Source organism: Nomascus leucogenys, chromosome 7b, assembly GCF_006542625.1.
Source record: "Nomascus leucogenys isolate Asia chromosome 7b, Asia_NLE_v1, whole genome shotgun sequence".
Taxonomy (NCBI): Eukaryota; Metazoa; Chordata; class Mammalia; order Primates; family Hylobatidae; genus Nomascus; species Nomascus leucogenys.
In genome coordinates, this window is record NC_044387.1 from 90944122 (window position 1) to 91016210 (window position 72089).

Here is a 72089-nt window from a genome sequence, read left to right on the forward strand (position 1 = left end):
GTGGAAGGTGAAGGAGGAGCAAAGTCATGTCTTACATGGCAGCAGGCAAGAGAGCATGTGCAGTGGAACTTACCTTTATAACGCCATCACATCTCGTGAGACTTATTCATTATCATGAGAACAGCATGGGAAAGACCCATCCCCATGATTCAATTACCCTCCATTGCGTCCCTCCCACAACACATGGGGATTATTGGAGTTAAAATTCAAGATGAATATGGGGTGGGGACACAGCTAAACCATATCAGACCCGTAAACCACAGAGCATGTCATATAATGTCTGTTTAACATACTGTATTATAAGTGCTCACTTTTTGTTAGCTGAATAAAGAAGTGATATGGATTCAAAATTTTAAATCCAAGAACAGTATGTGACTATTCCCCGTTCTTATGAGCAAGAGGCATCTATCTGTTTTAACACAGTAATCTTAGTGAAATAAATACTAAAAGACAATGAAGAAAAGACCTCTACTTCTGGAAAGATAAAGTACCTACATATTTTTCTTTATTCCACCTGCTACATACACCTAAAAATTTTCAATAGTGTACATAAAACAAATGTAAGAAGATTGAGAGGTAGAGCAAATGAAACAAACCATTCAGGGACCATAGGACCTAAGGAAGGACTGGTTTTCTTTTTGCCTCATGTATCCTAGAGAGCTGGTGTATTAGTCCGTTTTCATACTGCTATAAACAACTGACTGAGACTGGATAATTTATAAAGAAAGCAGGTTTAATTGACTCACAGTTCCACATGGCTCAGGAGGCCTCAGGAAATTTATAATCATGGTGGAAGAAGAAGCAGGCACGTCTTACATGGTGGCAGGTGAGAGAGAGCATGCAAGAGCAGAGAAAACTGCCTTATAAACCATCAGATCTCATGAGAATTCACTCACTATCATGAGAACAGCATGAAGGAAACTGCCCCCATGATTCAGTCACCCTCCATCAGGTCTTTCCCTCAACACCAGGCAATTATGATTCAATATGAGATTTGAGTGGGCACACAAAACCTAACCATATCAGCTGGCAACCTGGGAAAGCCTCAGCATAAACCTGCTCCCTCTAGCCAAAGGACCAGAAAAAGGGCAGTCTTGCAAGACAAAAGTCTTTTAGACAATAATGACTCTACTCCAGCTAAACATTACAGAAAAAACTGTGACCCTACCCTGACCCATGCCAGAAAAGGCTGAATGGATATTCTAGACAGCCATCCATCCCAGGCAGTAACGAAGTGCCCCAACTCACCTGCTGATATAGTGTCAAAGAAGGTTGAGTAGGGAGTGGGGACTTTCTTCTTCATAGAGCAGTGACAGGCACATTCTTCCTCACAGGGCAGTAACAGCCCCCATCCCACAGGAGTCAGGAGAGATCATCTGTGGAACCTGGACCTCCCCCAGCACTTTCTTTCTCCTCCTCTCTGGGGTGTTGTCATAAGAGGTGTAGTGGAAAGTCAGGGCTTCCACTACCAACCAGCAATAATGAAGCAACTTCCTTATCCCTTGTGTTACCAATGAAGGTTGTTTGGAGAGGTAGTAAGACACTCCTAACCCTCCCAGCCAGGGAGGTCTCAGTGGAGGTCTAGTGAGTAACTAAAATTTCCACCTCTGGCTAGGAGCAATGCGGGGGAGCCCCCTGTCTTAGTTATCAATGAAGGCCAAGTTGAGAACCTGAGCTTCTACCTTTGCCTGGAACTAATGTAGTAAGATCCCCTTTCCACCTGTCAGGGTGGTATCAGAGAAAGCCAGCTAAAATAGAAGGTTTAAATAAGATCCAGAATTGATAATATGGTACCCAGAATGTCTAGGTTTAATTAAAAAATCGCTCATTATTCAAAGAATCAGAAAGATCTCAAATGAATGGTAAATAAAAATAATAAATAGATACAACATTGAGAAGACAGAGATGCTAGAGTTATTTGATAAATGTTTTTAGGCAGTTATTATTATTTTTGACTCTCCCTTCTCCTCCCTAAAGTAGTTATTTTTAAAGAGCTTCAAGGAGCAATTATGAACATACCTGAAACAAATGAAAAAATAGAGTCACAGCAAAGCAATTGAAAGTATCAGCAAATAAGTAGAAGATATAAAGAAGAACCAAAGAAATTTTAGAACTAAAAAATACATTGAAAAAACTGAAAAGATTAGCAGAATAGAGAAAACAGATGAAGGAATTATGGAACTATAAGATAGAACAATATAAATTACCCAATTTTAACAACAGAGAGAAAGACTGAAAAAAAAATGGATAGAGTTTCAGGCACTTTGGAACCAAAAGATCTAACTTTTGTGTCATAGGAATCCCAGAAGGAGAAGGAAAAGAGGGCAGGGCTGAAAGAACACTTGAGTATAAAATAATGGTTTAATGGTTCCCAAATTTGGCAAAAGTTATAAACCTAAAGTTTTAAGAAGTAGAGCAATCCCCAAACAGTGTAAACCCAAGCCAATCCACACCAGGATATCTAGTAAAACTTCTGAAAACTAAAGATTAAAAAAAATGAGTGAGAGAGAAAAAAACACCTTATCTGCAGTGGGAAAACATTTTGAGTAACAAGGGATTTCTTATTAGAAACCATAAAGACCAGAAGGAAGTGGCACAACATTTTTTACGCCCAGTGAAAATGTCTGTCAGGAATCAAGGGGGGAAGTTAAGACATTAGAGATTGGAAAAAAAATAACTAAGAGAACTTGTGGTCAGCAGAACTCAACTAAAGTAATGACTAAAGATGTTCTCTGAACAGAAAAGAAATGATGCAGGCAGAATCATTGGAAAATCAGGAAAAGAGATAAAACATGGTAAACAAAATATGAGTAAAAACAACTGATTTTCTTTCTGTTTTTTAGTTTTTGAAAATGGCGATTGATGCAAAAATTATGACACTATTTGATGTGGTTCTAAGACTGTATTAGAAAAAAACAATGATTTTGTAAGTGGGAGAATTTAATGATTTTATAAATGGAAGAACATAAACGAAGGCAAGTGTTTTACACCTTGCTTGGGCTGATAAAATGGTGACACCAGGAGACTGAGATAAGTTATGTATGTATAATGCAATACCTATGGCAACCACCACAAAGGTTTACAAAGAAGTGCATTAAAAAAATAAGTTAAAATGAAATTCTAAAAAATGTTGAAGTAATCCACAGGCAAGAAAAGGAAAACAGAAAAATATAAAACAGAGAACAAACATTAAACAACAACAACAAAAAAACATATGTAAGCCCTAAAATATTAATTATTACATTAAGTGTGAATGGTCTAAATCAGCAGTCCCCAGAATTTTTGGCACCAGGGACCACTTTTTTTTTTTTAAAAAAGGAGTCTCACTCCATTGCCCAGGCTGGAGTGTAGTGGCGCCATCTCAGCTCACTGCAACCTCTGCCTCCTGGGTTCAAATGATTCTCTTGCCTTGGCCTCCTGAGTATCTGGGCTTACAGGCCTGTGCCAACACGCCAGGCAAATTTTTGTATTTTTAGTAGAAATGGGGTTTTGCCATATTGGCCAGGCTGGTCTTGAACCCCTGACCTCAGGTGATCCGCCTGCCTTGGCCTCCCAAAGTGCTAGGATTACAGGCGTGAGTCAGAGTGCCCAGCCCAGTTTTGTGGAAGACAATTTTTCCACAGAAGGGGCCGGGGTTGGGGGCGGGGAATGGGTTGGGGATGAAACTGTTCCACCTCAGATAGTCAGGTATTAGTCAGATTCTCATAAGGAGCAGGCAGCTTAGATCCCTCACATGCACAGTTCACAGTAGGTTCCACAACAGGTTCGTGCTCCTATGATAATCTAATCCTGATGGCTGATCTGACTGGAGGCAGAGCTTAGGCAGAAATGCTGGCTCATTTCCTGCTGTGCCTTCCAATTTCGAAGAGGCTATAGACCAGTATCAGTCTGTGGCCCAGGGGTTGGGGACCGCTGGTAAATTCACCAATTGAAGACAAAGATTAGCAGCGTGAATTAAAAAACATGACCCAACTCTATGCTTTCTGTAAGAAACTGACTTCGTTTATAATGACATAGGTTGAAAGTAAAATGTTGGAAAGAGATATGTCATGCTAGAACAACTAAGCAGAAAATCAGGAGGCTCTAAAATAACTCAAAAACATCGTCAACTAACAGAATCAAATTGACATTTAAAGAACACTTTTTCCAACATCAGAAGAACACACATTAAAGTAGCTACCTCCCCTTATCTGCCATTTCATTTTTCACAGTTTCAGTTACCTGCAGTCAACCGCGTAGTCTGAAAATATTAAATAGAAAATTACAGAAATAAACAGTTTGTAAGTTTTAAATTGTGTGCCATGCTGACTAGTGTGATGGGACCTCATGCTATCCTACTTCATATACCTGGGACATGAATCAGCCCTTGGACCAGCATAGCCATGCTACCTATTTGTTATCTTACCTGTTTGTTAGTCACTGATTAGCTGTCTCCTGTATCAGATCAACTGTAGCACTATTGCAGTGCTTGTGTTCAAGTAACCCCTATTTTTACTTAATCATGGCCCCAAAGCTCAAGAGTGGTAATGTTGGCAATTCAGATATGCCAAAAAGAAGCTGTAAAGTGCTCCCTTCAAGTAAAAAGGTCTGTAAAGTAAAAATTGACTTAGGTCAATTTGACTGCAAGTAAAAATTGACTTAATAAGGAAAAAAATTATATGCCGAGGTTGCTGAGATCTATGGTAAAAACAAATCTTCTATTCATGAAATTGTAAAGAAAGAAAAACAATTTGTGCTAGTTTAGCTGTTGCTTTTAAACTGCAAAAGTTACAGCCAAAGTGATAATAAGTGCATGATAAGTGCTTAGTTAAGATGGAATAGCCGTTAAATTTGTGAATGGAAGACATGAACACAAACATGTTCTGATTGAAGGCAATCAGGGTCAGTACTATCTGCAGTTTCAGTCATCGACTGGGGGTCTTGGAATGTATTCCACATAGATAAGAGGGGACTACTGTATTTTCAAGTCCTGCGGAATATATATCAAGATATACCATATCCTGGGTTATAAACAAAACTCAGAAAATTGGAAAAACTGGATATCATACAAATTGTGTTCAACCAAAATAAAATTATACTAGAAATCAGTAACAGTAAAATCTTTTTCCAAACACTTGGAAATAAAACAACACACTTTTAAATAATCCATGGGTAAAAGAGAAAGTGTCAAGTAAAGAAAATAAAAATATAACATATAAACATTTGTGGGGCACATTTAAAGCAGTATGAAGAAGGAAATTTACAGCACTAAATGTATACACTAGAGAAGAAAGTCTTAATACTTTAAGCTCCCACCTCAAAAAACATAGAAAAAGAAGAGCAAAATGTACCCATACCAAAATAAAGGAGGAATTCATAATAATAGCAAAACCCAATAAAATTGAGAAAAAATAAGAAAAGTCAATTAAAAATCTTGGTTTCTGACATCAATAAAATTAATAAATCTCAAATAAGACTGACAAAGAAAAAGAAAAAAATCCCAACCACAAATATCAGGAATAAAACAGGATATCACCACAAGCCCTGAGTACATTAAAAGGATAATAAGGGAGTACTAGAGACCACTGTACACACAAAAATTTGACAACTTTGGTGAAATAATAAACTAATAAACAGAACTACTACTACTCACCCAATATAAAAATGATAATTTGCATAAAACCCTGTAACTGTTAATATGAAAGAAACTAGGTTTATAATTTAAAACTTCCCCCAAAAAGAAATATTCAGGCTCAGATGGCTTCATTGAAGAATTCTCTTATATCAAATGTTTTAAAAATTAACAATTTTACATAAGCTGTCTTGGGATAAGTAGCTTTGTGATCTAAGAAAAGGAGAAGGTTACTAGATGACCCCTAAGGATTCTTCCTAAAGGTAGTCTATCTTGAAGCATGAAAAACCCTCTGAAACCTATGTTAAATGCATTACTAAATATGTATCAGTGGAGATGGTTGCAAATAAGCTATATTGGCCAAGGCGCTGGGCTTTATCCACAGTATGGAATAATGGAGGGGCAGAGAAAATTCTCATGTTAATCAAAATTGCTTCAAATTCTCACCAATTATGAAGTTTTATTATAACAGCATCTGTATTAAATACACTCTCATTGTATGAATTTTTTACCAAAATTAAGCTGATAAGATAAACACAATATAAATAAATAGAACTTGTGATTTCTCAATAATATATCTTCCTGAATACATTCCTAACTCATCTTTTTTCAGGGTAAGGTGATTCCAAACTGGAATTTCCCAAAGGACATGCATAACACGTGTGTTAGATGAGATTTCTTATGTTTTCACCCAGTAATGGATAATCATTTAAATTACTTTGTCTATATCATCATGAGCCAATGCTTTTAAGAGCCTTGGTTTTTTCAAAACTTTAAGTTATTGACATAACATAAAGTTATTGACATAACATAAAGTTATTGACATATTGTTTAATACCACATTTTATTTTTTGCAATGATAGTCACACTTCTTATTACCCTCATGACTGAGACTGCTATTTTCTAATTGAGAATAACATTGATGGGTAGATCATCAGTTGTGTTTAATTTGTTTTTGTATATACAATTTTTGTATTTTAAAAAATTCATCTTCAGAAGTACCCAGAATTGTTATTTAAATTTTAGCTTCCTGAGTACTGAGCAAATGGTGTCCATTCTGGGGCATGTGTATCATAGAATTTAATTATGATTTTTAAATTACAGTTTTTAATTCAGCTGATCAAATTGTTTTAATATGTGAGAGAGAAGCTTCAAAATTTAAACTGTGATATCCTATAGTCTACAGACTACATGGTTTTTGGCAAAATGTAACCTTTATGTACTGATGGGACTCTGTTTGGAGCAACGCATAGCATTTTATCAGTTTAAAGGCTCTGAAGGGGCATTGTGAATAACGCTATTTCCTCATTTCACTTACTCAATATATTTTGATGAAGTACACCAGTGGGACAAAATGTTGAAGAAACACAGATAAATTTTAAAGTTGCCAGTGATTTAATTTAACACAAGTTTCTTTGGTATTTGCATACACAGATTGTATTATTTATAATTAACTTCCCTAGTCATGTATTTTTAGCTTTCCATATCCCTCAGTAAGTATCCTTCTGCCTTGTTGAAAAGTTCAGTTACATATGACAGCACCAATCTGGCATTTAAATGTGACACTCATTTTAATGTGACACTCATTCTTCAAATAATACACACAAAGTGACATACAAGAAGACCATCTACTTTGTGTCCCGTGTCACCTCTGCCTGTGGCTCCCATAGATTAGAGACTCTAGGGCTGAACTTGCCACTCTATCACACTGAGAACACGTTCTTTTTTCCAATTAATTTTCATGTAAAAAATGAGATAAATGATCTCTTTTTAAATGTTTTTTTTTGGGTTGTTGCTGTTCCTAGAAAACAATTTACTGTTTGTTTTGATTATATTCAATGAACCTGTATGGGACTGAAATTTGCTCCAAATGCTACTTTGAAAACAAAAGAAAAAAAGGAGATTTCAATACCTCAACTCAGAGTAGATTTTAGTGGAAACTGTCTCAGTGTATTGTGACTCTCCGTTCCATCATAAAGCTATTAATTTGCTCTATTAAAAAAAAACTTTGTTAAAACACAAAATACAGCCAGTTTCTCTTTCTCCTTAATTACATGCCTACACATAGCTCCAACATCATGTTGAATTAAGCTGGAAATTTTCAGTTTCTTTTTTTTACTATATTGATGAGAAAATATGGTCACTATTTTTATCTCCTGTCTTATTTCAGTGCATTTCTGTTACTACTGCTCTTCATTTCAGCAACCACTGTAGATTCTGAGAGTCACCTATATCAATACATTTTATATTTCCAAACATATTGTTCCCAAGTCATTTGAGAAGATATGAAAATATGCCTCTTTAGCTTGTTTCATGATAAGGTATCTTCCCGTTGTCAACTACTAAGACACAAATCCAGGCCAAATTGAAAATTTGTCTGACAAGAGGTAAATGTATTAACCACATTCTCTTAAAACTTGTTTGATGCAAATGAATGATTTTGAAGTACTCCAAGTATTTCAATGACTATTAGTAAACATTAGAAAGAAAATGTGAGTAATTCAAGTAATCTGGCTGAAACTTTGTTCCAAACTGGAATTTGAGCAAATTACAGTCTCAAAGGGTAAGTAGTGTTAATTTTTCACGTTTACCCTGGAAGTTCCCAATTAAATAAATAGACCGTTACAATAAAGACAATAGAAGAGTCTTAATTAAACCTAAAGGACAATTGACCATTATAGGTTACATATGATAATATCTTAGTAATCAGTGTCCCAGTTTGTCTGGGACTTTTCTGATTTTAGCAGTGACAGTCACAATTCTTGGAAACTACTCAGACCTAAGCAGATTGGAATGCTTGCTATTTCTGTAATGAGGTCATTAAATTTAATTAAAGCTATCTAGTCTATTATATTTGAAAAGATGCAATTATGTTTTAAGACAAGTAACAATATTAAATGCATATTAATTTAAAAATATTGACTGCACAGTCAATCAAGTTTACTTCAAATCATCTCTTCTGAGAAGTAATTTTGGCCAGGCACGGTGGCTCACACCTGTAATCCGAGCACTTTGGGAGGCCAAAGTGGGCGGATCACGAGATCAGGAGATCGAGACCATCCTGGCCAGCATGGTGAAACCCTGTCTCTACTAAAATACAAAAAAAAAAAGCTAGCTGGGCATGGTGGCGGGTGCCTGTAGTCCTAGCTAGTCGGGAGGCTGAGGCAGGGGAATCACTTGAACCCAGGAGGTGGAGGTTGCAGTGAGCTGAGATCGCGCCACTGCACTCCAGCCTGGTGAGAGAGTGAGACTCTATCTCAAAAATAAAAAACAAAAACAAAAACAAAAAGTAATTTTGTTAATGAAAAACTTTGGGTATTAAACAAATAAATCTGAAGTTGTAACTAAAATAGATTTGAAAACACTTCTGTAGTAAAATAACAAACATTAATTGATTTGACTGTGTTCTAAACCCTTTGTTAGGCTCTAAAATAGTAAGGTAAATAAAAATGTAATCCTTTTTCTCTAGGAGCTTATAGCTCCAAGTTTCTATGGAAACAATTTTCAATATTAATATTCAGAGTACATAATTAATTTTATACTTATGTGTTCATAATGTTCATAACTAGTTATAGTCAGCAAAGACTGATGGTTTTCTTTTTGTTAGAAATATAGTGAAACTATATATTTTCATCGTCTACATTTTAGACAAAATAAGCTTATTCTTTTGGAAGCAAGAGTTATTTGGGCCAATTAAATATCATCGTACCAATTAAATACCAATTTTCAGAAAGTAATACATAATTGTATGCTTGTGTGCATGAATCAGAAACATCCCCTTAAAGTAAAAAAGTAAAAAAAAAATACAAGGAATATGCAAATATCTGAGAAATAGCCTAAGGAATTAGCAGGTGCACCTGTAAGATTGGTTATCTTCCTAGTCTTTTTATAAGATATTTGATATTTGGATGGCACTTTGTCTTGCAATAATGCTAAGAACCTTTATTTGATTTCTAGATCAACCAAAGAAGCCAATTTTGCACATAACACAGACAAAAATTTTACTTTGGCAGTCAAGGGAACATACTTTATAATTCTAGTGGTAAAGAAGGACACATTAATAAAAACGTGTTTAGGATTTCTCTACTTGCAATCTGTGTGATATTTTGACAATGTAGATTTGATCATGTCACTTCTCTACACATACACATCACACATATACATACTCTCACACATGTTCACAGTTGAAACTCATTGTTGGATTCTCATTGCTTTAAAGATTAAACCAAAATCTTCCCCATATCCTAAATGCTCCTGAATAGTGTGCCATGAGATTTATCCCATGAGATTCTCGATAGCATCTTCTAACTTCAGCCACATTGGCCTTCTTCCTCCATGTTACACATTCTTTTTACTCTTTCTAGAAAGTTCAGAGCCCTCTCTTTCCTAGATTATAGTTAGTTATCCCTTAGGTCTCAATTTAAGCTTTGCTTACCTGAGCCCCAAATCCAGTTCAGATTTATTTGCTTATATTGTTTCCTAGAACCCTGCTTCATGACTTTATAGCATTTGCCTCAGATTGTTTTTGTGCATTCATTAGTAGGAATATTTGATTAATATCTCTTTTCTGCACTGGTCAGTATGCTCCATGAGGTCAGGGGCCATGTCTAGTTTTGTTCACCACTGTATACCCCTAGCCTAGCACAGTGCCCTCATTATTTGATAAATAAATATTTAAATTAAAGATTTGTTTTATATACTGGCATTTGAGACAAAGTGTATTAATTATTAAAGGATGGCAAAGAAGATGAAAATAACTTTAAAAAGAACAACAGGAGAGTGTTAGTATTTTAAAAGTTAATATAATTTGCTTCTTGTTACATATGATTTCGCTTCAAAACTCATGACTTTCCTTTTTATTGCTACAGTGCCACCAACCCACTAACATTGGTGAGTCATAATTGAGATGACTATTTTTCTCAAAAATGTCTAACGAGAGGGAGGTGAGAAACATTTTCAAGTAATTGGATAATAATCAGAAGTGGGAAGAGTTGATTTAGCAGGATGTGTATTTGTATCTCATAAGAATTTGGGTAAAGCAATATTTACTAATCTGAGAGTGGTTGGAGATCAAAGAAAGTTGCATGGAGGTGGAGGTGAGAAGAGTGACAAAAAGTCAGGTGATTCCCTGAGTCAGTTAACACACAACTTCATAATACTCCCCTGAGCTGGCAGGAGCAAATTGTGAGTTAGGATGGGAAGCAGTGAATAGGTTGCCCCTCATTTGTACAGATTTTAGGGAAATCAACTAGGATTAAAGGTTGTTTTGCTAATCAGGTGTGTGCGTGTGTGTGTGTGTGTGTGTGTGTATGTGTATACACGTATATAATAAATCTGCATGTTTTATAAGTTGATTAAATTAACAATGATTAACCAAATGAATTCTATGTGTTTTTTTCATAAAAACTTAACACCATGTTTCATGTAAATCCTTAGCATATAAACTGCACTAACACTAAATTAAAAAATTAATACATTTCTGTATTAAAATTGATTAAGTAACTTAGAATTCAGTATGCCTACTTGAGCTCCACATAGTGTAGTTTGACTTAATACACAAATAAATGAATAAAATAGAAAGATACTTAAGTGACAGCCCTATTCCCCAAGATAAATGGATGTCAATGATATTTTTAATGATCATCACAGATGGAAATTAATAGCTTCCCATAGAATATCATTTCAGCGTTAAATTATACTGTAATCAAAAATTATTTTGGGCTTATCTAAACTCTCTTGGGGGCATTTTAAGCTCCTGTAACTTTATTGGTCATTGGTAAGGATGAAATATAATTGTTATGTGTTCTTATTATGGTTAATTCTGTGTATATTTGGAAGAGGCTTTTGCAATCTTTGGTTTTATATTTTACAGTCCAGGTAAGCTTATGTGTCCAATTTATATTCATGAAATAGCTTCCCTTCTCTCCAATACTTTTGTCACCTTTTTTACAACTCCATTAAGTGTCCACAGAGCCCTTTTAAAATGTGAAAGAAACATAATGCTCATCAGCTTAGACTGGCCTTAAGATTATAATTATTAAAGCTAGGTAATGAGTATGTGCTTCCTCATTTTACTACTTTTATTTTTGTATATGTATGAAATTTTCCATGGTAAATGTTTGAAAATTTATCAGCGGAGCCTATTACGTAAAGGCCAAGCATGAATGCATGTACATGTGTGAGGTGGTCGTGGGAGGGGGAGAGTAGCTGGTTCTTCAGGTTTTGGATTCAGAGTTAGTGACTGCTTCTTGGAACTCCCATAACTCTGTGCTTCATTGATTCTGGATGGTGTTAGTGAAAGTAAATTTTGCCCAACTAAGTTTTGCTCTAGAAGAACGTGTTGCTTAAAATCTGGTGTCATTATTTTTTATCTGTAACTACTTATTTGATTCCAGTAAGTACCTGAAGATGGCAGCTTATCACCTAACAATTTTTCTAGCATTTGCAAGTCATATGCCTAGTAATACTACCTGGATACATTATGTCATCCACCAGGGCACAACATTAGTCAAGGCTGTTTTGCACACTCTTTCTCTAGCCAAGATTGTACAGACATGCTCCACATGATATTCTGACCAACAGTGGGTCACTTAGATGCCAATGGTTCCGTAAGATTATAAGGAAACTGACAAATTCCTATTGCTTAGTGACACTAGCCATTGTAATGTTGCCGCTGAATTACTTTTTTTAAAAAATAAATGTAGTATAGTTTTAGTGTACAGTATTTGTAAAGTCTATAGTAGTGTACGGTAATGTCCTAGGCCTGCACGTTCATTTATCCCTCGCTCACAGGCTCACCCAGAGCAACTTCCATCCTGCAAGCTCCATTCATGGTAAGAGTACTATACAGGTATATCATTTAAAAAATCTTTTATAGCATATTTTTATTGCTTCTGTTCTATTTAGATATGTTTAGATACACAAATACTTGCTATTGTATTACAGTTGTCTGCATTAGGAGTAACAGGTTGTACTGTATAGCCCGGGCGTGTAGCATGGTGTACTATCTAGGCTTGTGTTATGTACACTCTATGATGTTTGCACAGTGGCAAAATCACCTAACAAAGCAATTCCCAGAACGCGTCCTCATCATAATATGATGCGTAAACTGTAGTTTAATGGAGAAAACATTCACTAGGAGTCAGGAAAGCTGGGTTTTTAAGATTTTGTTGGCCAGGCGCCGTGGCTCACGCCTGTAATCCCAGCACTTTGGGAGGCCGAGGCAGGTGGATCACAAGGTCAGGAGTTCAAGACCAGCCTGGCCAAGATGGTGAAGCCCTGTATCTACTAAAAATACAAACAAAATTAGCCGGGCATGGTGGCGGGCACCTGTAATCTTCAGGGGGCTGAGGCAGAGAATTGCTTAAACCCAGGAGGCAGAGGCTGCAGTGAGTCGAGATCACGCCACTGCATTCCAACCTGGGAGACAGAGTGAGACTCTATCTCAAAAATATATATATAAATAAACAAAAATAAATAAAAAAATAAAATTATTTGTTAGCCTCGGATGATTGAGAAAAATTCATATACCCATGTTTCTTGGCTCACTAAAAATTCATGAGGCCTAAACTCATATCTACAGGTCACACCTCTTGTTTATTTCTTATTAACCCTTTGCCATTCCTAGATGTTCTCACACTTCAGACCTCCTTTGATTTGGGCTCTCACCAATACAGACATTCTTCTTTAATGAGAACACCAGGTCCTGGATTGCAAATTCTTCCAATTGTCATTGTCTTCCTCTTTATGAATCAATGTCTTCAGTGTGTCTGCATCATTCTCCTTTCCCTTTTTCCTCACTTATCTGTGACTTTGCTCACATTTTCTCTGCCTGAATTTCTCTACCACAATTTGGTTACTTGGCAGAATCCTGGTTTTTACTTTAGTCCCAAGCAGAGGTCAGTGGTTACAAAATGTATTCACCTGTTCCTACGGATGGAATCAATGACTCAGCCATCTCTGTTCCCATAGCACTAGCTTCAGAGCTCTATCGGAGTGGAGTTTTGTAAAGTGATTGTTTTCATTTGCTTCATTGATTAGGCTGCTCCTCCTGCTAAATGATGGGTTCCTTGAGGGAAGCACATCTTTTCTAATTTGTATCCCTAATTCCAGTGCACAGAACATGGGCCATCGTAATAGGAACTTAGTAAATTTTAACCAGAATTGAAATATTTTTCACCTCTGGCTCAGGAAAAACTAAAAACATAGTGCCTCTTATCCAAAATAATAATAATCTCTCTATTTATGTTCTTGATTCCATTTCTTTCCACATTTTAAAACACATTGCTTTCATAAATTATCCTTTATTTTGTTTGCATTTTCTCTTTTCTACTGGCTTTTGTTTTCTTGTTCAAGAAATCCTCACAACCTGCCATTCAGGGGCTTCTCACTTTCCAAACCTGAAACCTCTGGTCCCAGCTGTGCATTGGCTCACTCATGTTTTTTCTCTCCCTTCTGCCATTCTCCGTAGGTTCTCATAATGCTTCCTGACAAACGTCTGAGTCCTGGGCCAGCAGAGGCATGTCTGGGAAGAGGAAAGGAGGGGGAAACAGGCAATTTCCACCACTCACTCCTCCAAACACCTCCCAGATTCCTGAGATTCTCCTTCTCCATTTTTTCAAGCACAGTGTTTTTGTCTTTTTCTGAATGCTCTTCTTCTTACTATAAAAAGAGTTTTTTTCAGAAAATAAAAAAAATCCCACTTTGTCTTCAGCTGTCCTCTCTCTTTACTTTTTTTACACCAAAAAAAGTTTTGGTGATATTACCTGCTCTGAAGATGTTTTTGAGTCCATATGAATCATTCCAAAATCTAGCTTTCTAACCTCTGTCTATTTTGTATGTCCTCTATCTGCTTTTCCAATCTCTTATTATATAAATGGATCTCCACTTGAATTAATAAACTACATTGTCAATACATCAGACTTAAGGCCAAGAATTAAACAAGTCATCTTTTCTCCCTGAAGTGTTTTTTTCCTGCTATTGGTGTTATCTACTTCTGTTAAAGACTCTACCTTTTTCTTTTATCTTTGACTCTTTCTACTCTCTTAATCCTAAATTCAGTATGTGGCTAAATGTAATCAACTCTACTGCGTCTATATCTCTTGTTTCTTTCCTCTTCTTTCCATGGTGGTTGTCAAATGCTGAAGTATGCCCTATGTTACTGCAAAATAAAATCATCTACCCAGTTCTAGTTTCTCCGTGATACAAAACATTCCTCATAGCTTTTACAGATCGTTCTTACCAAACCACAGTTTATAGAAAGCAATTCTCCTGATAAAGAGCCAGCAGTGTTCCCTCAACTTGCTGAATTAAGTTTAAACTTCTCTAGCTGGTGTTCATGGCCAGCCACAGGGTAATCTGAGTCTCCTTATAGATTCTTATTGAGTTTTTGCCATTTCTGTACTCAGTGCACTAATCTCACTGGAAAGCTCTATAGACCCTGAAATTGCCCTAAAAGTTCTCCTCCTATCTTTGCTGCTTTTAATTTTTCTACCTGGAAAGATAACCATTCCTTTCAGCCCAGCATGGTGAAAGCCAGTCCAGTATTCAAAGCTCATCTACAAGTTTACTTTTTTTTAAATCCTTAGCTATTTTGCGTCTAAGCAGAAGCGATCTCTTTTCTGATCCATCAGAACATCTTGTTTGCTCCTTTTTTTGTGACAATCTATGTCATGTTTTCTATTGTTTACTGATACTTGTGTTTCATCCTCTCCTATTATTATAAACTACTTAGAAGCAGAACTTATGCCTTAATGTTTTATTTCTTGCACATAGTAAATGCTCAGTGAACATCATTGGATTGATGTAAAGTAGCTGTAGGACTCTTGGTTAATGGCTTAACCTCTGAGATGCACTTTCCTCATCTGTAAAACCAGGAGGTCTCACTCTAAAGTCTCTTTTAGCTGTTTAATCACTCCAAGGGTTTTTGGAATTCTGGACTGTAGGTTAGAAAGAAGAATTTTCACAGACATTATAAACTTTTTAACTGATTTCTCCTCCTGAAGTTATTACTTTAAGAGAGGTTGAAAATGGAGAGGGCTAGTGCTTAATGACATGACACTTGATCGACATTTCTTACCCAGTTTTTGGGTATGAAGACTTCTGGAACATTCTTGGAATAATAAGATTATAAAGTCCTAGAACTACTGGAGCTGAACTTTGTATCTGTTTTTTAATTGCTGAAATGGTTAATAACAATATAGCAATATTTATTATTTACTACATTGCCAGACAGTGTGTGATAAATTATTCACAATTATCTTATTTCTTACAACAAAGCATACAGTAGGTACTATTATCTTCGTTTCATAAAGAAATTTCAGAAGAGTGTTTAGTATTTCATAAGCATCTAGTAAATTCTGTGACTACGTTCCTTAGATGTAGTTTGATCTTATTCTCATAAACCTTGCTGAACATTCTGTTTTTATTGCTTGCCTTTTCCTTACTGTTTTTTTAACTTAACTTTACTAATTTTAAAATTTTTACTTATCTTTCATATGAAAAAATAATGCAAATTTATTTACTTTGAAAGTCTGTAAATTTTGACAAGTGAAAATTTGGACCTTAATTAACCTGAAGTCATATATTTCTCTACAAAAGCATTCAAATGTCAATATGTGATCCATGGCCCACTGGTAGGCCTTGGTGAGAGTGGAAAATGTCTTGAACTGATCAGAACTTATCAAGTCTCTCAGCTTCTGTCAAACAATGGCAGGAGGCCACTGATGCTTTTGCACCAACCATTTTTAGGCAAATTTCAGTTATCTATCCATCTGGCAAACTCATTGAAATTCTCCTAGGATGGGAACAAAATAACATTTTCCTAAGTGTCCAAGTCATGCTGTTGCTAATGGCACATAAGCAACTAAAACTAGGGAGATGGCCCTCAGAGCTGTGCTCTTCAGATCAAAAGCAAGCACATATCACATTCTATATTTAATACCTATTATGTGCCAAACTTTAATCTAGGTACTAGGGATACAATAATGAAGAAAACTCTGCTTTCAGAGAGCATATTATTTTTCCTTTCTTTCTTCTTTTTGGGACAGAACCTCACTCTATTGCCAGGCTGGAGAGCAGTGGTGATCTTGGCTCACTGCAGCCTTGACCTCCAGGGTTCAAGCAATCCTCCCACCTCAGCCTCCCTAGTACCTGGGACTACAGGCATGCACCACCACACCTGGCTATTTTTGTATTTTTGTAGAGCTGACGTTTCACCATGTTGCCCTGGGTTAAAACTTCTGAGATGAAGTGATCCACCTACCTCAGCCTCCCAAATTGCTGAGATTACAGGTGTGAGCCACCATGCCTGGCCAGATCCTCTTACCAGGAGGAGGCAAACAACAGCCAAGTCAAGATTAATTTCAGATAGTGATAATGCTCTAAAGAGAATAGAAGAGATTGATATCATCAGGGAAGATGCTCAGTAATTATGTACCAAGACATCCATACCTGTTTCTATAGCCTGTGTCCCTTCTGATTGATGCTTATGCTTTACAGATTATTAAATGGTTTTTAATACCCCTTCTGCATGTGACAGTGAGTGACCAGGGGTGTGGGCATATCGATCGAGAAGACAGATCTCACTGAGGAGAGACTTTTAATTGACATCTGGCTGACAAGAAGGAAGTGACTGAGGGAAATAGAGGACAGCTGCCTCTATTCATGTGAAGATAGTGGGACAAGTTCATGGAAAGTCTCTTTGGAAAGCAAAAGCTGGGCCTTTCTGGGCAAGAGAAAGAAGACCTGACTGGAACATCTTGTGTTAGAGGACAGTGGAAGGAGCTAAAATCAGATAAGTATTAAAAGTGTACATAGTGGAAGAACAATTATCTGTGCTTATGGTCAATATTTTGCTGAAGCAGTAAGGAATGTTCTGATGTGAATCTGTTGTTAATGTATCAGCAGTTGGCATATGGGAAAGTATGCAAAAATGTTTTAAAAAGCATTGTTCTAGTCCTCTTATGAATAAGTTGGTGTTTTCTTTAAATCTGTGATTGGATAAAGATGTTTGAGATCAGTAACAAGCAGCAGTCATTGTATTTGTCACAAGTAGTATTTTGATGTGCAAATAAAAAGGATGCATGTAAATATCACATAAATACTGTTTTCATACAGTCAATAATTGGCAATATGCCCAATCTTGATTTAATGTTCAGTAAATAGAAAACATTGTGAATGCGGGTATTCATGACCATTAAATATCTGACTTTTCAGATTGCTATGCAAAGATATGTTAGAATTGAAGATAAGACTCAATTTTTCCCTCTGAACTACAGTAGTTGTCAAGGCGAAATTAATTCTGGGAGCTTTACAAATGAGGGCTAAGATTGTTTTTTAATTAAAGATTCACAGCACCAATAAAAGATTAAGGTCTATTGGTCTCATTTCAGGCACTTTTGCTCTGTAACATATCTCAGAAATACTTTCAATAAGATTAAGGTTTATTGCTCTGATTTTGGTCACTGTTGCTTTAAGACACATCTTAGAGATAATTTAATAACTTGATTTGATGGTTAATACTGAGTGTCAACTTGATTGAATTGAAGGATGCAAAATATTGATCCTGGGTGTGTCTGTGAGGGTGCTGCCAAAGGAGATTAACATTTGAGTGAGTGGACTGGGAATGGCAGACCCACCCTTTATCTGGGTGGGCACCATCTAATCAGCTGCCAATGCAGCTAGAATATAAAGCAGGCAGAAAAATGTGAAAAGACTAGACTGGCCTAGCCTCCCAGTTTACATCTTTCTCCCATGCTGGATGTTTCCTGCCCTTGAACATCAGACTCTAAGTTCTTCAGTTTTGGGACTCAGACTGGCTTTCCTTGCTTCTCAGCTTGCAGAGAGCCTATTGTGAGACCTTGTGATCGTGTGAGTTAATACTTAATAAACTCCCCTTTATATTCTTATACCTATCCTATTAGTTCTGTCCCTCTAGAGAATACTGACTAATATACTTGAATAGTCTATACGCATTATTTTAATGGCAACATGATGTTATATTGATGACAAGACAAGAAGATTTCTTAAGAAGTCCAAATTAGTTCATACAGCTCGATTTCCAAGAATGTGATTTTTTTAGCTTTCAAATTTCTTCTTTGCTTGTCAGATAAATAAATGCATGAGATATTCTTTGATAGATTATAAAAGCCATATTTAAATTCTGTAATAAACATGAAGAAATACACAAAAAAGACAACTAGAAATGTATTTCCTATCATGTTCCTACATCCCCGTACCATTGCTTTTAAATGTGCTGTACTAATCAGTTGAGCATCTTTTAGCACACAGGGCATGGTATTCAATATGAAATCTCCCAATAATTTCTAGGTCTATGTTTAATCCAAATATCAAGAACTGTAAGGCAGAGGCATGAAACATTAAAACTATTTGCTAGTTAATAACTTCTCATTTAGTAGTAATAAAGAAGCCTACAGTAACCAAAAGAGCATGGTACTGGTACCAAAACAGAGATATAGACCAATGGAACAGAACAGAGTCCTCAGAAATAATGCCACATATCTACAACTATCTGATCTTTGACAAGCCTGACAAAAACAAGAAATGGGGAAAGGATTCCCTATTTAATAAATGGTGCTGGAAAAACTGGCTAGCCATATGTAGAAAGCTGAAACTGGATCTCTTCCTTACACCTTATACAAAAATTAATTCAAGATGGATTAAAGACTTAAATGTTAGACCTAAAACAATAAAAACCCTAGAAGAAAACCTAGGCCATACCATTCAGGACATAGGCATGGGAAAGGACTTCATGTCTAAAACACCAAAAGCAATGGCAACAAAAGCCAAAAGTGACAAATGGGATCTAATTAAACTAAAGAGCTTCTGCACAGCAAAAGAAACTACCATCAGAGTGAACAGGCAACCTACAGAATGGGAGAAAATTTTTGCAATCCACTCATCTGACAAAGAGCTAATATCCAGAATCTACAATGAACTCAAACAAATTTACAAGAAAAAAACAAACAACCCCATCAAAAAGTGGGCAAAGGATATGAACAGAAACTTCTAAAAAGAAGGCATTTATGCAGCCAACAGACACATGAAAAAATGCTCATCATCACTGGCCATCAGAGAATGCAAATCAAAACCACAATGAGATACCATCTTACACCAGATAGAATGGCCATCATTAAAAAGTCAGGAAACAACAGGGGCTGGAGAGGATGTGGAGAAATAGGAACACTTTTACACTGTTGGTGAGACTGTAAACTAGTTCAACCATTGTGGAAGTCAGGGTGGTGATTCCTCAAGGATCTAGAACTAGAAATACCATTTGACCCAGCCATCCCATTACTGGGCATATACCCAGAGGATTATAAATCATGCTGCTATAAAGACACATGCACACGTATGTTTATTGCGGCACTATTCACAATAGCAAAGACTTGGAACCAACCCAAATGTCCATCAATGATAGACTGGATTAAGAAAATGTGGCACATATACACCATGGAACACTATGCAGCCATAAAAAATGATGAGTTCATGTCCTTTGTAGGGACATGGATGAAGCTGGAAACCATCATTTTCAGCAAACTATCGCAAGGACAAAAAACCAAACACTCCATGTTCTCACTCATAGGTGGGAATTGAACAATGAGAACACATGGACACAGGAAAGGGAACATCACACACCGGGGACTGTTGTGGGGTGAGGGGAGGGGGGAGGGATAGCATTGGGAGATATACCTAATGTAAATGACGATTTAATGGGTGCAGCACACCAGCATGGCACATGTATACATATGTAACAGACCTGCACGTTGTGCACATGTACCCTAAAACTTAAAGTATAATAATAATAAAAAAAGAGTAAATGAAGTAGTCAGATGGATATGGGACCTGTCCAATACTCACAATATTTATCATTAGTCCTCTGATAAATAAGTTAGTGCAAATTTTCAAACTCTCTCACTGATACAAAATTTTATTATTTAAAAACTTGTGGTAATACTGCTTCTCAATTTATTTAAAATGGGTATCCCATTTATGCAGTAAAGACACATTAAGTTGTCCACAAATGAGAAACTCTGCTCTATAAAATATGATATTTTTGCTGCAAATGAGATTTTTCTGAGTGCACAGAGAAGATTGACTTAAAGTTTAGAAATGATAGTTAATTAGAAAAGAGTTTATTACCTTAAAAATAATGAGTTAAGAGTCCATTAATTTTTAAGTCTTTTTAAATTAGATTTAGATTTATGGTAAAGCAATTATTATTGCATCAAATAGATGGTTTGAGCCTTACTATTGTCAACTGAATTAATGTTTTTAAAAGTAAACTTTTTTATCTTTTTTAATATTAATTGAGTTTTCACGTGTACTCTGCAGGTTGATGCTGCCACACGAAAGCACTGCTTTCTGCATATAGACACTATTACATGAAGATTAGAAGTTAATATTTGAATACTTCCAAAAATATAAAATACAGTTAAAGAAAAAAAATTATCAACACTCCAAGGAAGCAATCAGTGAAATCTGTCACGTAAGGCATTCTACAGAGCAAATGACCTTGTTTCTTCAATAAATCAATGATATTAAATAAATAAATAGATAAAGAAGGCTGCTAAAGAACAAAGAAGACTTAAAAGAATTCATGATCAAATGCGACATGTAGACCTTATTCAGATCCTGGTTCAAAGAAAACAACTATAATAATGATTGTTGACATAATCAAGAACAGTTGGGCATATAATGACGATATTAAAAAATTAGTACTACTTTTATTTGGTATGAAAATAGTAGCATGATGGTTATGTTAAAAATTTGCTTTTATTTTTTAAAGTAGAATATAGATGTATTCATAGGTAAAATGACAAGATATACGGGCTTTATTTTAAAATCTCCAGGAAAAGAATTAGAGGAGCGTGAGTAAGCCTAGACATGAAAAATATTGACAGATGTTGCAGCTGAGTGAGTGGTACATGACCTTTGGTTATATTATTATCTTAATAGGTTTGGGCTAGTATAACAAAATTCCATAGATTAGGTGGCTTATACACAACAGGCATTATCGTTCACAATTATGAAGTCTGTGAAGTCCAAGATCAAGCCTTTCATCTTGTTTCTTTTGTAAACATTATGTTTTTTTTGAGATTCACTCACATATTTATCTGTAATTCCATCATTTTTATAGTTATATAACATAAATTTTGTTGCTATAGACGTTCTTGTGCATGTGACTTGGAACATACAGGCCCAATTTTCTGAAGGTTTTATACCCTATAATACAATAGCTACTTTATTGAATTTGCTGTTCTTTAACATAGATGCTTAGTTCACTTTTGTCTTTCTACTTTTAAAATGTATGCATTAAAACATTGTCTTAGCTTCAGCCCACTTATTTTGTAAATGCAACTTTTATTATTTTTGAGTTCAAAATGTTTCTAATTTTTATTACTATTTATTCTTTGTCCTGATTTTGAAAAGCATTTCTTTAAAAAATTGAAATCTAACACATTAACACATGTATACAGAAAAGTGCACAAATCATAAGTATTATAGCAAAAATGAAAAGCCTTATAAACTTACCACTTTGAAGTTCCTCTCATCTCCCTTCCAAGGCCAAGAGTAGGGTAGGGCAGAAAGGTGTGTAAGGCATTAATTTTAAGGAGACAGTTACTCACAGGGTTGTGCATGTGCAAAGTTGGCACTTGCAGGCACTTGTATGAATGTGAGAGTGAGTATCTCCTTAAATTTTGCCTCCTGGCTATCTCACTCTCCTGATCCCAGTTCAGGATATGGAAGCCATAAGCAAGACATAAATGAATGATCATTGCTCTGTTCCAATAAAGCTTTACTTGCAAAACCAAGCAGTGGGCCAGATTTTGACTGCAGACTGTAGATCACTGATGTCTGACCTGAATTCCTTTACTGACCTACATAGCAGCTTACTAATTCTCTCTTCAGCTTCATCTAATCTGTTGTTAATCTCATTGGTTTAATTAGTATATTTTTAATTTCTAGATGTCTATTTGCTATTTTTTTCAAATCTGCTGTCATTGTTTTTTACAAATTCTATTTTCTAAAGATTTTTTTAAGCTTGTCTTTAATTTTTTTAACTGTAGTGGTTAAAATCAGCATAATGGTTTTATCATCTGTGACTGATGATTCTAATATCTGAAATCTTTGCAGCTCCATGTTTGACATTTTTGCCATGATACCTTTGTTCTTGTGTGCTTATTTTTCCTTTATCATATGATCCTCAATATCCTTGCAATGTTTTTTCTTGGGGAAATAACTTAGGATAAAGATATGTTCATTAACAGCCACGGTTCTCAAAGTGTGGTCCCTGGACAAGCAACATCAGCATCACCTGAGAATTTGTTAGAAATATAAATTCTTAGGACTCATCCTAGACTAAATAATTAGAAAGTCTGGGGCTGAGGTCCAGCAATCTGTTTTAATAAATGCTCCACATAAGTCTGATTTATGTTCCAGTTTGAGAACTGCTGCTTTAAAGAAGATGCTCAAAGTTTACTAAGTGTCTAGAGTATCTGGGATGTGGTTAAATTCACATCTTGAGTTTTTTGGGCCTCTCGGATGATGTCAATGTGGGTGGCTAATGTTGACTTGAGTGGCAAACTTGTCTTGAGGGTGCAGCCACTATGGCCTCAGATTAATGTGAGGAGAATATCCTATCAGATGCCTGTATCCTGAGTGGACTCTGAAATTTGATTGCTCCTCCTCTCATTTCATATACCCTCTCTAACCGAAGTTCAAAGTTCAAAGAGTGACAACAACTTCAAATAAAAAGAGCTTTTGTGCCACTTTTTCCTCTGGGTTCAAACTTGCCCTTCTGTTCTGGTAATTCAGTTCTTCCCTTCTGACTAGTAATACCTTATTTTGTTAGCTTCTTAATGTCTTTAAGGTGATTTTCTATATTTTATCCAACAATTTCAGTTTGTTTTCAAAGAGTTAGTTCCAATTTCCTAGCCTGCCATTATAGAAAATGATCTCATGCAGGCATTTCTAGGATTAGTTTGTTTTCTTCTAAAACGCGATAGAAAACAAAAAATTTACCTTAGTGGGGACATGGCACTGATTTGAAACATTCTTAAAATGCTTACCTTCTGACTTACGCCTCAACTAAGTACAGATTTACGTTCCAATAAAGCCTTTTGGCCTTGTTGAAACTGCTCTCTGTGGATGTTGAAAGTTCTTTTGCTTCACACATTTATCATAAGTGTTTGAATGTGATGCAGCAATTGCCTGAGACTTAAAATTAATCTTTGAGAGTTCCTTCATATACTTAATATAAGAAATATTCATATTGGCAGAAAGTGGATCATTCTGAGGTGTAATGTTGCTATAAGGAAGTGAATTTATTGACTGTTGGATGAAAATAACATATTTATGCAAAATGATTCTGTAAAGCAACATATGCTGTTTGCTTTAAGAGATGTATTCACACAAGAGTGTAGACAGAGAAATAAGTGAAGTTAATTTAAGATTGCAAACCTTCTCACCAGGACTTTTTAAATGATAATGTGAAAATACTGTTTTTTGCATGGACAGATGTTGAAATTGCATAAAGCCACCACAATCTGCCGCCGACCTGATGGATTCTGGTGAGGGGCATGTAGATTCTAGTGAAAGGAAACCAAATGTAATTCTCTGGAGAAATTTGGATTAAAATGAAATCTTCTCTGCTTCTCTGTGTTTTTTAAAAGACTGTTTTGTACTTTGAACATACTGCATTCAGACAACTAAAATAAATGCAAAGGAGCCTGGAAAACTCACTAGCAGTTACACTAGAAGCAGAATGTGGCAATTATACTACAGGAGGAGAGAATTTAAAATATTACCTCAGAAAATTTACCAGGATATTGTGATTAGCAATCAAACTGTGACTTCTTTTTTTAATCTAATTATAATCTGCATCGTCAATATATTGTTTTGTTAGTTATTACAGTGCAGGAAAGCATGGCAAAAGACTGACCTTGTCTGCATCATGTTTGTGGTAATTTCTATAAAATGAATCTGAGAGTTTGTTTATAACCTCAGGTGATACGATTTCCAGGTCTTCCAAAATTGTTTCTTCAGTTTTTTCTTAATTCCATAGTCAAATTTGGATATCTGTGATATAAGTTGTAAGACAACTCAAGAGCCTAAAATTCTCATAAGTTTCTACTGGTTTAGTGAGCAACATATCTGAGAGAAATTGGCTGTCTTAAAAAGCTCAAAAACATGTATGCTCAACTACAACAGCATTACAAAATTCTTTATATTAGAACATATTTTAAGACCTCAACCCTCTTAAAAAGCTCGAAAATGTGTATGCTCAACCACAACAGCATTAGAAAATTCTTTATATTAGAACATATTTTAAGACCTCAACATGTCATTGGGCCCCTTGAGATATTGATGTGCTCTTGTGCTGTTCACTAAAAATATACAAGTTGATCTATAGGATAAATTGTTCAAAAGCTTGCAGCTACATTTACTGCTTAATATCACCACACAGAACTGCCTTTCTTTCATTTCTTATATCCCAAAGTAAATGTGGGTAAAGTAGAAAACAGGGAATAAAATCATTTTTTCTCTGTCCAATCTATATACCTAGACTGTTTTTAGCCAGTTGCTTCCTTATCTCCTTCTGCTTTGAATGTCTTACTTTGTTGTTCCCTTCAAAAATCACCTACTATGTATCTAATACTATGCAAAAAAATCTAAAGACCCTCATTCTTCCCTTGAGGAGCTCAATCTAATAGCTACTTAGAAGACAAATTAGTATGTAGTATTGTTTCACAATAGAAATATGGGCAATGATTTGTAGGAATTTATATAATTGGAGTGAGGATTCAGACCATACAAAGGTGCAATTTTTAATTTGAAGAATATTGTTTTCTTATAAATACAGGGGCCCATCAATAGGATTTATAATGTATATATAATGAAATTAAGGTAAAAGTAGACATAGAATCACATAGCAGATTAACTGGGGACCTGGAAAAATATTTGATGAGCAATACATCAATATAACTCCCAATCTACCAACCAATGTTCCCAGGTGAGCCCTGAAGCTCTTGGTATGATGGGGCCTGTGTTAAACAGCTAATTGAGCAAGGCCAAATCTTCCCTCTTCTTGTATCATGATATCTGCCTGTGTTTGTCGCAGTACTGGCTATCACAGACTGAAAGTATGGTGAACATGAAGTGATATTTTTAATAGAATTATAATAACAATTGTCATAACCCTATATGTTATAAAGGTATTTAAAAGACCTAGATATTGGAAGGCACTTTCAGAATATGAGTACTGAAAACCTCCTTAACAATTATTCCACCATTCTTAAACTTACACCTTTGTTTACATGAGAGCCTTGAAGAGCGAAAATGGTCCTGAGAAGGCTGGAAAATAATACTTTGTGCAAACTCGAGTTATTTGTCAATAACTTTTATAAGCAATTATATGAAATCAGCCCTGTTTTTTTTGCTATACATCTAAATTTCAGTTGCACATTTATGTATGAGTTTTGTTTCGCTGTTGGAATAAAACTGCTATGTTATTTAACTATTCAAAGAAAAATTTGAAGCTGAAATGTATGTAAGGGAAGATTAGAGTTTGAATCTACAGGCTTATTATGCCTAACTGAATGTATTTAGGCATTTGTACTCTATGGGCAATATTTTTGAGGAATATACTTGTATGCCTAGAAAATCTCAAGCAAGTGCGTGAAAAATTAACAGTCACAAAAATGCGAGTAACTCAGTTGAAAATTATTTAAAAATCAATAGCTTTCCTATCTGCCAGCAATAACCTCTTAGAAATGTATTAAAAAAGATTCTTAGTAATAAACATAGAAAATAGTTTAAACAACCTATAAATATCTTAACAAGAAATGTATAGGACTTGTATGAGGAAAGCTATACGCTATCACTAAGATACATAAAAGAAATTTAGTAAGCAGAGGTATTTTTTCCTAAAAGGCAAACTGAATATAATAAAAATTTTATTCCTTCTAAAATTAAGTATAAATATAAATACAATACAATTGCAATAAAAATTCCAGCTGAACTACTCCAAAATCTACTGCTAGAAATAATAGGTAAAAATAGCTAAGACATTTTTAAAAGAAGAAACATGATATGAGATTTGCATTAACAGATAATAAAATATCATACTGGCAATATTCAATCAAACTATATGTGGGTAAAATTCATTAAAGGTAAAGACAATTTTCTAATAATAATAGATTATTCAGTGTACTCCATTGGAATGACTAGTTGTATATAAGAAAAAATAAAATTGAAATGGAATGCAAAAATGACTTCACATTAGTTTCTGATAGAGACAATTCACTTTATTAAGAAAATAAGGAGCAGTACTGTCAATAAGATGTCAGTCTCCACTTCTGATAAGACAACTTTAAGATCCATTTCTGGTTTTCCTTCATTCTGGTGCGGTAGTCCTTGAGAGACACCACCTCATCACCAGAGGCAGATGTGTAGTACCTTAGCAGCTCTGAAAGCTTCTTCTGATTTTGAGAGTCTTCGTGTATTCCAAGCTTTATGTTTTTAGAGAACTGCTCATAGAACCTCTTGTAGTTCTCTTTATCTTCTGCCAGTTCAGTAAAGAGTTCTAAGCATTTTTTGACCAAATTCTTCCTGATAACTTTCAAAATTTTGCTTTGTTGCAACATCTTACGGGAAATATTTAGAGGGAGATCCTCCGAGTCTACCACCACTCTCTAATGAAGTTCAGATATTCAGGGATTAGCTCCTCACAGTTATCCATGATGAAAACTCTGTGTACATACAATTTGATGTTGTTCTTTTTCTTTCTGTTTTCAAACAGGTCAAAAGGAGCACATCATGGGAAAATAGAAGGGCTCTGTATTCCAACTGTCCTTCAACTGAAAAATGCTTCACTGACAAGTGATCTTCCCAGTCATTGGTCAAGCTCTTGTAGAATTCTCTGTACTCCTCATTAGTAATATCATCTGGATTTCTGGTCCAGATGGGCTTTGTTTTGTTGAGTTCTTCTGGATCGATGTACTTTTCCTTAATCTTCTTCTTCTTCTTCTTCTTCTTGTCACCATCCTTCTTTTCTTCTTCTTCCTCATCAGAACCAACATCTTCAATTTCAGGTTTGTCTTTGGATTCTTTCTCTTCTTTTGATGTTTAGAAAATTATTTGTTACATCTTGTAGGACCTACTTTTTGAACTTTTCATCCCCTGTAGTTGCCAATTCTGCATGTACTAGTCCTCTAGAAATAGGTTAAACTGAAGCAACCTGATGGAAGGAATTCTCCACAGGGCTTACTTTCCAAAGAAAAGTATTGTTTGGAGGAGCAAAGTTATAAGCCTACCTAAGCATATCATAAAGCTATTCAAAAATAACTCAGACCCAGTCTTGTGGATGGAAATGTAGTGCTCGAGTCACATTCTGCTTAAAGTTGTAACAAGTACAGATGAGTTAAAAGAAAAAAAAAGATCCATTTCTGATATAGTGAACTTGGAGAAGATGAAATGCCTCAGTGTGTTTGTTATTAACAAAAATAACAAAGATTAACAAGGACCCAAACTTCTAATAGGGCATTGGGCTTGTCAAAAAGCATGGCCTGTATTTCAGCCTCCACACTCTTCTGTCCCCCAAGACCCTTTTTAGCCAGGGAAATTTGTGTGGTGCATGTGAGCCCCGAGATGGGAGTAGTATTCACACAGACAGTCTGAAAGGCAACTTGGCATGTCACATGTATGTATGTTTTGTTTTTTAAACTTTCACTTACAGAAATGTATCCCTGAAAGATAACAGGACAAGTACAAAAATACGGAAACATTTTAAATAAGCAAACTATTATTAATAGGATGTTGGCATACCTAAGAAATATTGCAGGTTTGGTTCTAAACTGCTACAGTAAAGTGACCATTGCAGTAAAGCAAGTCACACACACATTTTTTTTGTTTTCCAGTGCATATAAAAGTTATGTCATACTATATTGTAGTTTATTAAGACATAATGCTATTATGTCTAAAAAACAATGTACATACCTTAATTAAAAATATATTTTTCCTAAAGAATGCTAACAATTGTCTGAGCCTTCAGGGAGTCGTCATCTTTTTGCTGGTGGAGAATCTTGCCTTGATGTTGATGGCTGCTTACCAATCTGGTTGGTGACTGCTGAAGATTGGGGTGGCTGTGGCAATTTCTTAAAATAAGACAACAATGAAGCTTGACACATTGACTCCTCCTTTTGCAAAAGACTTTTCTGTAGCATGCAGTGCTCTTTGACAGCATTTTATGCACTGTAAAACCTCTCTCAAAATTGGAGTCAGTTCTCTCAAAACTTGCTGCTGTTTTGTCAACTAAACTTATGTAATATTCTAAACCTTTGGTATCATTTTAATAATGTTCACAGCATCTTCACCAAAAGTGGATTCCATCTCAAGAAACCACTTTCTTTGCTCATCCATAAGAAGCAACTCCTCATCTATTCAGGTTCAATCATGAGATTGCAATGATTCAGTCACATCCTCAGTCTCTCCTAATTCTAGTTCTCTTGATATTTCCATCACATCTGCAGTTACTTCTTCCACTAAAGTCTTGAACCTGTCAAGGTTATCAGTGAGGGTTAGAATCAATTTCTTCAGTTAATATTTATGTTTTGACCTGCTCCTATGAATCTCAAATATTCTTTATGGCATCTAGAATCTTAAATCCTTTCCAGAAGATTTTCAATTTACTTTACTCAGGTCCATCAGAGGAATCACTATCTTTGGGAGCTACAGCCATATGAATTGTATTTATTATATAATAAGACTTGAAAGTCAAAATGATGCCTTGATCCATGGGCTGCAGAATAGATGTTGTGTTAGTAGGCATAAAAACAACATTCACCTACTTGTACATCTTCATCAGAGCTCTTGGTGACCAGGTGCATTATCAATGAACAGTAATATTTTGAAGGGAATCAAATTTTTCCTTCTGAGTAGTAGATCTCAACAATGGGTATAAAATATTCAGTGAACCATTCTGTTAATAGATGTGCCATCATCCAGGCTTTATTGTTTGATTTATAGAGCATAGGCAGAGTAGATTTAGTATAATTTTTAACCTTAGGATCTTTGAAACAGAAAGGGGCATTAGTTTCACCTTAAAGTTACCAATTGCATCAGCCTCCAATGAAAGAGTCAGACTATTCTTTGAAGCTTTGAAGCCAGGCATTGACTCATCCTCTTTAGCTATGAAAGTCCTAGGTGGTCTCTTTATTTTTTTTTAACCTTTATTTTAAGTTCAGGGATACATGTGCAGGTTTGTTACATAGGTAAACTTGGGTCATGAGAGTTTGTGGTACAGATTATTTCATCACCCAGGTATTGAGCTAGTATCTATCAGTTACTTTTCTGGATCCTCTGCCTCCTCCCACCCTCCATGCTCAGGTAGGTCCAAGTGTTTGTTGTTACCCACTGTGTGTCCATGTGTTCTCATCATTTAGCTCCCACTTATAAGTGAGAACAGGCAGGATTTGATTTTCTGATACTACATTAGTATTCTAAGGATAATGGCCTCTAGCTCCATCCATATTCCTGTAAAGACATGATCTTGTTCTTTTTTATGGCTGCATAGTATTCCATGGAGTGCCTCATTCTTTCAATAAAGGATATTTCATCTATATTGAAAATCTGTTGTTTAGTGTGGCCACCTTCATCGATGATCTTAGCTAGATCTTCTGGATCACTTGTTGCAGCTTCTCTGTCAGCAGTTGGTGCTTTACCTTACACTTTTTTGTTATGGAGTCAGCTTCTTTTCTTAAATCTCATGCACTGATTTCTGCTAGCTCCCAAATTTTCTTTTTCAGCTTCTTCACCTCTCTCAGCCTTCATAGAATGGAATAGAGTCAGGGCCTTACTGTGGATTAGGTTTTGGCTCAAGGGAATACTGCAGTTGTTTTGATCTTTTATCCAGACCACTAAAACTTTCTCCAACTCAGCAAAAAGGCTATTTCACTTTCTTATCATTTCTGTATTCACTTAAGTAGCAATTTTAATTTTCTTCAAGACCTTTTCCTTTACATTCATAACTTGGCTAAGTATTTGCTGCAAGAGCTTAGCTTTCGGCCTATTTTGCTTTTGAAATATCTTCCTCATTAAACTTAATCATTTCTAGCTTTTGATTTCAAGTGAGAGATCTGTAACTCTTCCTTTTATTTGAAAACCTAGAAGCCACTGTAGGGTTATTAACTGGCCTACTTACGATATTGTTGTATCTCAGGGAATAGGGAGGATCAAGGAGAAAGAAAGAGACGGGGAAACGGGCAGTTGGTGGAGCAGTCAGAACACACACAACATTTATCGGTTAGTTCGCTGTCTTATATGAGTGTCATTCATACTGCACCAAAACAGTTACGATAGTAACATCACAGATGACCATTCTAGATAAAATATAATGAAAAAGTTTGAAATATTGTGAGAATTACCAAAATGTGACTCAGAAACACAAAATGAGCACATGCTGTTGGAAAAGTGGTGCCAATAATCTTGCTTGATACAGGATTGCCACAAAACTTTAATTTGTAAAAAGTATAGTATCTGCAAAGTGCAATAAAGCAAAGTACAATAAAATAAGGTATGCCTGCATATACACATATAAAATAACTAATCAAAACTCTTTTTAAATGTTTAGCTAAAGTGATAGGCTAAAAAGCAGCATGTTTTTGGAATCATAATTTACATTTCTTCTACAAGCAATATTTAGCATTTATCTCTCAATGTTTATTGGCAGTTTGTACTTCTCTGATTTAACTCTTTATGTCCTTAGAACTTTATTTGTTCAGTTTTGTCATTTACTACATGTTTAAAATTTTTATGCTGGGGACATTTTATACTCAGAGAAAAGGCACCATTTTTTTAAGTCTACAAAGACTAAAAAAAAGTCATGAGATTTGTTTATTTTTGGAGATTTTCTCTATAATTAAATAATGAAAGTCAAGGCTGGAGATGTTAATTAAGCTTGCAATGTGCCTTAAATACCAAGCAGAGTAAATTGTACTTTATCACAGGGGCAATAGAGAGCAATTGAAAATTTTGAGGAGGAATGTAGTGAGATGAACACAGTATTTATTATTGTTTATTTGATAAAGCAAAAATGTGTAGAAAAGGCTCATAACTATCCTCTGCCCTTGTTACCATATGGTGACCTGCTGTTTTCTCCCAAATTTCTCTATTACATTTATGTTTCCCTGGTGTGAAAAAGACTTTCAGGTATAATTAAGAGTAATGGCCTAACACCAAGAAAATGGAAATTTGAGCTCCAGATTAGAAATTTTGCTGCAGGTAAGGGCATGAAAATGAGAAACAATTTTTAAAAAGTGATGAGAGAGGTGCTTGAATAATTTAAAATGAGATGGGTCAAATCCTGCTAAAAATAAAGTTTGCAGAATAATTGGGATGAGCAGCTGAAATTAGATTTTTCAAAATTTTTCTATGTCTGCAATTTGTGATTAACCTGCCATTAAAAAAGAACTATATCCTTTCTTGTAAAAAATAATATAAATTTGAAATAACCATTAATAGCTTTTAGTCTCTGCTCTTGATTTTTTTATCCAAAAATAAATAGAGCATAAAATAAAGCTTTTATAGGCTATTGTCCACTTTGCTTTTTCTACTTGCATCCTGAAAGTTGGAGGTGTAAGACATTTCAGTTCACTTCATTAGCCAACTCTTCCAGGAGGGCACTGTATGGGCTGCTGCAATTTCTGGTCTCATTTTTCAGATCATGACTGCCTATGTGTATTCCTGACAGTCTAGCCACCTCTGGGACAGTAACTGTAAATCATCAAAGACACACCATTAAGGGGTATGTAGTACCGGCTTGAAAAAGGGGAACACACTGAAAAATGGTGAAAGAAATAAACCCATTAATGTCCAGAAAATTTTTGGAGAAAGTAGTTCATTTTTTTTCTCTTCCTCAAGCACAAAGGGTTTCAAAGTTTGGAGGACGGGACTATTTGGAATAGAAACGTACAAACTCTAAAACCAAGGATGCTAAGGAATCATGACCTTAGTCTTGGGGAAAGGTTACCTTTTGGGGTTTTGGATGATGGAGGGTTTCTTGACTTTGGGATAGGTGCGAAGAAGCTTCGTGTAAGAAACACTTTTATTACTGATGCAAAAAATGTGGGGAACTCACTGCTTTACACTTGCTCTAGGGGGAAAGTTAAGGGGCCTGTGATCTCATTTAAATTCTTTTGGTCTGGTAATGGGCATAGAAAAATCATCTGGATTCTACGGGCAGCTTCTTGGTGATCCCTGAAGAAAACTAGTGACTGGCTGTGTTTTTGGCCCTTGAGGACAGCAGACAGTGGAAAGAGGGAAACGGACTCCTATACGTTTTAAAAAATTTATATCTTTTCTGGATTCAAATGACTTGCTTTATGAGGTAATACACTATTACTAAGAAATTACTCAGACAATATTGAACACATTTAAATTATCATTATTATTGAATATGACACAGCAAAGTTTCTAAAGACTCCAGAAATACTTTCTTCTTGAGTAATATTTATTTCTGGACCAAAAATATGATTGAGTACTCATAAATTCCTAGGTGTGTCAAAGTAAAAACGAAACTGCTCAAACAAGATAACATGACTCAAGCAGAAAGCAAATTAAAAATGCATTTATTGAGCTTTGCTTATATGAATACATTTAAAAAATTTACTGCTGACAATAATTCTGTCAGTAAAGGACTAATATTCTCATTTTAAAAATAAAAACCAGGAGACTCGCAGAGGTCAAGTGGCATCTAGGATACTGTTGGATGTGGGATTTCAACTTCTGACAATGATCCAGTGGTGTTTCCATTGTACTAGAAACTTATGTGTGAAATACACAAAGAATCTACAATATAGTCCACTGATTGTCATCTCAAACCTAAATTTTGGTGGGGTCAGAAGAATCCAAAGATCCTTTAATGCTAGTTCACAGCTGGGTGAGCAACTCTATTTTTATATATTTAACTTTAAATTTGTAACATTTTGTCAAAATATTTTAATTTTTATATCTAAAAATAATATTTGTACTTGTGGTCATTAATTGAACATCAGTAATTACATGTCAAAGTTGAGCTTTAATTAAGAATTTTGATTGGTTTACTTTGGGTAGATGGCATACTTGTACATGAATTGCATTTTATTCAATCACCATCTAACGTGATAATTTTCAGTAGGGCCAATGATGCTCATTTTCCCTGTAACAACACTCTAAGGCAGATTTGATTATTATAATTTCACATAATAAGAAATGAAGCACAAAATAGTTAAATGACTAGATTCACGCCACTAGTGACACAGTTCAAGCTGAAAGATGGTTTTATCGTAAATCAGATATTATTCACCTGGATGTCTTCAAGCTTCTCCTGAATTCCCAGGCTACATTTTGCTTTAATAACTAAACAGAATGGCTTGAATCCTATCTCATCTATTATGAGGAAGCTATATTCTTCTCAAATAATCCAGGTATTCTTTGGGTGTTTATGATTCTATGGTTACATCTTGCTTTGAACTCCTGATGACTCCAAATTCTTATCTCAATTGCCAGCTTCTGTCTACCACAGGCATTATTGAATATGAGGCATTAGTGTCTCACTGTGATGTGTTGTGATGTAGCGTCTCACTGTGATGTGTTGTGATGAACTATACTGGGTGTAGTTCTCCACCATACCCATCACAGAGAATATACTACTGGGCACCTTTTGCTTCAGAGGCATGGCATCTATCTTAAGCTTCTCTGTCCTGAGAACCTTTTCCTACATCCAACCTTTCCTTTTCTCTCTGTCCCAAAACCTGTCTCCCACATATAGAAAATAAATAATTACTCTTCTTATTTGTTATGTAAATAAAGTCTTTGAGTGGTCTCCTATTTAGCCTATATATACAATTATTTATTTTAAGTAAATGTATTAAGTTGTTTTTTCCTAAACATACAGGAGGTTCTCCCCTTATGAGGGATTCTGCCTGTAGAGTAGACATAGATTCAAATTTTATCTTTTTGTCATGTTGATATTGCCTTTGGGCAGCTAGAGGTTCCCTGATGGTCTTCTGGCTTGATTACAGTCTTCGTGGCTTACAAGTTTTGTTTCTAAACCAATGTCTATCCTTTTTGTCCTTAATAACAGAACTGATTTTGTGGAGGGGTAGAGGGTGAAGGGCTAGTAATGCACTCTCTTGAAATATTGTTCTCCTTGTGTGTCTTTAGCTGGTGGTAGGCATATGGAATACTCCTGGTCAAAATGCTCTCAGATCCAAGCACAGGGACCTCTGCTCTGGGTTCCACATTTCAGAGAGCCCAATGTATCACAAACAGATAAAAAATAAATGTATTAAAGAGCACAAGTGCCGCTGTCACTCAGGATCTGTCATTGAGCATGGACACATCCTAGACACCTGTTGTCCTGACCAATAACTCTTCAGGCCTCAGGAAGTGTGATATCCTTGTCCACATCTCATAGCATCTGTAGACAAAATAAAAACCTATTGTCCTCAAATACTGGGAAGTATTGTGGGTTATGCTGCTGCTGACTTTGGAGATGAACTTTGTGGTGAAGCCAGGGAGTTAGAACAGCAGGAGTGCTTAGATAAGAAAAAATGAATTTCAGTTAAATTGTTAAATCCTTCTCATATGGCATAAATGAAATCAATTCTTCCATGATAAAGTTTTGTTGAGTTTCTACTCCCTTGCTTCTTATTGTTCCTCTTGTTGTGATTCCAGAAGTAATTACTAATTAGTTCAGTATTTACAAAAGTTGCAGTTTTACGTATTAAAGAATGGACCCTAAATTTATAGTTGAATATCTAGATCTAGTAGTAATACGTGAAGCATAATAACAATTAATAGCACCACTGCATTAAAATTCCTGTCAGTAACTTTCATGATATCAAATTTGCAAAAATTTTGCATTTAAAAAATTTGAACTATTAGCAGCATCCCACACAAATAAATGCTCCTTTCTTCTTGAAACATTTATTTTTCTCTTTTGGATTTCCTCTCAGTTTTCTTCCTATCTCATTATTTATTTTCAATATTATTTTTCTTCTATTACTAGTTTCTGAATTTTGGCTACTGTTAGAGTTATTTTATGCTGTATATATAATCTGATTCTGTTGATTTTATCTAGTCTCATTACTTTAAGAATAATTGAGATAATACAGAGATCAGATTACAAAATCAGGCTTAAAAGAATCAAATACCTTACTATCAAAATTTACTAATAATTTTATAGATACATGTCATTCCAGTTTAGTTTGCCCTAAGAAATCCAAGAATGAATATATTGTGATAAAAGCATTTCTTAGATAAGTACTCTCTTAATAGCAACTTTGTACATTTATCAGAAGTGCAACTGTACATGTGTACAAGGAGATTTCCCAGGTAATGCCTTCTTTCTTTTCCCAAGGGGTGTGCTCTGATGAAAGGAAAGAATGGATTGCAAACCTGCTGCTAACCCCTCTCTCCCAGACTAATGTTTGTATGTTGATATTGATGTCGGTATATTGATGTTAATTCCTCCCACGTAAAATTTAGCTCTTTATGCTCAATTTATTTGGTCTAGGATATGGTAGGCACTGTCCTAGGTGCTGTATTGTCAAAGTAGATTAATACACAGTCTAAATCCTCATTTCTTCCTCATGAAGGTTATTTTCAATTTTATTGAAAATAAGTAGAGAGATGGCAGTAGAAAATAAGGCATTGAGCCACAATCCTAAATATGCATATTTAATTAACACTGGTGGTGCTTTGGGTTGAGGGGCATAGAAGCCACTCAATCTGTGGCACAAAATTACTTTGTATAAAAGACCAAATGGATTTACACTTTATATTTATCCTTGACTCGTGTTTAAATTAGGTAAATGATTTTGCAGTCTGTATTTTTGTTACTGATTTATCTCATTATTTTAAAGTTAATAAACTTGAATGTTTCTTCATAGTTAATTATTTCATAGTTCATTACATCTAGAACCAGGTGGTACAAAAGAAACTCAATAGATTTATCATAAAGTCCAGAGTCTAATCTAGTTTAGATATGAGAGAGACTCAAGGCACGATTCATCCTAAAGCAAATTCCTCCTTAGCCATGAGCCTGTGAAATCAAACAAGAATCTACTTCCAAAAACTAATTGTGGCATAGCCATAGGATAGACAAATGAAAGAAATAGGCAAGAACAAAGGAGTAACTGGTCCCAAGTGTGTCCAAAAGCCAACAGGACAAATGACATTAAATCTTAAGACTTCATAATAATCTTTTACTCTATGCCCTGCCCTCTGGCCATACTAGGGCCTCAGGCAGCCCTGCCCTCATGGCTTTGGTGGGCTCATTTTGTGCATCAGCTCTCATGGGTTGGAGTCTCATGCATGCAGCTCTCACAGGGTGGTGCTGCATGTGGGTGGCTCTACGGTTCTGGGTTTTCAAGGGCAGCATCACCCCTGTGACTCCACTAGGCATTGCCCTAATGGAGATTCTTTTAGGTAGTTTTTCCCTGTGCAGATTTCTTCCTGGGCTCTCAGGCTAGCAGATATAACCTTCAAAATATAGGTAGAGGTACCCATGCCTTCACAGCTCATGAACTCTATGCACTTGTAAAATTAGCACCGTATGGATACCACCCAATCTTACTTCTCGTGACCTCTAGTGCAGTGGACTGAGTTACACCTGGGCCTGTTTGATACACGACTGGGGCAGGCAGCTGAGGGGTCCTGTGCTGGGATGCAAGGAATAAAGGCTTGAAGTGGCCCTGGGCAACAAGCCCTCCAGTACTAATTTTTGTTATAGTGCATTTTGTGCTGCTATAACATAATACCACAGACTGGGTAATTTATAATAAAAAGAAATGTATTGGCCCACAATTATGGAAGCTGGGGTGCTGGTATCTGGCAAGAGCCTTCTTGCTGTATGATAAAAGGCAGAAGAGCAAATAGGGAGGGGGAAAGAGAAAGAAAAAGGGAGAGAGAGAGTAAAAAGAAACCAAACTTCCCCTTTTATAAGAATCCCACTCTGTGACAATGGCATTAATCCATTCATAAGGACAGCCCTGATGGCCTAAGTATCTCTTATTAGGCCACGCCTGTCAAGAGTGTTGCATTGGGGATTAAGTTTCCAACACACGTTTTTTTGGGGGGACCCATTTAAACCATAGCAATCATGTTTTCATTTTCTTTCTTTTATAATACTTCGACTTAGTGGAACCATGCAGACTCAAGAAGAAAATGCTCCTTCCAGGGCTAGGTAATTTCTAGAGATAGCAAATAACTTCCCTGCAAGCCCACCTTTCATACACAAACCAAGCAATTCAAAGTCCATGTTTCCAAACTCTTTTTTTTTTTTTTGTCAAACTTTCACACATCAATAGTCCCCCCACCCTAAATCACCCCAGGTCCAGGTATTGGGAAACTAGAGAACACTCCTGCAGCTCAGAGCCCACAAAAAGTTTTCAAATTATCCAATCTTAACCTTACTCAATGTATCTACCTTGCTTTGCCTGCTCCTCATGAAAGCTCCACTATAGGCTCTGGTCTGTGTTCCACTGATACTTGTTCTGTATCCTGACTGACCTTGCTAGTTGTCCATGTGGCCCTGTGTAATGTAATGTGCCCTCTTCTCTTGGGACCTGTGAGTAATGAAACTTCCTTCAGTTTAACCTCTCTGTGTCCTCACTCAATCACCTTTATAAATTAAACCTCAAGCACAATCACAACAGACTCTCACACATATCCCTCTATTAAAACAATTTTTAAAAGATAACTAGATATCATCTTGCAAGTGTTTCCAATAAAAAATGTTCAGCTCTCATATATCATCGTGTTTCTTCAAAGACCACTTTAGAAATATGGATTCTGGACCACAGCCTCACATACTCTCTTGATCTTCCTCTAGGCCACTTGTACCCATCCCCTTTGCTGGTTCTTACTGAACACCTTGACTTCTAAACTTCGAAATTTGAAAATTTGAAGTTTTCAGCACTTGGCTGTCTTATCTTTTCCACTTACACTCTTTCTAGTTGATTTTTATACTTTCAAGGCTTTAAAGTTCATCGCTACACTGATAAATTTATATCTCCAGGTCAGATCTCTCTCCTGAACGTCAGGCTTGTATATCAAATGCTGCACCCAGCATCACTTTGTAGTCTAAAAGACATTTCAAAGTAATATGTCCCAAAGTTAGGTTCTTAGAATTAATCATGTAATTATCTTTGATTATTTTCCCCTGCCTCACTTTCACACTGTCCATTAGTGAATTCTGGCTCTTCTTAAGAGAATAGCTAGAGTGATCACTTTAATACTGAAATCATGTCCCTCCTCACCCTCAGATATTTCCATGATTTCCCATTATACTCTGGGCACAAACACAGTTCTCTGCCATAGTTTTGTAAGGCCTTCCAGTACTGTTCTGATCATATTCTTCCAGTTTCCTTTCTCCCTCCTATCCATTGCTCTGGCCTTTTGCAGTTCCTTGAAACATGCCTCACACTTTCCTACTTTAGCACCTTGCTTTTGCATTGCCTAGAAAACTCCTCTTCTACACCCATGAGGCTCACTCTCTTCTATCCTTCAGACCTCTATTTTAATGTCACCAGTGAGTGAGGTCTTCCCTGGCCACTGTATATACAAGAACATGCCACCCTGACCCCAAAAGTCCCCGTTCAACTTGTTTCATATTTGTACATTTTATTTTGTTTCATTTATTACACTCAAATAAATGAAAATTATGTATTTATGAATGCACATGCATTTCATTTATTATACTTAAATAAATAAAAATAATTTCATTTATTAAACTTTTTAAAACTTTTAATTTGTTGAGTATGTCTTTCCGCCTATAGATCAATCTTTTCTGTCTAAATCATAAGCTCTGTGAAGTCAGGACATTTTGTTAAGTTTGTTTACATTATCCTTCTACCTAAGACAGTGCCTGATACATGGTTAGCAATATGGTTTGGCTCTGTGTTCTCACCCAAATCTCATCTTGAATTGTATCCCCACATGTCGATGGAAGGACCTGATGGGAGGTAATTAGATTAGGGATGCCGTTTTCCCTTTGAGGTTCTCATGATAGTGAGGGAGTTCTCATGAAATATGATGGTTTAAAAGTGGCAGTTTCCCCTGCCCCTCTCTCTTTCTCTCCTACTGCCATGTAAGACCTGCCTTGCTTCCCCTCCCTCTTTTGCCATAATTGTAAGTTTCCTGGGGCTTCTCCAGCCATGCCAAACTGTGATCAAATTAAACTTCTTTTTCTTTATAAATTAATGAGTCTCCGGTAGTATCTTTATAGCAGTGTGAGAATGGACTAGTACAGTTGGCATTCACAATGCATGTTTGCTGAATAACAAATGCATTAATTTTTAATTTAGTGAAATGCTATCATATAACAATTTTGTGAGTGAAAGATGGTGAAAAAATAAATTATTTGAAATCTGACAGTACAACTAATTTAGCTTTGGTGAGAGGAATTTCATCCAGCTATAATTTTTTTCTGTCTGAATCTAGATTTCTGATTTACTTTATATCCTTGTTTCCTATAGTGGTCTGATGGTAAGTAAAAAATCATATCTTACAGGTTATGAATAATAAAATGTAAATATGAGTCTTGCATATTTTAAATACATTTATTTTTCATTTTTAAATGTAAATAAAACACCTGTAGATTTCATTATTGATCTTGAATGCAAGGTTGTCTTGCAAAGGTTAAAAAAAGCTTATGATTCCAGTATATTAAATATCTAAAGACAACAGTTGAGCTCAAATACCATAGAATGGCTTTTAACTCAATGTCTGTAATTTGAAATATATTACTGTGCTAACTTCAAAGTAAAATAAATTATTCCTTACTTCTAAAATTTAAAAAAAATAAGTTTTGAATCAAAATTATGGTTAGATTTTTTGAAACTAAGCAGTTGAATTGCATTCAACATGACTATTTTTAATTATATGACCATCTTTTACAATTAGCTTTGGACGTATATGCAAGCTAGAGAACAGATTACTGCCCTGCAGCCCACCTTCCCAATGGATCTGAGTAGCTTAATATGTTACACATTTTATCCTCTCAGGAAAACGTTTCTTACTTTCAAGCTATAATTAACTTATTAATGATTGTTTACTGCATAAAACAAGCTAATCCTTCCAAATCCTCACATCCGCTGGTGAGGAGAGAGAAAGATGAATTTTGAATTTAACAGTGAGTTACAGCATTAACGTCAAAATTGCATTTTACTGTTTTCCATTCATAATTTAATTATTGCAACTGTACTTATTTTGCCACAGGTTTATTTGTTTTTCAAGAGAATAGAAAGAGTTTCTATGCCCAAGGATTTGATGAAAGTGAGAAGCTCATTATATGGCCAATTATTGTTCATAACCTGACAGCTTTGCAACAGTCTCCAAAAATCTGTCATTTTCTCATCACGGACAAGTTCTGTTCAACGAGCCCCTACAGCACAGGTTAAACTACTCGATTATTCTTAAAAAGTGTTTGACCTCATTCCTTGTACCCTGCAGGGGAAAAAATTTAACATTTAACCAACAGTGAGGAATCCTTGCTGAGGGTGAAAATATTCTTTTTTCCCTAGCTAGGTGTCTGCTCAGTTGAAACATGGTTGAAATATTCTAGTTTAGATTTAATAGCTATGAGGAAGTTTTGATTTTTTTTCTTGATCCTGTACTTTCCTGTGCTTCATAAATTCCTTGTAAAGGCTATTTTGATATTTTCTCTGAAGACTAAAAATATACTCAGTGTAGTCTAATCAGCAAAATATCCTCAACTACAATTACTTCAGTGGTTTATTGTTTTTCCAATATGCCAAAGACAGTATATGTACACAGGAGTATACAAAAATGTATATTAAGTATAAAAAAATAAAATTATCTACCATATACAAACCACATGTACCCACCACCTTGGCCAAGAAGCAAAACTTTACCCTTTAAATTTTATTCAAGCAGGCTTCTTGTATCTCTCTTGCTCTTCCCAGAGGTAATCACTTCTTGAAATTTGCAGCAGGTATTTCTTTGCTTTCTATTAGAGTCTTTGCCATCTTTATGAATCCATATCCAATTCTAATCAATACATTATTTAACTCTGTATATTTCAGGCATTATATAGAAGAAATCATAGCATATTTATTCTTCTATAGCTTGCTTTTTTGACCATTATTCTTTTAGGTCAACCATGTTACTACTTATGGTTACTTTTCAAATTTATTCATGGCTGCATAGTATTCCATTGAATACATGGACTATACACCATTAATCCTCAATAATTTTCATGGCTTTTTGTGTTTCCAGTTTTTGCCATTCTGACTGATGCTATTATAGAAATGCCTCTAATGTCTCCTGTACACGTGCAACATTTTCACTGGGGGCTTCTTCCTAGGACAGGACTGCTGAATAGTGAAGTGTATACATGCCCACTTATACCACATAGTGTAAACTATTTTCAAAGTCATTTATCTACACACTCAACAGCATATGAAAGTTCTAGTTGCTCCACATAATATTATGTGAAATTTTTTACAGTCAGTGTAAAATGATAGCTTATTGTTGCTTAATTTGCATTTTTACTTCAATTCTACTTAAATATATTCTCATATACATATATTATTTCTTCTGCAAAATTCCTTTTAATGTCTTTTGTTCACTTTTAGACATTTTAAATATATAATCTCCTATGGTTGTAATGATTTTTATCTGCTTCCTCTTAGAGAGACGTGTTAAAATCTTTTTTTTGTGACTTTGGATCTGTATGTTTCTGTGGTTCTTCCAATCTTTGTTTTACCTATTCAGAGACATTTTAGTATACCCAGACTTCATATCATTTTACTTCACGATGAATTATCAGCATTATGCAGAGACCTTAAATATATATAATAATGTTTTTACATTATGTAGTATACTTGTTTCTTCTTGGAAACCAATTTTAATTAATCATCATTGTTTGACATTATTATAGCTATGCTCGTCTTCTTTAATATTTGCCCCATATGTATATCTACATATCAAATCTTTACTTTCAACTCTTATCAACATATGCTTTTTATGTCTCTCTAAAACACAGTAAAACCCAATTTCATTTATATCTTTTAATCTTACCTGAAAATATGTTTTTAATGCTTAGTCCATTTACTTTTAATGATTAAAATAATTTGATTTATTCTTGTCTACTTAGTTTATAATTGTTTTCTTCCAATTTTTTACTGGTGTTTTTTCTCCTATTTTCTTCATTAGTTGAAATTAATGAGATTTTTTCTCATTCCATTTTGAAATTTGTCTGTACTTTGCCTACATTCTGTAAATATATTTCTGCTAAATATGGGATTCTTGACTGATTGATAGATTTTTTATTATTGGTGGTGTTTCAAAGAAGTAGCTGTCGGTTCTTTGTCACTATTTTGCAAGTAATATTTTCTCTCTGGATGCTTTTAAGATCTTTTGTTCATGGCTTTTCTATACTTTATGATATAGCTGCATGAGAATTTTATTTATTCTGATTTGGATTTCTTGGGCTTATTAAATACATTAATTGTATTCCTACACCAATTCTAAAATGTTCCCAGCTGCTCTTTTTAAATGTATTGCCTCTGCAACATTTACTGTATTCTCACATTCTGAGATTTTTGAATGGGAACATATTAAACTCTTTTATTCTACCTTTCATAACTCTTAGTTTCATTTTTCCATGGTTACCTTGTTGTTCTCTATATGCATAATCATTTCTTTAGTTCCATATTTCAATTAATAATTTTCTATTTACATGGCTCTTTAACAGTGATAAGTAGTTTAATTTCAATTACACATTTCCATTTCTAGAAAAGATTTTATTTTATTTTTTCAAGTTTACTTGCTATTTACTTATTTTTCAAAACTCTCTTTTATGTCTTGAAACATAATAAACATTCTTATTTTATATTATGTATCTGATGATTCTGGTATCTGATGATTCTCATATCTGATGTTTTTGTGAGTCTAGATTTGCTCATTGTCACTTCTGCTGGCTTTGGCTAGCATTGCAGTGTCCTTCCATATTTGATTTTTGAGGGCAGTAAGGGATGTAGTTTCTTTGGAACTTTATCTGTAAAAATTATTTGAAAACTGTTGCAAAGGTGAGTGCATCCAGAAAGCATATGCTCTACCAAGCCAAAAATACTAGGAAAATAACTCTTAAGTTAACCTTTTGATTGCAACTCAATGTGAATTAGTTCACAAGCCCATGTGTAGAAAAACTTAAGGTTTCAAACTTTTGAGAGAAATTTTTTTTCTCCTCTATTAAGCATAAGCTTCAAGGCTGACAGTTTACCATGTAGACCTTTTGGGACAGGGATTTAATAATAGATGTATCAGTAGATAGATAGATAGATAGATAGATAGATAGATAGATAGATAGACAGACAGATAGATAGACAGATAATTTGTTATAGAAACTGGCTCACGTGATTATGGAGGCTGAGAAGTCCCACCAACTATCTGCTATTTGGAAAACCAGGAAAGTGGTGCAATTCAGTAGAGTCCTAGGGTTTGCGGACCACAGACATGTGTGTGTCAGGGGAGTGGAGATGGACACTGGTGTTAAGCCAAAGGCCCAAGAACCAAGAGCTCTGATATCTGAGGGCAGGAGACGAATTTCTCAGCTCAAGGAGAGGGAGAGAGAATTCGCCCTTCCTGGCCTTTTTGATGTGTTCATGTCTGCCATCAACAGATTGGATGACTCCAGCCCACGTTGGTGAGAGCAGAGCTGCTTTATTGCGTCCACTTTTTCAAATGCTAGTCTCCTACAGGAACACCCTCACAGACACCCAGGAATAATGATTTACCAGTTATATGGGCATTCCTTGACCTATTATTTTTCTGTCTCAGGGCCCTGGGAGGTCAGAAAACTGATGCTCAAGTTTGCCGAGTTTTGGAAAATGCCCACAAGCTCAAGGGCAACATCAGGTATTCCATTTTCCTCTCTAGATATTTGCCTTCACTCATTCCCTGTCTTGACTATTCCTCACTGTATTGCCATCTCATGCATACAGTCATAATGCTTTACATATTTTTATCTGTACATTTTGTTATTTTTATGAGGAAATTAAGTTTTTTTGTCGTTTTTTGAGATGGAGTCTTGCTCTGTCGCCAGGCTGGAATTCAGTGGCACGATCTCAGCTCTCTGCAACTTTTGCCTCCCGGGATCAAGTGATCCCCCTGCCTCAGCCTCCCGAGTAGCTGGGATTACAAGCACACGCCGCCATGCCCAGCTAATTTTTGTATTTTTAGTAGAGACAGGGTTTCACCATGTTGGCCAGGGTTGTCTCAATCTCCTGACCTCGTGATCGGCCCACCTTGGACTCCTGGGATTACAGGCATGAGCCATTGTGCCCAGCTGGAAATTAAGTTTTATATGGCTAGAAATGAACTTCTTTAGTGATTAATTTTAAATCTTCTATTTATCTTTAATCTGTTTATTGCTTAGGGTATGCTAATATAACTAATGCATGGGATTTTAAGAGTTTGCCAGTAAACCCAAATGACCGAATCTCAAGTCTTGAAGTTAGTCTTGATTGGTATTAATAATATTAAAAGTGAAAGAAAGTAAAAAGAGAACTACTGTTTTCTGAATCAGAAACTGTGTACCTTCTTTTGAAGGTTATGTGATTTTCCAATAATTAAAACTGATGTAATTACTTTTATATGGATAACTAAAGAATTGACCCATGAGATATGTGTGATACATGTAAGTAAAATTCTAAGAAGGTAATAAGAATGGGATAAAAAAATGTAACAGTAGCATGCCCAAACAAAAAGGGCCTTATTCAGACCTCTAGGATAACAGTCCTCTACCTGTTTAACACCAGGGACTGGTTTTGTGGTAGACAATTTTTCCATGGACCAGGCAGGGAGGGGAGAGGGGATGGTTTGGGGATGAAACTGTTCCACCTCAGATCATCAGGCATTAGTTAGATTCTCATAAGAAGCGCACAACCTAGATGCTTCACATACACAGTTCACAATAGGGTTTAGGCTCCTGTGAGAATCTAATGTCACTGGGCTCCATGGCTCATGCCTGTAATCCCAGCACTTTGGGAGGCCGAGGCGGGAGGATCACTTAAGGCAAGGAGTTTGAGACCAGCCTGGTCAACATGGCAAAACCTCATCTTTACTACAAATACAAAAATTAGCTTGGTGTAGTGATGCAGGCCTGTAATCCCAGCTACTCGGGTGGCTGTGGCCTGAGAATCGCTTGAACCTGGGAGGTGGAGGTTGTAGTAAGCCGAGATCGCGCCACTGCACTCCAGCCTGGCAATGAAATGAGACCAAAAAAAAAAAAAAAAAAGAGAGATTGAGAGAGAGAGAGAATGTGACGCTGCTGATCTGACACTGACAGGAGGCGGAGCTCAGGCAGTAATGCTCACTTACCTGCCACTCATCTCCTGCTGTGTAGGTGGGTTCCAAGACTGGTACCTGTGGGTGGCTTGGGGTTGGGAACTCCTGCTCTAGGGCAATAGTCACCAAATTAGTCTCACGGTAGGAAGGACACACTAGTCTGTTGAGTTGTTCCATTTTAGATTCTTTTTATTAGGTAGGTGCAAAAATAATTGTGGTTCTTGCCATTAAGTTTAATGGCCCAAACTGCAATTTCTTTTGCACCAACCTACTAATATCCTAACTAATAATTAGAAGTTATTTGGACTCCGAAATCATATGGAAAATGAATAGTAAGAAGATACTAAGATGTTAATTTAAATAACGTATACCAATACAACAAAATATACGTAAGGTATGTGTATGACCATAATGGAGTTTCAGGTCTTTAATTCTAGTCCCTTCTAAAAAGTGCATTGTGCAGGTCATAACTAGGAATTTTGATCAGGTAAATGCAGCTATCCTGCATTTATCTCCCTCTGCAGGCGAGTTCTGTTCCCTACCAGTCTTCTCTGGCCCTGGCTGGTGTGCATCCTATTTCAATCTGGCTATTTTATTCTTTCATGAAGACATGTATATTAATTAAAAAGAATCTGGTGACTCTGTCTGCAATTACAAACGTTTGGACTTTGTAATATCAATGACAATGACTTTTACAAATTTACTCTTCTCTTCTGATCCTCGTTGCCCATGTCTGTATGGTTCACTTCCCTGTCTGTCACTGAGCCTTCTGTAGTTGCATGCTAAATTTCAGAAATGCTTTTACTCAGGAGGTTTTCATTGGTTTCATAAATTTTTAGAATTTTTATGTTGAAGATAGCCTTATAATGACTATTTACATGTCAAAAAATAAAGGTCTTTGAAAATGTTTTCTCAATTTTTGAATATGATGTTCTTTGAAGTGATTAGTTTATTAGACTTCCAAGTGACCATAGCTTTTCTATGTCTTGATTGAGAAAATACAGAATAATTGCAACTTCCTATCTAGTAACTCACAAATAACTTGATATTTTATTAAACAATTGAGAATGTTTACATGAAAAATGGTAGAGTATGAAAAACATTATTTTTTTCTGATCTCCTTGGGATGTTTTATGGATGTTGAATTCAAGAACATTAAATAAAATGAACCTATAATTATTTAAAGTGTTCATGGCCCAAACTTTTAGAACAATTGTTCTGTGTTTATCTCCTAGATCACAGTGTTAAAAGGCTGACAACGGGAAAGATTGCACTTTTTCTCTTTTATTATATCTACTGGACAGCATTTTTTTTTGTTTGCTGCTAATAATAGAAACCAGATCTCGATAACTAAACAGGACATACAATTATTGTAATAGTTGTGAATATATCTCAGATCAACAGGAAGGCTGGACAAAACAGAAATCTGGACCTCAATATGTTCACACCATAAAGCAGCTGGGATCTCCCCTCCTCCCTGGCAGGTTTCAGATATGCAATGCTGACATTTCCCCTCTGCCATCTCTGCCATCACTGCTGTCCCTGCTAATAGTAACCTCCCAAGATTCATTCTTAAGGGAGTATGTAGTTTTACTAGGAAGACATAACTTAACAATAGGTACCGTTAGAGGGAACCTTGAGATAAAATACACCAAATCTTAAAATATGTGTTTAGACAATATAAGAGATCAGTAAAAGATATATTATAGTTAAATTATTATCATTGAGAAAAATTCATGGAAGAGATAGTTTCACTATTGGCTTTGATTACATCCAGTTCATTTCATGCTGACTGCTCATTGGAAAATTCTTTTTTAAATTTTTTTTAATTGAAAACTATACATTATGTATTTATGGTGTACAACACGATGCTTTCATATATGTATACATTGTGAAATGGCTAAGTTCAGGAGGTTTTCGTTGGTTTCATAAATTGTTTTTTATATTTCCGTCCTTTGACTAACATCTCCTCAATCTCTCACCTCTAGCATCTGTTAACCATCATATAACTCTCTGCATGAGTCTGACTTTTTTAATACTCCACATATAAGTGATTTCACTCAGTATTTGTCTTTCTGTGCCTGGCTAATTTCACTTAACGTAATGTTCTCCAGTTCATCCATGTTATTGTAAATGACAGGATTTCCTTGTGTTTTAGGGCTGAATAGTGTTCCACTGTGTGTATGTGTGTATACAAATCAGTTTCTTTATCCATACATCTATTCATGGATACTTAGGTTAACTCCGTATCTTGGCTATTGTGAGTAATACTGCAATGAACATGGGAGTGCAGACATCTCTTTAACATACTGATTTCACTTTCTTTGGATATATAGCCAGTAGTGGGTTTACTAGACTATATGTTAGTTCTGTTCTTCTTATTGGGGGACCTCCACATTGTTTTCCATAATGATTGTAGTAATTTGCATTCCCAGCAACCGTATACAAGGGTTCCCTTTTCTTTGCATCCTTCTGAATCATAAATCATAAAATCATCTTATTTTATGATAGCCATTCTAATAGGTGATAGGTGATATCTCATTGTGGTTTGAATTTGTGTTTCCCTGGTAATTAATGGTGTCGAGCACCATTTTACATACCTATTAGCCTTTTGCATATCTTCTTTTGAGAAAAGTTTATTCGGGTCCTTTCCCTATTATTTTTAATTGAGTTATCTGTTTTCTTACTAATGAATTGTTTGAGTGCCTTACATATTTTGGAAATTAACCCCTTACCAGATGTATGGTTTGCAATTATATTCTTCCATTCAGTACATTGTCTCATAACTCTGTTGATTGTTTCCTTTGCTGTGCAGAAGATTTTTAGTTTGAAGTAATCCCATCTGTTTATTTTGACTTTTGTTGCCTGTGCTTTTGGGGTCAGATACAAAAAATCATTGATCGGATCAATGTTGTGGAGTTTACCCCATATGTTTTCTTCTAGTAGTTATATCGTTTCAGGTATTATATTAAAGTTATTAATCCATTTTGAGTTGAGTATTATATACAGTGTGATACGAGGGTCTAATTTCATTCTGCCAGTGGATATCCAGTTTTTCTAGCACATGTATTGAAGAGACTGTCCTTTTCCCATTGTGTGTTTCTGTCATCTTTGTCAAAAATCAGTTGACCATAGTTGTGTGTATTTCTGGGCTATCTATTCATTCAAATAATATAATGCCTTTCTTCATTTTGCTCAAAACTGCCTTGGCTATTCAGGGTCTTTTTGGTTCCATATAAATTTTAGGCCTGTTTTTTATATTTCTGTGAAAAATGTCATTGGAATCTTGATAGGAATTGTATTGAATCTGTAGATAGTTTGGGGTATTAGAGACATTTTCAACAATATTGATTCTTCCAATTCATGAATCCACTTATTTGTATATCCTTCAATTTCTTCCATCAATGATTCACAATTTTCGGTGTACAGATATTTCACTTCCTTGGTTAAACTTATTCCAACATATTTTACTATTTTTTGCGGCTTTGGAAATAGGGTTGTCTTCTCTATTTCTTTCCTGATATTTTAATGTTAGTGTATAGAAATGCTGCTGAATTTTTAATGTTGATTTTTTTCTGCAACTTTACTATATTGGTTTATGAGTTCTAACAATTTTTGGTAGGGTCTTTAGATTTTTCTTTATGTAAGATTATGTCATCCTCAAACAGGTGACATTTTATTTCTTTCTTTCTGATTTTCTGCTTTTTGTTTTTGTCTCTTGCCTAATTTCTTTGGCTAGATGTGCCATATTATGTTGAATAGAAGTGATGAAAGTCAACATTCTTTTCTTGCTACTGATCTTAGATAAAAAGCTTTACGTTTTTCACCATTAAGTATGATGTTATTGTGAGCTAGTCATGTATGACCTTTACTATGTTATGTTACCTTCTTTCTATACCTAGTTTAAGTATTCTTATCAAGAAACAGTATTGAATACTGTGAAATGCTTTTTCTGCATCTATTGAGATGATCTTGCAGTTTTTCCTCCATTCTGTTAATGAGCTGTATAACATTTAGTGATACATATGTTGACCCATCATTGCCTTTGAGAAATAAATCCTACTTAATCATGGTATATGACCCTTTTTATGTGCCGTTGAGTTTGATTTGCTAGTGTTTTGTTGAGAATCCTTGTATCTACGTTCATCAGGGATATTGACTTGTAATTTTCTGGGTTTTTTTTTTTTTTGTAGTGTTTTGTGTGGCTGTGGCATCAGGGTAATGCTGGCTTCATAAAATACATTTTTAAGTATTTCCTGTTTAATTTTTTGAAAGTGAGAAAAATTGGTACCAGTTCTTCCTTAAATATTTGATAAAATTAGGCAGTGAAGCCATGATTTTCTGGGCATTTCTTTGTGAGGAGGTTTTTTGATTACTGATTCAATCTCCTTACTTGTTAAGGAGAAGTTGGCCTAAACAGATTTTTATTTCTTGATTATTTAATCTTGATAAGTTGTCTAGGAATTTATTCATTTTCTGGTTATCCACTTTATTGACATATAATTGTCATAGTAGTCTCTTATGATCCCATGTGTTTCTGAGATGTCCATTGTAATGTCACCTTTTTCATTTCTGATTTTATTTTGAGTTCTTTTTTCTTTGTTAGTCTAGTTAAAGACTTGTCAATTTTGTTAGTCTTTTCAAAAAATCAACTCTCATTTCATTGATATTTTTTGTTGTTTTTCATACTCTGTTTCATTTATACTTAATATTTTCTTCCTTTTATTAACTTTGGACTTAGTTTACTATTTTTCTAGTTCTTTGAGTTCTAACGATATACTGTTTATTTGGGTTCTTTCTTATTTTTTTATGTAGATGTTTATTTTTATAAACTTCCCTCTACTAATTGCTTTTACTGCATTCCATAAGTTTTGGTGTGCTGCATGCCCATTTTCATTTGTATCAACATTTTAAAAATTTTCTTTAAATTGCTTCATTGATCCATTTTTTTAAAGGAGCATGGTGTTGCATTTGCACACATGTCAATTTTTCAAAATTTCTACCTTTTTGATATCCGGTTTCATATAATTGTGGTCAAAATAGATACTTGATATTATTTCAATCTTCTTAAATTTGTTAAGATTTGCTTTGTGGCCTAACATATGATCTATCCTGGAGAATGTCCCATGTGTGTTTGAGAAGAATAGTATTCTGCTGCTGTTGGATGGAATATTCTGTACATGTTTGTTAGGTTCATGTTTGTAGCTCAGTATCAATGTTGCCTTATTGATTTTCTGCCTGTATTATCTGTCCATTGTTAAAAGTTGGTTATGAAAATCTCATACTATTATTGTCTTGTGAGTTAACTCTCCTTTCAGATCTATAAATATTTGCTTTATATATTTAGGTGCTCCACTGTTGGATGTATATATATTTACAGTTGTTTTATCCTCTTTATGAATTGACCACTTTATCACTATATAATGACCCTCTTTGTCTCTTTGTATGGTTTTGTCTTGAAGTCCATTGTATTAGGTAAATATATAGCTAGCCCTGTTTCCTCTTTGTTGTTGTTTGCATGGAATATTTTTATTTTATCACTTTGCTTTCAATCTATGTGTGTTTTTAAAGGTAATGTGAGTGTCTTGTAGGCAGTGTATAGTTGGGTCTTGTTTCTTTATCCATTCAGCCATGCTCTGTCTTTTGACTGGGGGATTTAATCTATTCACATTCTAGGTAATTATGGACATTTCAAGATTGACTATTGCCATTTGGTTGATTTCTTTTTCTGGTTGTTTTGTAAATTTTTTGTTCCTTTCTTTCTTACTTGCTATGTTTCTTTGTGATTAGACATCTTTATCTAGAGGGTTGCTTTAATTTCTTTCTTTTTGTCTTTTTTTTTTAAATCTACCATAGGCTTTTGCTTTATGATAACAATGAGGCTTACCTAAAACATCTTATTGTTATAACGGCTATTTTAAGCTGGTAACAACTTAACTTTCATTGCATAAAATTACTCTACACTTCTACCTCCATATATTTTATGTTTTAAATATTAAAATTTACATCCTTTTTGTTGTATATCCCTTAATAAATTATTATAGCTATTATTACTGTTAAAAGCTTTGTTTTTAACCTTCATTCTAACAATATAAGTGAATTATACATCACCATTACACTATCAGAGTATTCTGTATTTGTGTACTTACTTTGACCAGTGAGTTTTATACTTTCATATATTTTTGTGTTACTAGTTGATATCCTTTTCTTTCAGATTGAATAACTCTCTTTAGCATTTTCTGTAAGACAGGTCTGGTAGCAGTGAATCCCTTATTTATTGTTTGTCTAGGGAAATCTTTATATCTACTTCATTTCTAAGGAATAGCATTGCAGAGTATAGTATTCTTGGTTAGAATATTTTTTTCTTATTTTATATCAACACTTTGAATAGGTGACTACTGAGAAGTCTACTGCCAGGCATATTAGCAGTCCTATACCTGCAATTTGCTTCTTTTTCCTTGTTACTTTTAGAAAGTTCTCTTGATTTTTGATGATTTGAATATACTATGTCTTGTTGTAGTCATACTTGAATTGATTCTGATTGGAGAGTTCCGACCTTCCTGTACCTGGATATTTTTAACTTTCTCCAAATTTGGAAAGTTTTCTGCTATTATTTCTTTAAATAAGCTTTTCACCTTTTACCACTTTCTTTTTCTTCTTTGAACTCCTATAACTTGAATAATAGCTCTTTGATGCTTTCCTATAAATCCCATAAGCTTTCTTTATTCCTTTTTATTCTTTTCCTTTTTCCTCCTCTAACTATATTTTCAAATAATCTGTCTTGTAGTTAACAGATTTATTCTGCTTGATCAATTCTGCTGTTTATGCTATTACATTTTTATTTCATTTATTGTATTTTTTAGCACCAGAATTTTTTTTTTTTTTTTAAATTTCAGTCTATTTAATTTCTAATTTTGGTCACTCATTGTTTTCCTTATTTCATTGAATTATTTCTCATATTTTCTAGACATTTGCTAAGCTTCCTTAATTATTTTGAATTCATTGTCAGTAAGTTTATACATACCTATTTTGGGGGGCTCAGATACTGTGGGATTTTTGTGTTGTTTTGGTGTTATATCTTTTGGGTTTTTCATATTGTTTATTTTGTTGTTGCTTTAAGTTGATGTCTGCACATTTGGTAGAGCGATCACCTCTTGCAGACTTTACAGGGTAGGTTTTCTGTGGAAATGTCTTTCTGTGAGGGTATGCAAGGACACTTACTTGGTGAGATATGGTGGTTTTGGCACCAATGAAGGTGCCAGCTGTTAGTCTCTGTGCAGCACTGATAATGTTGATATTGATAAAGATTGGAAAGTGGCTGATGTTATGAATGTCAGCAATGGCAGTGACGGGTTTTAAGGTCTTTGGTGGCCATACCTGCTAAGATTGCCAGAATCTCTCTTGGCACTGAATCTGGCCTGTTGGCTTGCTTGCAGTGGTGGTTGCACTGGTGTTTGATAAGTGATGTCGATGGAGTAGCCATGGAGCTAAGGCCTGAAGCATGGGCACATGTAGAAGGAGTACATCTCTGGAATTGGGGCAGTATTTACTCTGGTGTCCTGAGCACAGACAACCCTAATGCTGAGTTGATAATAGTATGTATGGTAGAGATATTTGTGAAGTAACCAGGTAGCTAAGAATGGGAACACAGGCATGAGCAAAGTTAGAGTAGCTTTGTAGTCAGGGTATGGTCTAGCTCTCTATAGTGGCTGAGCCAGTGGCTGGAACATGGGTACACACAGCAAGGGCTTGGCTCGGGGGCTGTAGTACAAATCAGCTTACTATGGTGTTGGCTTTGGTGTCTGCAACACGAGTGAGCCCAGTGTGCCAAGGTGTGTGTGTGAGCATTTGTGGAGTACCCACAGCTCTGTGGTTGCACACGTGCAGAATTGGGAGAGATGGTAGCTCCTTTCCCCTAATTAATGAACATCATCCACCTACTGGGGGCATAGGGTTCAGCTACATCTCCCCCTCTTGGTTTCCCTGTCGGGAGTGACTCTCGGTTACCTAGGTGGAAAGAGATGTCAGTGTTCTCTGTGAAGCATGCTGTTGAAGACTACAGTGGTTTCCACTTCCTGGCTGATGCTGACAGCCTCTCCCTTTCTTTTTTGCTCCTGGCTACCTCCTGCTGTCTCAGGTATGTTGGTGTTACCAGTAATTCTTTCTATATGAATATTCTTTGAGGTTTTTTTTCTACATTATATTGCTATAGGTTTTTAATGGGTCCTGTAGCTCTCTCTGGGCTATTTTGCTTTGTGAATAGTTGTCTATAGCTGTTTTTCTTGGGAGAGGATGTAAGATGATATCTCCGATTCTGCCATCTTGGTCCAATCATCTACTTCAACATTTGAATTAACAAAACACCACAACCTCAATTATAACAAAATTTGTCATTTCTGTCAGAGTGACAGTGGTATCACAATTTTCACTATAAATCCTCTTTTCTATGGCTTATGTCTTATATTAATTTATATGAGGATGAAAGTTCGCATTAAAAGTGGTTCAGCTCATATAAAAATTCAAAATTAAAAAAAAGTTGTATTTTCCACCAAGCAATCAACTAAACCATAATTTGTCTAAAAGGCTAACTACCTTTCTGGCTGAAACAGAAAGTTATTGTGAACAATAAAATTTTACCAGCAGTTAGCCTTTTTTTTCTCAGAATAGTTTCTATTGACATTTAAAAGTATTAATGCAATAGCTATTTTATCCTCAAGTACATTGCCTCTAAATAGTTATATTAGTTTTTTACCAATTATTATTCCAGTAATAAACTGACCAGTTACTTATTCTTTTCTAATATTTAAGCTGCTGTTATAGCTGTTTAAATAAATTAATTTGAGGGTTGGATATATATCTTCTTTGCATAATCATAACACTCTCTATACCATATTATGTACATCATAAATTGAGAAGTTGATTAAAAATGTCACGTCCCTGCATGTATGAAAAAGAGATTTAAAAATGAAACGATTCTAAAATTATGGATTTTTCTAGAAACATGAAAAGTTGAGAATGAAATGATAAAAAAGGAAGTAGGGTCTTTCGAGTACCATTCAACATTACCAAAACTGTGTAAAAAGTAGACATTAAAGGAGAGTCTTGAAAAATCTTTAACATAAGCTCCTTTATTTTCTTAATACATGCAAATTCCTGAGCCCTTTCCCCAGGATTTATGGTTCACAAGTTTTGGTGTGGGTTTCAGTAATTTGCATTTAATAAATGCCTCAGTTGACCTCAAGTAATTTTGATGCAAGTAAACTAGTTTTCACACATTGCAGAAAAATCATGCTTCATTGTCCACTAGTTATGTGTGAGTTTTAAAATTAAAGTTTTTATTAATTATAAAAAAAATTATCCTGACCTACAATAGCATCCCTAGTAACTCTAACACTTTGCTTCGTTTGTCTTTTTTGTTTTGTTTTTGAGATAGGGTCTCACTCTCTTGCTCAGGCTGGAGTGCAGTGGTGCAATCTTAGCTCACCGCAACCTCTGCCTCAAGCAATCCTCCCATTTTAGCCTCCTGAGTAACTGAGACTACAGGAACATGCCACCATGCCTGGCTATTTTTTTTTTTTTTTTTGTATTTTTGGTAGAAATGAGGTTTTGTCATGTTGCCCAGAATGATCTCAAACTCCTGAGCTCAAGCAGTATGACTCAGCTTCCCAAAGTGCTGAGATTACAGGTGTGAGCCACCATGACTAGCCATCTTTTGTCTTTATATACTTATTACTACTTGACATATTATATACATTTTCAGATTTTATTCTTTATTACCATAAACCTTATGAGGGCAGGAACTTCACCAGTGTTCGTCACTTCTTTTCCTTCCTCTGTATTTGAAATGGATATGGTAGACTTGAAATGGAGTAGAAATTAATTCACTGAGGTTGTTTCAGTATGCTTTTTTTTTTTTTTAAATTATACTTTAAGTGCTGGGATACATGTGCAGAACGTGCAGGTTTATTGCATAGGTATACACGTGCCATGGTGGTTTGCTGCACCCATCAACCCATCATCTACATTAGTTATTTCTCCTAATGCTATCCCTCTCCTAGCCCTCTACCCCATCACCAAGAGGCCCTGGTGTGTGATGGTACCCTCCCTGTGTCCATGTGTTTTCATTGTTCAACTCCCACTTATGAGTGAGAACATGTGGTGTTTGGTTTTCTGTTCCTGTGTCAGTTTGCTGAGAATGATGGTTTCCAGCTTCATCTATGTCCCTGCTAAGGGCATGAACTCATCCTTTTTTATGGCTGCATAGTATTCCATGGTGTATATATGCCACATTTTCTTTATACAGTCTATCATTGATGGGCATTTGGGTTGGTTCCAAGTCTTTGCTATTGTGAACAGTGCTGCAATAAACATACATGTGCATGTGTCTTTATAGTAGAATTATTTATAATTTTTTGGGTATATACTCAATAATGGGATTGCAAGGTCAAATGGTATTTCTGGTTCTAGGTCCTTGAGGAATTGCCACACTGTCTTCTACAGTGGTTGAGCTAATTTACACACCTACCAACAGTGTAAAAGCATTCCTATTTCTCCACATGCTCTCCAGCATCTGTTGTTTCCTGACTTTCTAATGATTGCCATTCTAACTGATGTGAGATGGTATCTCATTGTGGTTTTGATTGGCGTTTCTCTAATGACCAGTGATGATGAGCTTTTTTTCATATGTTTGTTGGCCACATAAATGTCTTCTTTTGAGAAGTGTCTGTTCATATCCTTCACCCACTTTTTGTTGGAGTTGCTTGTTTTTTTCTTGTAAATGTTCCTTGTAGATTTAAGTTCCTTGTAGATTCTGGATAGTAGCCCTTTGTCAGATAGATAGATTGCAAAAATTTTCTCCCATTCTGTAGGTTGCCTGTTCACTCAGCCCCACATCTCCTTAAGTTGATAATTAACTTCTTCAAAGTCTCAGGATACAAAATCACTGTGCAAAAATCACAAGCATTCCTACATACCAATAATAGACAAACAGAGAGCAATATTCTTTACTATTCCAAGAGTGAGATGAAATAAGTGTAAATACTAAAAGTTGTTGCTTACAGAGGGTGGAATTGAGTGCTTTATTCTGTTTTTTTTAAAAAATACTTTTCCATTTTTTATGAATTTTATACATTGAACCTATAGTAGTTTATAATCAGCATGTTACATTTAAAACTTATTTTATTTTATCATGCAGTGTAGATTTTAGCTCTTTCATTGTGTTATGCAGTGCCAACTCTGGTTGAATAAGATAATAGGCACCAGGTACATTTAAAAGTTCTCTAAAATTACACAGAAGAGAGAATCACAAATGGTCTTTTAAGTCACCACAAGGGAATTTATACAAAAGTGTAAGGTTTTGCATATAATTAATATAAGGTTTTACAGAGAAGATGTTTTATGGGATAAGAAAAAGAGTGAGCAACAAAGAAAATATCTTAAAAATTCAACTTTAGTTTTCTTCATGAGGTCTACATTCCAAAAACAGAGTGACTCCTAGAAAGAAGTTCTTTTTTGTGGGTATTTAAAGTTAACTTAAATACATCTCTCACCTTCATCTCCAGCACTCACATTTGTACTCAATATTTAACTGATTATACCCAGGCATAATTTCTAGATGCATACTGTGTATAATGTTGCTGTTCTCACTCTCAATGCACGATTCACAGGGAGGTAAGAGTACTGTTTTCTGCATTTGGGGACCTATGTGGTTTATCCAACTATGCATAATGCATAATCTGCCACTTTGTAGAGGGATAAGGTGTATGCTGTACTGGTTGCTCTTTTGAAATACAGCAATCACTAAAATTATTATTTTTATTTTCTATAAAATTAGTTAAATATACGAATGATATTATGTATAAGCATGTATAACACAAATGCCATTACAAAGATCCAAACACATTTATATAATTTTTTTTCAAATTAGCTGATCAGGAGTTGTAATAAGACATTGTTTTTAATTTTCAGTATATTTAACTGTCAGAGATATTTAAAAAGTAGAAATTCAATTATAAGTAATTAGGCTGGCTTTGTTTTTAGTTACTAGTTTAGTGTGACAGTTAACATTTTTAGGAGAAAATGGATATAAAATGAAATCTTTTTTCCTTCATTAAGGAATCTGACACTTGAAAAGATTAACTGTGTAAATAATTCATATGGGGATATGAGGGATTAACTAAAATATATAATTTTAAAGAAAAAGGAAAAATATAGAAAGAGCAACAGAACCTCCAATTTTGGTGAGCAGTATGTAGGTTGTATGAAAGGAAAAATATAAGCCGGGGGTTGAGGTGACTGGGATTCAGATGTGTCTTTTCTATTCCTTGGGTGGCTGACTGTAGGAAAACTACCAAACCTTTTTGAGTCTCACTTTAAAACACGAAAAATCTAGTAATTAGACTGATCTTGTAAATTAAAAAATCAGTTTACCCCCTATAAAATTTTCTCTTACACTTTGTATGATTATATGTCAGGCATTCTGTTTACTGTAACTACTATGCCTTCTACCAAACTGCTTTTACACTTCTACCAAGAATGTACAAGGGTTCCAATCTCCCCATATCCTCAGCATTTGTAATCTTTTATTTATATTTTTTTTGCAGCAGACATACTATATCTCCTTGTAGCTTTGATTTGTCTCTCTCTGACACTTAATTGAGCATATCTTCATATACATCTTGTCAGTGTGTGTCTTTGTTGGGGAAATATCTGTTCAAATCCTCTGGCCATTTTTCAATTGGGTTATTGTTTGTCTATTTGAAATTGCAGTGGTCTCATATATTTTTAGAAATTAACCCTTTATCAGTTATATGGTTTCCAAATATTTTCTCCCATTCTGCAAAATGACTTTGTTCTGTAGAATGCTTCCTTTGCTGTGCAGATGCTTTTTTGTCTTATGTATTCTCATATGTCTATTTTTCCTTTTGTGGTCTGCTTTTAGTGTCGTATCCAAAAAGTTTATTGCAAAGACCAGTGTAAAAAAGTTTTCCTCTATGCTTTCTCCTAGGGGTTTCAGGCTTTACATTTAAGTCTTTATTGTCTCTAAAGAAAAGATCTTGAAAGTATCTTAAAATGGCTTGAAAAGCTCTAGTTACGAACTAACTTTTTAGAAGCCTATGTGACATTAGATCAGAAACATACTGATTATGTTTATCCTAAAATGCTTAACGGTTTAAGGATTAATGGGCAAAGAGATAGGAAACACAGGTTAGACATTTCCAAAGGCAATAGTTTAGAGTTTAGGTCTTTAATCCATTTTGAGTTTATTTTTGTATATGGTGTGTGGTAGGGGTTCAGTTTTACTTTTTGATTTTCTTTTCATGTGGATATGCAGCTTTTCTAACACCATTTGCTGAAGAAACCATCCTTTTCCCATTGCAAATTCTTGGCACCTTTTCAAAGACCAGTTAGCTATATATATATAGCTAATGGTTTGAAGTAATGTAGCTTTTTAATATATTTTAAAATCAGAAAGTGGTTTGCCTCTAGACTTGTCCCTCTTGCTCAACATTGCTTCAGCTACTCAAGATCTTTTGTAATTCCACATTAATTTTAGAATTGTCTTGTGTATTTCTGTTAAAAGTGCCATTGGGATTTTGATGGACAGTGTATTGAATCTGTAGATAGTTTTTGGTATTATGGACATTTTAACAAGAATAAATCTTTCAGTCCATGAACATAGGATGTTTTTTTCAATTATTTGTGTTTGTTTAATTTCTTCAAATTAATAAAATCAAGAATGAGAAAGGAGACATTATGAGTGATACCACAGAAATAAAAAAAATTATGAGAGACTACTATGAACAATTACAAGCCAACAAATTGAATAACCTAGAAGAAATGAATATAGTCCTAGATACATACATCCTCCTAAGACTGAATCATGGATAAAGAAATCTAATAGAAGCAATAAGTAAGGGGACTGAATCAGTAGTTTAAAAATTCCCAACAAAGAAAAGCCCAGGACCAGACTGATGGCTTCACTATTGCATTCCTCCAAGCATTTAAAGAATTAACACCAATTCTTCTCAATCTGTTTAAAAAAATTGAAGAGGAGAGAATACTTCCAAACTCATTCTATGAGTCCAGCATTACCTTGACACCAAAGCTATGCAAGGACACTACAAGGAAAGAAAACTACATTTCAATATCCCTGATAAACATATGTGCAAAGATCCTCAACAAAATACTAGCAAACCAAATTCAACAGCATATTCAAAGAACCATACACCAAGATGAAGTGGAATTGATCCCTGGGATACAATTGATGTAGGATTTTTTGCTCCTTAGTTCAGCTAAATCTGGCTTCTTGTCTCATGACCAGGAAAAATTAGGCATGTGGACACACTGAAAGGTGAGGACAGAATTCATTAAGCTAAAGGAAACCTCTCAACAAAAAGAGGGGTTCTGCATGCAGGTTGCCACCTCACAAATTGAATACCAGGCCACCACACATGAGATGATGAGGCCTGGCTCCTCCCCTGCATAAGGCATGAATTTCTGGTGGCTCTACCCCATTCTTCCAGTGTGCATGTGGGCCCCTAGTCTGAGCCATTTCACATTGATTTATTTCCCTTACTGCACGTGTGTTAGGGGAAGGAGTTTTTTACCATGGGCATATTAAGGCAAGCTTCCTGTGCACAATGACCTGGATGGGGAGAGGTTCTGTGGGACCCTTCCCTATTTGTCTAGGCATTTGGCTGTCTCCTGTCTCTATCACAAGGATGGTTTAACATATGCAAGTCAATAAATATGATACATCACATTAACATAATGAAGAATGAAAATCACATGATCATCTCGATAAATGCAGAAAAATCATTTAACAATATTTAATACCTTTTCATGATGAAAAACACTCAACAAACTAGGTATAGAAGGAATGTACTGTAACACACTAAAGGACATACATGACAAATTGACAGCTAACATCATAATCAAAGGTAAAAAAATTAAGGCTTTTTCTATAAGATCAGGAATAAGACAGGGATGCCCACTCTCATCACTTCTATTTAATGTAATATTGAAAGTCCTAGCCAGAGTAATTGGGCAACGAAAAAAGAAAGGAATCCAAGTCCAAATGAAAAGAAGAAGTAGAATTATCTCTGTTTGCAGATGACATAATCTTATATGTGAAAAACCCAGTGACTTCACCAAAAAAGACATTAGAACTAACAATCAAATTTGGTAAAGATGCGGGAAACAAAGTCAACATACGAAATCCAGTTGGATTTCCGCATATTATAAGGGAACAATTTGGAAAGGAAATTAATAAAACAATCCCATTTATAAAAGCATTAGCAAGACGCTCATATCCATTTTTAAGCCTGCATTACCTCTGGCCTGCTCTCTAGTGTATTCTGACAAATAGCCTTCTTACTGCTTGAGATCATGTAAACAACACAGCTTCTGAGAAGTCTTTCTTCCTTGCCTCTACATGGAACAAAATATTCCTCTCCAAATCTCTTTAAGTTTGATTGTGAGTCTATTATATTGTGTTTAAAATCTCCTCTTATCTCTTTGGGCTGACAGGAAATATTTAATCTCCATCACTAGTAGACACTGTCCCCTTGGGTTGTGTCTTCCCACCAAAACCAGAGGAAGATCCTTGGAGTCACTGTTTCTGAGACATCTGTTGTTTGAGTATTTATCAATATTTCAGGTCTTAAAGTTTTCTCATGAGTTTCTGCTCTTCTTGGGTCACCAGTGAGTTTGGCAAGGCTGAGAGGAGGAATTGCACTAAGGAGGCAAACTAGTAATACTCAAAATTTTTAATTGCTTGATCACTAATAATGGCAATAGTGATAGTAGTATATTAAAGTATGAAGACTATATAGTATAGGAAAAATCAATAAAACTAAATATGTTTAAATTAAAACATATTAGAAATATCAGACAAAATGTCAATCTAGCAAAAATATATGTTAAATATATGCCTTAGTTCTGGCTGCTGAAACAAAGTACCATGGACTGGGTGTCTTATAAACAACAGAGTTTTATTGCTCAGAATTCTGGAGGCTAGAAGTCTGAGATCATGTTGCCAGTGTTGTCAGGTTCTGGTGAAGACCTTCTCCAGGATAGCATTGTGTCCTCAACGTGGCTGAAAGCTGGGGCACTCTGCAATCTCTTTTATAGGAGCAGTAATCCCATTCAGGAAGGCTTCACCCTCACAAATTTAATTACCTCCTAGTACCACCATATTGAGGGTTAGGACCTCAATACATGAATTTTGAGGGACACAATCATTTAGTCTGTGACAAAATAACATCATAAAATGTTAAAATTAATATAATAAATGTTATCCAAAAAATAGTGCTTTATAAAACTGAAGAAAATTTAATTTCCTGTGATTATTAAAAGTTAAATAATGCAATGTAATTTCTTTGTAAAACTGGGATCCTCCAGAAAAGTGAATCGATGTGATGACTACTGAGCTGAATATACTTCTATATAAGAGTTTCCATCTGTTGGAAATGTATTTCCAACAGTGGGAAAAGGTTTAGTAGACATTTATGAACTAACTCCAAATAGTTCCCCCATGAGTTCCTCATCTTTAAATAATCATCAGAAGTACAATTAATAACACTGTAGACATTTTCCAACACCTGCCCCACAATACAATGCAGAGTGTCAATTTGATACTATGATATTTATATTTCACTTGTTCAAAGGTCTTTAAAATACAGTAATAATTGTGTTTAAAGTAGGAGAAATTTTACAAAGATAGAATGTAGTTACTTATTGAAATGTGTACAGGGCAGATCTGTCTAAACTTGTAGACAGCACTTCGTGGTGTCTTTTTTTTGCACATGTTGATGAGCTACAACATTGATTTTGTTATCAAGATATACAAGACTAAAATATCAGGTTCTTTTAAACACAGAAATTATAACATTGCATTAAGAAGTATTAAGTGTTTTCATACATAATACCTGTTATTCTAGTTGCTGCTTAGAGATGCTGTGCATTAGCTCCAGCTGTCCTAGAGACACCAAGTTCTGACTATACTTCTGCGTAATAAACTCTAGACAGTGCTCAGGTTCCCAGCCCTCAAACCCCTTTTCTGTCTGATGAAATATCTCTTTTCTATATCCCTTCTTGCTCTGGGATTCCTGGCATTAGGTCTTCAATGAACTTAAGATTTCACTAAAATATAGTTTTCTACATGCAAAAAGCCACAAACAAGAAAATTATAAGGGTCTAGTAATATGCTTGGAATGCAGGAAAGGGAAAAAATTCAGTGAACCAAACACATGCTAATATTTCAACGAGATAGCTAGCCTAAGAGAAACAAACTTGTCATTTAGGTCAATGTTGTGTTAGTTTCATTTTTTATTGAAATCTATATTGCTGTATACATTAATGAATTTTTTATTTTGAAATATGTAGTCTAACTCAACTTTTAGTGCTAATATAATGACTACGGAGATAGCTATTACTATATTATTCTTCTCTATAAGTTTACATTTAGAAAGAAATAAGTTAATGTAAATAAATTAATATAATTCTCTGAAAATAAACTGTTACTACAATAACTTCATAAAGATAAATAAATCCGTGCCAAAAATTTGTCTTTGTGCAAATCACCACTTTTCTCATCTGTGAAGTAGGTCCCAAAGTTTTCTCAGCGAACAAAGTATTTTCTGTTTTTAATATTGTGAGAATATAACATAACCTCGGCAGAGGCTGTGTTCTCCATGAAACTATCCTAACAAGTAATGCCCAACTCCATCTCCCTATTTCTAAAGGATTTTGTGAATACAAATTGTGTCTATTAAGAAATAGTTAAGGGATAGTTATTTGTTAAATGAGTACATGAATGGATAAGTTTATGCCTCAATAGGTTGATTTATAGTTTCCTTTTATGTGACCACAAATTATCTTCACCCTATGGTAACACAGACTGACAATGATATTATTCACTTTGTATACATCAGGATAGGAGACTTGGAGAGATCAAGTGATTTTCTTAAAGAGGCATTGATTTATTGGCAGTGCTGAGAATACCATCTAGGATTTTCTGCCTTCATGTTTAGAGTTTTGCTATCAGGCAGTATGGTTTGCCAGTGGGCAGTGATAATTGTGCCTCAAAGGACCATAACCTTGCTACCATCTCTCCATCATAAATCTATTCTGACTCAGCTACTGGCATCAGTGATTGAACTTCTTACTATATACATGAGCGAGCTTATAAATACACATGGTCAAGGGAAGTAGAGAACATCCTTGGTCTTTGGAATAAAAGAAGACTTAAACTTGATTCTGGATGTCAGTATTTACTGATTATTTAGGCAGACTACTCAATTCTACATCAGAGTAACAACACTAAATTATTACAGAATAATTTTGAGATTAAATGTCATAATTGCATGAGAAGACACTTAGCTTATAGTAAACACACAATAAGGGTAATTTGATTAGAACACCTTAGTTTTATTTTCTAAATTCATCACCATGGCTCACTTCTTTTAAGGTTTTCTCTTTATAACATAAGAGAAATCTATAAGCACATTTTCCAAAATTCTCTTCTCCACATGTTTCTGGGGTAGTCTGATCATAACTGGTGTCTAAATATTATTTGGATGGTGAAGTATTGACAATATTTGCTGAAAAACATTAACAACAAGCACAGATTTTCTTGGGAAAGAGAGAGTGTAATTTGCATGGGGGAACAATCTTGAGTATTTAGGGGCGAGACAGAGGATGTGATAGGAATACCACTGACCAAATATTTCAGATTCTGCCATCCTGTCACATTGTGGGATAACACTTTGAATTTGGGAGAGACCATGTGATTGGTTCTGACCAATGATTCATAGGCAGAAGTGACTTGTATCATGTAAAGGCCAAGCATTTAAATGCTTCAGTGAGTTCTCTTTCCACTGTGTTGAAATTCCTGGCAATGATCAAAATATTAGCTATTCTGAAGCTTGGTTAGCTAACTAACTACAGTGAGCCCTGCAGATTTTCAATGGGCATGAGCCACAAGCATGAGCAGGAAACAAACCTTAGCTGTTTGTGATAGACAAGATAATGTGTTTCCAATGATGTTCGCATCCTAATCCCTGGAAGCTGTGAATATGTTACTGTATACGGCCAAAAGGATTTTGCAGATGTGATTAAGTGAAGAATCTTTAAATGGAAATATTTTCTTGAATTATCTGGGTGGGCCCAATGTAATCAACAATTCTTAAAATGTTTATTGAAGTGGAGGTTAGGCTGATGTGATTGCTGGCTTTGAAGGTGCAGGAAGAGGCTACGAATGCAGGTAGTCTTTGGAAACTCAAAAAGGCAAAGAAAGTGTTTTTACCTAGAGCCTCCAGAAGGATTTTAACCCAGTGAAATCCATTTCATACTTTGGACATCCAGAACAATAAGATAAATTTGCATTGTTTAAACCACTAATGTTATAGTAACTTGTTAGAGTAGTAACAGGAAACTAAGACGGTACACAGTTTTATGTCATTTGAGGTTTAAGGTAGTTTAGTGTAGCAGCATGATCTAGCCTATCTTGACTGATAAAATCTGCCCTTACCTATTTTTTAATGGTCAGCACTAACATTAAGAAAACATACTTACAATTTCAATTGGTGGTTTTTCACCCCATCTTTATGGTTTTCCTTAGTTGCCCTCCTCCTACTTTTGAATCAGGGTATAGATAAATTTTGGATGTTATTATCATTAGTTATGTATTTTCTAGGACTTAATCTAAAATGAGGTATATACTCTGAAAGAAAAATAAATCTTGAGACCCCAAAATCACTAAGCCAAAGAGAAAAGTCAAGCTGAGAACTGCTGAGGGCAAACCTGCCTCCCATTCTATTCCTAAAAAAAGATAGCTACTAAGATAAAAAAAAAAAAAGCTACATACTTCCCTTACAAGGAATTTCCCTGTGGACAAAGGACAGATAGAACTCAAAGTCACCTCTCTGCTCACTGAGGTGAATGCATATCTGATTGCCTCCTTTGGAAAGGCTAATCAGAAACTCCAAATAATACAACCATTTGTCTCCCATCTACCTATCACCTGGAAGCCCCCTCCCTGCTTCAAGTTGTCCCACCTTTCCAGATGGAACCAATGTACATCTTACATATATTAATTGATGTCTCATGTCTCCCTAAAATGTGTACAACCAAGCTGTGTCCTAACCACCTTGGGCACATCGTCTTCTGCCAAAGCTGTGTCATGGGGGCGCACCCTTATCTTTGGCAAAATAAACTTCCTAAATTGATTGAGACCTGTCTCAGATATTTGGGGTTCACAATATATACCACAATGAAATAGTATGCAATGTAATGAATACTATTGAATTACAATAGGATAATATTCAGCCTTAAAAATGAAAAGAATCCTGCCATTTGCAACAACACGGATAAACTTGGAAGACATTATGCTAAGTAAAATAAGCCTGACACAGAAGGACAAATACGTGATACCACTGAGAAAAGAAAAATAGCTCAGAGCAGTCTGAATTTTGTGAAGTATGTTAACATTTATCCAGTTCAGAGAGACATGAGTATGGAACTTCAGTCATGTCCCCCATCCCCATGCCCCAGGGATAGTTGTTTAAAGACCATTGCCTCACTCATTATCTTCATGATCATGACATTTGTGATACAGAGAAAAATGTAAAATCGATTAATAGCTTATGTTATTTTAATGTAATTCTTGGTTAAAAAAACAAAAACTTAGGAATGGTTTCTCCTTTTCCTTTAAAAACCCATTCATAATCAGAGCATATAGTCAGGACAACTTGAATCTATGCCCCTGGGTGGCTGTCCTCAACTTGGCCCAAATAAACTCTCTACTTAAGTTTACATGAATTTTTTCCCCCTTTAGTTCAACATTACCTATGTGATTAATCTAAAATAATCAGACTCATAGAATCAAATAGTAGAATGAAGGTTGCCAAGGACTAGAGGGAGAGGAAAATAGAGTGGTATTAATCAAAGTGTACAAAGTTTTCATCATACACAATAGATAAGCCCTAGAGATCCACTGTACAGCATAACATCTATAGTTGATGATACAGAATTTTATACTTAAAAATGTTCTAGGAGTAGATCTTATGTTAAGTGTTCTTATCACAAAAAATAAAGAAGGTATGAGGAAACTTTTGGAAGTGATGATAGGTTTATGGCATAGAATGTGATGAGGGTTTTATGGGGGATTACTTATCTCCAAACTCATCAAGTTGTACACATCAAATATGTACAGCTTTTTGTACGTCAATTATAGTGAAGTGGTTAAAAATGTTATCTTAAAAACTCAGTTTTGTTCTTGCTCTTTATTGGTTTGTGAGAGATAACATAAATTTTTATGCTTCTAGATAAGATGAAAAGATATAACCCATACATACTATGCAGGAGATAAACCAACAGTCACTTATTAACAAGTTTATTTGGTGACCATATATTCTTCCTTCAAGAAGATGAAAGTGGTAAACCTTCAGGGAAATTGTAATATTGAGATCAATGTAAAATTTCACTGAAGAACTCAGGTACAAAATGTGACACATAAAAAGGGATTAGAAGCTGAGCTATTGTGAAGAGATGAAGATGAAGAAATATTTTCAGAATGTGTTTCTTATGTGAACTCTGTGTGGAATCCAGAAGGGAGTATGTTGATACAGGAGCTAGAAACAAAAAAGAAAGAAAAAACAAAAAAAAGCACTATTTTCTGATATTCAAGCATCTCTCTCTAAATAACCCAAACCCAGAGCTGAATGTGAGACAAGAATATATATTTGAAAAAAATAGCACTTAGACCTAGAATCAAATAAAATAACTGATACCTTTTTTAATGTAAGAATGTAGGGAATAAATGTTAAGGATAATGACTAGGAGGGCATGGATTCTAATTTTGTTTTTTTTGAAACGTAGTCTCACTCTGCTGCCCAGGCTAGAGTGCAGTGGCATGGTCTTTGCTCTCTGCAGCCTCCACCTCTGTGGTTCAAGTGATTCTCCTGCCTCAGCCATCCGAGTAGCTGTGATTACAGGCGTGTGCTACCACACCCAGCTAATTTTTGTATTTTTAGTAGAGATGGGATTTTGCCATGTTGCCCAGGCTAGTCTCAAACTCCTGAGCTTGAGAGATCTGCTCGCCTCCGCCTCCCAAAGTGCTGGGATTATAGGAGCCTGCCCAGATTTTTATCTGACAACTTCATAAGTGTTTTTTTCTCTTCTCTTTCTTTTACCTACACATGGCACACATACGTTTCTAAGTGCACACACATGCACACACACATATTATATATATGCAAATATGTCAAATATGCAAACCCATATTTGCATATTTGATTATTTTTCTGGATATCTAGGAACACCTGTTCTAAGTAATCTTTTCTGAAAGTGTGCAGGGAAGAGAGGAAAGAAAATTTCTCTGTGGCTCCCCAGAAATGCCCCACAGAAGTTCCCCTTAGGGGCCACTGTCAAGGAGTGTTTCTAGGAGTGTGGGAAATGCCCATTCTTTTCACCCCTCCCCTCAGTTCCAATCACAGGGAGAGAACTTCTCTGCACTGTCTCGACATATTTTCTGTCTGGCAGTTATGAAAGCTTCCTGTCCAGATTGACATTCTACAGTCTCAGTACATCTGGTGGGTGGGCAATATCTTGATATCTTGTCAGTTAATATTTTATGCCAACGTACATCTTACAAATGAATGTCTTACTTCTAGCAGCATCTAGTTTTAGTATAATCTTATACATCATCCATCCTTCTCTGTGCAGGAATATGTTTGGAAAAATATTGCAGTTCAAATTCTCCTTTAAACTACAATGTTTTCTGTTAACTTTCTACATTAACACCATTTTGCACAAATATACAAAATTGTCCAAGTTCTGCATGCCAGAATTCTTTAGTCATTGATTTGTTGCCTATAAAATAATATTCAACTTATTGCTTCAGCAATCATTACAATAAAAGTTATACTTTTTATTGTAGAGAGAACAGTTAACATGAGATCTACTCCATTAAATGTTTAAGTGCACAATGTAGTATTGTTAACTATAGGAAGGCTTCTGCTATTTTAACACAGACCAAAGCCTACATAAATCAGCTACTCAAGGAAAACTGTCCTGTGACCTCTTTGGTCGCAATGTAGATTACATTTCCTCCTCTGTGTTTTCAAAAAACTTTGGCATATTGATATTACTACAATATTCATATTCTTCATACTAGACTTTGTCTTTAAAACAATACACTATTTCAGCAACTCCAGGCGTGTGTTCATACATGTTTAGCAACCAGTTCTCCCCTGCCCAATAAAAGGTGTATGCACATATATATTTACATAGGTTTCTTATGAATTTTACTAACATAAAGTTTGTGTGGCATACGATACGATATACTACATACAATGTATGCAATAATACATAAGTATTCAACGTTCCATATTTTAAATCCAATGTAGTCAATTGATGCTTACATAATGTTTTTGTTGATATTTTTTCTAAAAAATTATGCACACAGTAAACTTATCACTGCAACTAATGGGTGAGTATAGTTAAAATATAAATGTTAATTGATACTTTTATTTATGTCAATGAGTCAGATGAAAGTGAAATGACAAACACAAAAAACATGTTTGGGGACCTCATTTGTTAGTCACTGGTATGAGTGACTTTGTTAAGTTGCATAATAGTTCTCAAACACTGGAGTATTATTTACTCTAATTATTGTGCTATTGATGGCATAACAGCTACAGACAACACACTTTTAAGTTAAATCTTCCTTATGAACATGTTCTCCATTATTGTCTTATTCCTTGACAGTCAACACGGCAAAAACTCAAACCCTGATTTGCAGCATTTGCTGATATCTGTGGTGTGAATACTCTTACCAGGGCCTACTCCAAGGTATTCACATGACAATACTGAGAACAGACCTGGGGAAAAATGCAGAGCAGCACACCTTTATATTGTATTTCCATTGCACAGATGCAATAGACATAAATAACAGCAAGAGCATAGATAACAGTAAAATGTAAAATAGGTAGAAAGTAATGAGCTTTGAGTAATTACTATATTGAAAAAATAAAACTTATCTAATTGTAAATTTATATAATTGCATTTTAAATAATATCTCTATTTAACAAGTCGCTCTGAAAATGCTTGGAAATTTCACAATCGGTTCTTGGGTGCTGATATGTACTGGCTCCATTATAGCACCGACTGCTTCTCTGTCTTGTTCTTTCAGCATTTTGCATGTAGCAGGTGATCAGAAATATTTTTGTGGTGAAGAGCAAGTTGTAACTTTACCCAGTATGTTACACCAATATCCTGTTGTATATACCAGTGACTGTTAAAAGCAGCATTACATTCTCTACTCAGTAGCCTTCCAAACAAGCGAGTTTATTCTCTCTGTGTGCTTAAAGGACTGATATGTTTAGATCTTGTTTTGTACATGCTGATAATACTTTAAACTGATGAAATTTGTTTAATATCTTTTTGTTGTTTTCTTTTTTTTCTTTTTTTTTTTTTAGACAAGAGTCTCACTCTGTCACCCTGGCTGGAATGCAGTGGCACAATCTCGGCTCACTGCAACCTCGGCTTCCTGGGTTTAAGTGATTCTCCTTCCTCAGCCTCCTGAGTAGCTGGGACTACAGGTGCGTGCCACCACGAGCGGCTACCTTTTTGTATTTTTAGTAGAGACGGGGTTTCTTTTTTTTTAAATTATTATTATTTGAATTTTTTTTCTAGGATTGATGTTCTCTTCAAGTATCATAGGCCAATCTTTTTTTATTTTTATTTTTTATTATAATTTAAGTTCTAGGGTACATATGCACAACGTGCAGGTTTGTTACGTATGTATACATGTGCCATGTTGGTGTGCTGCACCTGTTAACTCGTCATTTACATTAGGTATATCTCCTAATGCGTTCCCTCCCCGCTACCCCCACCCCACAACAGGCCCCGGTGTGTGATGTTCTCCTTCCTTGTCCATGTGTTCTCATTGTTCAATTCTCACCTATGAGTGAGAACATGTGGTGTTGGGTTTTTTCTTCTTGCGATAGTTTGCTGAGAATGATGGTTTCCAGCTTCATCCATGTCCCTACAAAGGACATGAACTCATTCTGTTTTTTGACTGCATAGTATTCCATGGTGTATATGTGCCACATTTTCTTAATCCAGTCTATCATTGATGGACATTTGGGTTGGTTCCAAGTCTTTGCTATTGTGAATAGTGCCGCAATAAACATACGTGTGCATGTGTCTTTATAGCAGCATGATTTATAATCCTTTGGGTATATGCCCAGTAATGGGATGGCTGGGTCAAATGGTATTTCTAGTTCCAGATCCTTGAGGAATTGCCACCCTGACTTCCACAATGGTTGAACTAGTTTACAGTCCCACCAACAGTGTAAAAGTGTTCCTATTTCTCCACATCCTCTCCAGCACCTGTTGTTTCCTGATTTTTTAATGATGGCCATTCTAACTGGTGTGAGATGGTATCTCATTGTAGTTTTGATTTGCATTTCTCTGATGGCCAGTGATGATGAGCATTTTTTCATGTGTCTGTTGGCTGCATAAATGTCTTCTTTTGAGAAGTGTCTGTTCATATCCTTCACCCACTTGTTGATGGGGTTGTTTGGTTTTTTCTTGTAAATTTGTTGGAGTTCATTGTAGATTCTGGATATTAGCCCTTTGTCAGATGAGTAGATTGCAAAAATTTTCTCCAATTCTGTAGCTTGCCTGTTAACTCTGATGATAGTTTCTTTTGCTGTGCAAAACCTCTTTAGTTTAATTAGATCCCACTTGTCAATTTTGGCTTTTGTTGCCATTGCTTTTGGTGTTTTAGACTTGAAGTCCTTGCCCATGCCTATGTCCTGAATGGTACTGCCTAGGTTTTCTTCTAAGGTTTTTATGGTTTTAGGTAGAGATGGGGTTTCACCGTGTTAGCCAGAATGTTTTTCTCCCAAGAGCGATAACTTCTTCTTTCAGCTCTCAGGCTCCTCACAGGGGTTCCCTTCAGCTCTGCCTCCCAGGACTCTTAACCTAAGGCACAGTTACTATTATTATTACTCTTATTTTTTTGAGACAGGGTCTCGTCTGTCGCCTAGGCTGGAGTGCAATGGCACTATCTCAGCTCACTGCAACCTCT

The 72089-nt window shown here is 35.3% G+C and overlaps 1 pseudogene across 1 annotated transcript; it reads right to left on the bottom strand.

Annotated features, from left to right (window-relative positions):
- Nucleotides 1-26967: 26967 nt before the first annotated feature.
- Nucleotides 26968-53471, bottom strand: LOC115835875 (annotated as a pseudogene). Its single transcript, XR_004030838.1, has 2 exons — nucleotides 53366-53471; nucleotides 26968-27750 (listed from the first exon to the last, which is right to left on the bottom strand). The product of XR_004030838.1 is annotated as a heat shock protein HSP 90-alpha-like (transcript).
- Between the last annotated feature and the right edge of the window lie 18618 nt (nucleotides 53472-72089).